This window comes from Neomonachus schauinslandi, chromosome 2 (genome assembly GCF_002201575.2).
Source record: "Neomonachus schauinslandi chromosome 2, ASM220157v2, whole genome shotgun sequence".
NCBI classification, from domain to species: Eukaryota; Metazoa; Chordata; class Mammalia; order Carnivora; family Phocidae; genus Neomonachus; species Neomonachus schauinslandi.
In genome coordinates, this window is record NC_058404.1 from 33,226,212 (window position 1) to 33,298,300 (window position 72,089).

The following is a 72,089-nucleotide window of genomic DNA, read 5'->3' on the forward strand; positions in this document are numbered from 1 at the left end:
TGCTGGACTGGAGCTTGAGGTTGTGAGTGCTGACTTGGCGCCTGGGGGCATCCTGGTGCTGGGGTAAGCTAGGGTCCTACATCTTTGGGATGCAGGCTAGAGACTGGATCTGTGGGAGCTGGCCCGGCACTGGGGCAGACTGTGAGCCTAGGACCACAGGACCAGTCTGCAGGCTGGGGCTACAGGTGCCATTCTGGAGGCTGTGCCCATGAGTCTAGTCTGATGCTGGGGCAGAATGGGAGCCTGGGGTCGTGGGAGCTGGCATAGAAGCTGAATCCATTGGAGCTGGCCTGGCACTAAGTTGAACTTGGAACCTGGAGCTTTGGGTGCTGATCTGAGGCCTGGGGCTGTGGGGGCCCTTGGCACTGGGGCATATCTAGAGGCTAGGTCCACAGGTCCTCAAGCCATAGGGGCTGGCCTGGTGCTGGGGCTCATGGGGCTGGGCCTGGTTCAGGGTTTGCATTGAAGTCAGGTGTTCATATCACTTTCCTTTTCATGTGTGGATAGTTGTTCAAATTGATATTTCTGTTAGGGGTGGGGCACTGGAAACACATATTCTGTGATCTTGCTGGCATCACTATAGCTGAATAATTTTCTTTCTACTGCTCTGTAGGCTGGGTTTAAAACCAACAATGGGTATAATAGTGAAGAACAGTTTGGGTCAGGCAGAAAGAGAGTGAACAAGGAGTTATTTGGGGTTATTCTAGTTCAAACCTGTGTAGAAGGCTTTCTATAGGGCTTGCTTGGTGACTTGCTGAGTGATGGGTGGGCTCATCCAGGGTCCAAAGGAGGATAAGACAAGGGCTCACAGAGAGAAGCTGTAGCTGAGAGACCTGTAGAAATACTGACCAAACATGGAGAAGCCATGAGGCCCACACAGAGCCAAGGAGAAAGAAACCACAGTTCAATGGGTCACAGAGATTAAATAAAGGCACAAATAGAATGTACATAACTCAGCTGGCAGATAGTACACACCCAGGGGCTCCTGAGGAGCAAGAGTTTCCCCTTCTTTCCAATGTCACACAGTTATGAAGGTTGTCCCCATACCCCAGGTGCCAACTGAAGAGCCAGGGAGAAGGGGAGGAAATGAAAACACTGAGTAAGTATCTCAGAGAACATCTAGTTGTATCTAGAGAAACTGTTTACATTAGTGGGTTTTTTTAAGTTGGACTGAAATAAGTCTTTTAGCTCCTGCTACTTATTCACTGGGGGCTGAAAGAGGTCAAGGAGTTCTGGAGAAATGAAGAAAGCCTGAGGAAATTTGCTATTCTGCTACAATGGGAATTTTTCTGTTTTTAATATTAAACATGAGGCTTACTATATATTCCTGGAAGATACATTTTTTCTATTTTTTATTAACATATAATGTATTATTTGTTTCATGGGTACAGGTCTATGATTCATCAGTCTTACACAATTCACAGTGCTCACCATAGCATACACCCTCCTCAATGTCCATCACCCAGACACCCCATCCCTCCCACCCCCTCTACTCCAGCAACTGAGGGTTCCTGGAAGATACTTTTAAACAAATTAGGGCTGAATGCTTCTAGTCCTAAGCTTGTTTTGAATGTATATAGAGAAGGGGAGTTGAATTAAAAAAAATATATATATATATACATATATATGTGTGTATATGTATTTAGCTTCTATTGTTTTTCTCTTTTATAAGTTTATGTGGTGAGATATATCATCAGATTGCCTAATGTCAAATTATCCTACATTCCTAGGATGGAGGCTTTTTCTAAATATCAATAAACTTTGTCTCTTAATGGATTGATCCAAAGCCATCTGCTCCTTTCTTCTAGAAAGTCCTCAAAATTGCTATTGGCACACTTTCTTAATTTTCAGTGCTGGCAGAATTTTTTTTTTCACATATTTTTTGGTCACTTCTAGAATTTTTCAGTAGAAATGAAGCAAAGTATATTTACAGAATCTACCATCTTGATCAGTAGCCTACCTATTTTACTTCACTTTAATTTTTTAAAGATTTTATTTATTTATTTATTTATTTATTTGAGAGAGAGAGCGCGAGCGCGCATGCGCTAGAGAGAGCATGAGGAGGAGGAGGGGCAGAGGGAGAAGCAAACTCCCCGCTAAGCAAGGAGCCCTACAAGGGGCTTGATCCCAGGACCCTGGGATCATGACCTAAGCCAAAGACAGATGCTTAATGGACTGAGACACCCAGATGCCCCTCAGTATCCTATCTATTTTGATATGAAAATAACTCCCCTGTCCAAATATCTAGTGATATTGCATTCCAAGAAGCTCCTCCACACTTATCTAAGTAACTGATATTTATTGATGTATTTTCTTTCCTCATAATTTCTTCTTGGAAAACTCCGTCCTTCTCCATCTCCACCAATAAAACAGAAGAGATGGGTCTTTGTGTCATGATTCACTATCCCCAGCTTTTGTGGGATTATTGCATTTGGGGTAAATAGCTGAGCCTTGAGATCATTTTAATCCCCCAACTCTTGAAAATATTAATCAGGACTTGGTTCATGGTTGTCTTTGGAGACAGGAGATCAGGTAGACTCTGGGTCCAGAATGGCCAATGTTGGGTCTTGTACGCTGGAGAGCAAGCAGGGCAAACTTTGTAGCAAAGAGAAGTCCTGGAAATCAGTGGAGAAGTCCCCCCACCATCTTGTGATCCTTTTGTGTTCAGATTAACAGCTAACCATGAAGGACCCTACCTTGCATTTCTGAGATGAGACCCATCTGTGGTTTTCCTCAATGACTCTCCTGTTTTATAAAATCCCAAGTTTTCTCCACCTTCCTTATGATGGTCCTCATTAGTGAATGTTTTCTCTATGGCAATATCCTGAATAAAATCATCTTAGTTGTCCAGTGCATTTTGTCTTTCATATAGGAAAACAGAACAAATGCATAAACAGAAGTGCCCCTGCAACAGATTTGGTAAAATCAGGGAGCTCAGGAGAGGAGAGATACTGCTTTAGTCCTTGATAGCTTTCAATGTCTTCCAAAGTCCAGTCCTCCTTCCACTTGGGGGCCTATCTAGGTTTCCTGCTTTGGGCTTCTGTGACTTACTTCTGTGTCCTTAAGGTAGGTCTCCCTATGCTTAAGCCAGTTTAAGACAATTTCCATTTCTTGAGACCAAATCACTCCTTGCCAAGAATCCGCAGCTATGCGTAGTCCTGGTGCATTGGGTCTGTAAAAGCATGAGTGTAATAGAAAGAACAATAATAAAAAAAAAAAGGTAGACTATCTGGATTAAATTCTATTTCTTATGTTTTACTGCAGAAAGTAAAATCAGCCTGGAAAATAGTATTTATTAGATTGTTTTAGAATTGCTCCCCTTCCTGACCAATCTTTTATAAAGCACCATACCATTGTTAATGACAAAGCCTTGATATTTTTATTGCAAGGGCCTGCAATGTACCCAGCACATAATAGGCTCTTAGAAGCCTTGGCAGAATAATCAGTGACTGAAGTGGTATAAAGAAGGATTATGTGCTCATTTTGGTTGTGACTTAAGCCACCTACGTGACCTTGAATATGTCACTTCATATCTCTCAGCTTGTCTGCATGTCTGTTTACCTCACAGTCTCCCATAAAGATCAAGATAACTGAGGTAAAGGACCCCAAACATTTTGAAAACTTAGTGCTGTAGAAACATGGGTAAAAATCATTGGTATCAAAACTGCCAGATTCTTTAGACAATCTTTTCTATTCTACGACAAGTAGAATCTTCATCTGATATATAACCAAATTGGAATTGCGGGGAAGAAAATAAGACTTTATATGATGGTTCTCGTTTTCTTGGTCAGTATTTAGCATAGGGAGGTTTCCATTACTGTAGCAGAGGCTCTCCTTCTATGGAAAAATGCCTGGTCCCACATGTAAATGGCAGTCAATATGAGAGAGGACATTCTTAGCAGCACCCCAGTTTGAGACTTATCAGATGTTTTCAGTGCATAGGAATTGATATGTAGGTTGGCCATAGTGTGACATTGCTGTGTCAATAAACAAACACAAATCTGAGGGCAGATTCTGTCAGCAAATGTACTCAATTCTGATGTAAATCGATGCAAACCATTAATAAAAAATGTAAAATGTGGCAAGGAAAGCAAGCGATTACCTGATTTTTTTTTTAACTAAATGTTTGTTGCTGCTAAGGCCATAATTAAATTTCTTTTCTTCAAAAGAGTTCCATTTTCCTCACTGTTAATGCCGTGACTAAATAGAACAATTGTTATCTCTTGGGATTTAAAATCTGTGAGCAATATTAGGCTTACCTTGAGTTAAAAAAAGAAAAGGAAAGCAAAAAGAAAAAAATCAGGAACTTTCAGATGAGCAAAAGAATTTTATTTGTGTGTGGTCTGATAATTTGATTTTCAAAACAAAGAAATCAGATATTTGGAGAAAAAAGTAAGCAATTATCAGTAGTAAATATATACAGACATTTCTATTATTATGTATTATAAGGCAAATATGTTTGTAAATTGGACTTATCTTGAATCTCATCCAGTTACATTTATATACCCCTATTTATTGAGTATAGACTGCTTAGCACATGCTGTGCTATCTGCCCAGAATACAAAACTACATAAGATATTTAGAGTATGTGAAGTCCAGTACACAAATCCAGGTAGGTAAGAAATAGAGCATTTTTATTTTTCTCTGAATCAATGTAATTTCTCTCTTGAGTCCTATTCCTGCTGTGTTGGCAAAAGATTGATTCAAGGTCAGCACATCTGGGGTCCCTTCCATTCCTGCACCCATAGGTCAGGCCATATGCCATTCTGGGACATCCATAATGAGGGGATGCTAGAGGGAGCCCCCATTTATTAGATATCTGCAGTGATGAGATATATCTCTCCCGTGTTTGTATGGTGCCTTTAGGTCCTTCCTGCCATAATGGGAGGAAAGAATCTGACAAGGCTGGGTGCTCTGCGTGCTCTGTGCCTAAGTGCTTGTTGGACTGTGCTGACAGGCTTCTTTGGGAACCTGCTCCCATAACTCCCATGAGCCACAGACCCTTCTCTCCTTGCAGTCTAGGGGAACACGTTTTATAGTCTGGAGAAATATTGCTCTCCCTCTTGCTTCTTCTTGAACATCCTACTTTCCCCTCCCATTTGCTTCCTACAAACTTTTGAAGGTATTCTGTGGGTTAGGCTATTGGAAACAAAAGCCAAGACATAGGCTACCTCTGATTCTTGGCCCAGCCACACCTCCCTGGAGGCAACAGTAACTAGTCCCCTCTTTTCTATACCCGTGGTCCTCATTTAGATCAGCACAGTGTTTGGCAATGTTTCTAGGAAGAAGCATAGCCTTTGGCAATGTTTCTAGGAAGAAGTTGCTGCGGCTGAAGTCAAAGAGGTTGCTGCCTGTGTTCTCCCTTAGATGTTGATGGACTCCTGTCTCACATTTAGGTCTTTCGACCATTTGGAGTCTATTTTTGTGTGTGGTGTAAGGAAATGGTCAGTTTCATTCTTCTGCATGTGGCTGTCCAATTTTCCCAACACCTTTTGCTGAAGAGACCGTCTTTTTTCCATTGGACATTCTTTCCTACTTTGTCTAAGATTAGTTGACCATAGAGTTGAGGGTCCATTTCTGGGCTCTCTATTCTGTTCCATTGATCTATGTGTCTGTTTTTGTGCCAGTACCATACTGTCTTGATGATGACAGCTTTGTAATAGAGCTTGAAGTCCGGAATTGTGATGCCACCAGCTTTGCTTTTCTTTTTCAACATTCCTCTGGCTATTCGGGGTCTTTTCTGGTTCCATGCAAATTTTAGGATTATTTGTCCCATTTCTTTGAAAAAAGTGGATGGTATTTTGATGGGGATTGCATTGAATGTGTAGATTGCTCTAGGTAGCATTGACATCTTCACAATATTTGTTCTTCCAATCCATGAGCATGGAACGTTTTTCCATTTCTTTGTGTCTTCCTCAATTTCTTTCATAAGTATTTTATAGTTTTCTGAGTACAGATCCTTTGCCTCTTTGGTTAGATTTATTCCTAAGTATCTTATGGTTTTGGGTGCAATTGTAAATGGGATCAACTCCTTAATTTCTCTTTCTTCTGTCTTCTTGTTGGTGTATAGAAATGCAACTGATTTCTGTGCATTGATTTTCTATCCTGCCACTTTACTGAATTCCTGTATGAGTTCTAGCAGTTTTGGGGTGGAGTCTTTTGGGTTTTCCACATAAAGTATCATATCATCTGCAAAGAGTGAGAGTTTGACTTCTTCTTTGCCGATTTGGATGCCTTTGATTTCTTTTTGTTGTCTGATAGCTGTGGCTAGGACTTCTAATACTATGTTGAATAGCAGGGGTGATAGTGGACATCCCTGCCATGTTCCTGACCTTAGGAGGAAAGCTCTCAGTTTTTCCCCATTGAGAATGATATTCGCTGTGGGTTTTTCATAGATGGCTTTTATGATATTGAGGAATGTTCCCTCTATCCCTATACTCTGAAGAGTTTTGATCAAGAAAGGATGCTGTGCTTTGTCAAATGCTTTTTCTGCATCTATTAAGAGGATCATATGGTTCTTGTTCTTTCTTTTATTAATGTATTATAACATTGATTGATTTGCAGATGTTGAACCAACCTTGCAACCCAGGGATAAATCCCACTTGGTTGTGGTGAATAATCCTTTTAATGTACTGTTGGATCCTATTGGCTAGTATTTTGGTGAGAATTTTTGCATCCATGTTCATCAGGGATATTGGTCTGTAATTCTCCTTTTGGATGGGGTCTTTGTCTGGTTTGGGGATCAAGGTGATGGTGGCCTCATAAAACGAGTTTGGAAGTTTTCCTTCCATTTCTATTTTTTGGAACAGTTTCAGAAGAATAGGTATTAATTCTTCTTGAAATGTTTGGTAGAATTCCCCTGGGAAGCCATCTGGCCCTGGGCTGTTGTTTGTTGGGAGATTTTTGATGACTGCTTCAATTTCCTTAGTGGTTATAGGTCTGTTCAGGTTTTCTATTTCTTCCTGGTTCAGTTTTGGTAGTTGATACATCTCTAGGAATGCATCCATTTCTTCCAGATTGTCTAATTTGCTGGCATATACTTGCTCATAATATGTTTTCTTTCTTCTTTTTCTTTCTTTCTTTCACTCTAAAACATTCCATACATCGCTACTAAATTACTCCTCTCCCTAAAAGTAGCTCTGATCTTGTGCTCTCTGGTTCAAAATCTTTCCTATTTTCCCATTACCTTTATAATTAAGTCCTCACACCTCAGATATTTGAAATCTTCCATGTTAACATGTCCAAATATGACTTAAAATTTTCTTTCTCATGAGTCTCCTGTGTGTCCCTTGTGCTCCAGCCAAACTGCAAAAACAACTTAACACAGATGCTTTCCCTTTTTCTGTCTTGGTTCATGATGTTTCTTCTGCAAGAAGAATGAGACTGGACCATTTCCTTACACCACACACAAAAATAGACTCCAAATGGTTGAAAGACCTCAATGTGATACAGAAGTCCATCAAAATCCTAAAGGAGAACACAGGCAGCAACCTCTTTGACCTCAGCCGCAGCAACTTCTTCCTAGAAACATTGCCAAAAGCAAGGGAAGCAAGGGCAAAAATGAACTATTGGGACTTCATCAAGATAAAAAGCTTTTGCACAGCAAAAGAAACAGTCAACAAAACCAAAAGACAACCGACAGAATGGGAGAAGATATTTGCAAATGACATATCAGATAAAGGGCTAGTATCCAAAATCTATAAAGAACTCATCAAACTCAACACCCAAAGAACAAAGAATCCAATCAAGAAATGGGCAGAAGACATGAACAGACATTTTTCCAAAGAAGACATCCAAATGGCCAACAGACACATGAAAAAGTGCTCAACATCGCGCGGCATCAGGGAAATCCAAATCAAAACCTCAATGAGATACCACCTCACACCAGTCAGAATGGCTAAAATTAACAAGTCAGGAAACGACAGATGTTGGCGGGGATGCAGAGAAAGGGGAACCCTCCTACACTGTTGGTGGGAATGCAAGCTGGTGCAGCCACTCTGGAAAACAGTATGGAGGTTCCTCAAAAAGTTGAAAATAGAGCTACCATACAATCTAGCAATTGCACTACTGGGTATTTACCCCAGAGATACAAAAGTAGGGATCCGAAGGTGTACGTGCACCCCGATGTTTATAGCAGCAATGTCCACAATAGCCAAACTGTGGAAAGAGCCAAGATGTCCATGGACAGATGAATGGATAGAGAAGAGGTGGTATATATATATATATATATATATATATATATATATATATATATACGCAATGGAATATTATGCAGCCTTCAAAAGGAATGAGATCTTTCCATTTGCAACGACGTGGATGGAACTGGAGGGTATTATGCTGAGCGAAATAAGTCAAACAGAGAAAGACATGTATCATATGACCTCACTGATATGAGGAATTCTTAATCTCAGGAAACAAACTGAGGGTTGCTGGAGTGGGGGGTGGGGTGGGAGGGATGGGGTGGCTGGGTGATAGACACTGGGGAGGGTATGTGCTCTGGTAAGCACTGTGAATTGTGCAAGACTGTTGAATCTCAGATCTGTACCTCTGAAACAAATAATGCAATATTTGTTAAGAAAAAAAAAAAAGAAGAAGATAGCAGGAGGTGAACAACGAAGGGGAGGAAATCGGAGAGGGAGACGAACCATGAGAGACGATGGACTCTGAAAAACAAACTGAGGGTTCTAGAGGGGAGGGGGTTGGGAGGATGGGTTAGCCTGATGATGGGTATTAAAGAGGGCACGTTCTGCATGGAGCACTGGGTGTTATGCACAAACAATGAATCATGGAACACTACATCTAAAACTAATGATGTAATGTATGGTGATTAACATAACAAATTTTTTTTTTAAAAAATGATGTTTCTTCTGCAAGAAAGGCCCCCTCCTCCCTTCATACCAGTTTCTATGTGACCAAGTTCTATCTGGGCTGTAAACATGCTTATCCTCATTGGTAGTCTCCAGATGAAATGGTGATGTTCTGAAGCTAGCAGATATTATTTAGATACTATTATTGTTTTAGCTGATCTAAATGAGGACCACGGGTACAGAAAAGAGAGGACTCATTATTGTTGCCTCCAGGGTGGTGTGGCTGGCCAAGAAGCAGAGGTAGCCTACGTCTTGGCTTTTGTTTCCAGTAGCCTAACCCCACAGAATTCCAAGGGCCTGATGCCCTGCTGGTTTCTTCACGAAGCCTTCCCCTATTCTCAGAGAGTACTAGTGGTAGGAAAAGAAATAATGCAACCAAAAACTGAGATAAGTATATGGCTGGTACCAAAAGACCAGAATGGAAGGTTATTCTGGGGAAAAAAAGGTAAACACGTGAAAAGAAACTATTATCACATAAGAGAGATCAGGATGTGAATCAAATCAGTGAATCAAATTGGGACCTGAGTGAAGAGTTACTCAAGACAGAGTGGTGCCTGAGAGCCTGTCAGAGCCTGTATATCTTTTGTGATGCTAAAATTACTAATCAAACGAGGTCATTATTTATCCACCCTATCTTCACCCCTGGACTGTAGCCCCTTGAGGCAAGGCTCTCACCTCCTTCATCCTGATGCCTGCTAAAGCACCTGGCACAGGACTCTGCACATAATTCCCATTTTGAAAATGGACATATCCAGGCATAGACATCCAGGATGATGTCAAAACCATGAAAGCATTAACACAACAGGAACTCAAAGACCAATGAGTCTGGTGCAATAAACATGCTTCTCTTACTCAGTAGAGTCTCCAGATGAAATGGTGATGTTCTGAAGCTAGCAGGTATTATTTCCCAATACAGCACGTGGCAGTTAGCAAGTTCCGATACTTCTGTTTTTTCAGTTCTGAGTGTATCTAATACTGCAGATGTTTAAGTCAAGCCTGAGAGGCACAAGCCTGGCATATCACCCAACACCTGCAGGTGTAATTGGCACAAAGTCAGAATCTTCCAGGACACCTAAGACATCCCAACACTAGGGATGAATACACTCATTATATTTACCTTAGTGAAAAATTAACATGAGGGGGAAAATAGTATTGCTATAAAATACTGAGGCTACATTAAGAGTCTCCCATAGTCTTTAATCAAGTGGAAAAACCTTCCCCGTCCACTAACCTGTGAGCAGTCTTGATTTGCTTCATAAATGAGACACTTGGGCTGGATCTGGACAGAAGCAACATGATGAAGGGAGTCACTTTGTTAATTAAAAAAATATGTATTTGTTTGTCTGTTTTAAATTTTGTTTCATTTATCTGGTTGGTACTTCCCCTAACAGGGACACTCTGCTTCTTCATAAAAGGAGACCTGCTCCCAAATCATTTAGGTGCATGGTGTTTCAACTAGCATTGTTTGTGCTCCAAGATCCTCCCACGGAAGTCTTTGAAAACACCTTTCTAGAAACGTCTCCTTCCTTTCATGGCACCCTGAAAAGCAATGAAATTTAAATTTACTTTCATTCTGTCATCTTTGGGTAAAATCTTTTTTTTCCTCACCTGGGAATAAACTGTTCTGTTTATGGACATCACGGATCCTAACAGTTTCCATAGGTCCCGAGCACATTAGACTGAATTAAGTAATGAATGCTTCAGGCCTTTAATATTATTCCTTCTTTATAACCCTACTCCCCTGCCTCAAAGAACTAAGGGAAATTGAAGTACTTGGATGAAAGGCTGGTCCGGTGATACCTTGTTTGCCTTCCTGCCTTCTCTTTGGCTAAATGCTACATTGATTATAGCACTTGAAAGTGTCTCCACATACAGCAACACAAATTTCACATGATTTGATATTTAACTTAGAGGAAAGGAGGCCAGATCTTTCTCCCTCTTTTTTTCTCCCTGTGTGTTTACTGAAATAGGAAGTGTCATAACCAGCTTGTCTGTTTCCTTTCAGCCCATTGTTTTGGGAAGAATAAGGAGAAAACTGACTAGCATTCAGAAACACTAGTCAGGAAAAGCACACATCCTTCTTCTTCTTATATATCAACTTGTTTAATCAGAGCATTTGTACTTTGATGTATTATTATTATTTCTCTCTATGGGAATTGATTTGTAATGTTACCTAATCAGTGTGGTTCCAATTTTAATCTCAGAGCTGAGTAATAAATATAAGACATTAATTTCCATAAACCATATATATTTGAAAGCTTCATTTACATAGTGAGCAATTTAGGCCTATAAATTCTAATGTGTTTCTATTCTTTTTGGGTTACTGTTTGCATAACCTTTTTATAGCTCTGGCAAACCATAAGGCTGCCCACTGCTGACAAATTTCTTGCTGTTGTCCGATGCATAAAAATGTGTTTTAAGTAACTCTCTAACACTCTCTCAGTAATTTTTTTTCTTTCCCACTCACCAGGGAGGGTAATTCCCTTTTAGGAGCTGAAAAATTCCATTTCTTTTCCCTACCCATTTCTGCATCTCATTTGGCAGCTGTCTCTGGTCTAGTATATGGTTCTGATGTAGCTGGTTCCAGTCAAATCCCATTGATGGCAGGCAGGACTACTTGACTTTAAGTGATACCACCTTGTCTCTAAGAGGTCGGAACATGAGACCAAGTATCACTGAGCACACTTCACACGGCACCTGAGAATTTTTCAGGGTGAAGTAAGAATGGATTGAAGATGTTAAAGTGGCTCATCTCAGTTCATAATAATACGTGTGTGTGTGTGAGAGAGAGAAAGAGTGAGACAGAGACAGACAGAGAGAGACAGGGAGACAGAGAGAGAGAGATAGGGTTTGAGTGGTTTAACACGGAGAAAATAGATTCAACTCCTGACAATTTATCTCTAGTAGTTTCTACATGCTTATAGCTTCAAACAGTTAAAATTTTTGGCTTTTTATAGACAACTACCTTGAGCCTAATCTAGTAACATCCAAACTTTGTAGTTTGTAATGCACTCTCGTGTACAGTATCACATTTGATCTTTACAATATTTCCAAAAGGTGTTGCTATGTTCATGTTTAAAGGTAAGGAACCTAAGGACCAGGCATCTTTATCATTACATCGTTATTGGCACAAAGGGAGTGGGGCGCCTGGGTGGCTCAGTCGTTAAGCGTCTGCCTTCGGCTCAGGTCATGATCTCAGGGTCCTGGGATCGAGCCCCACATCGGGCTCCCTGCTCGGCGGGAAGCCTGCTTCTCCCTCTCCCACTCCCCCTCCTTGTGTCCCCTCTCTCGCTGTGTCTCTCTCTGTCAAATAAATAAATACAATCTTTTTTTTTTTTTTTAAAAAAGGAGTATTTGTTGGGTTTATCTGCGTAAAGGAAGAACTAAAATACACACCTGCTCATGCACAAATAGTCATTAGGATATTGACACCTTTTTATAAGACCACAGTAAATGTTCCCTGGCTACCCAAGCCTTTTGAGCCTAGGGGAAGATGAATTACAGCCAAACCAGAAGTGCACTGGCTCATGCCCTGTGTTCTGCGATTCTACCCACACAGATTTCCCCGATCTTGTCCAGTGGTAGTGAACCAAAATCAAACAAGGTGAAATAAATCAGGGGTCTCGGCTCAGTTCCTGAAAACACGAGTTTATTCCACCCTTGCGATCTCTGTTAGGCAGCCTTAGTGGTCAAAGATTACTTGGTACACAAGAAGGGTGTTCACTGCTCTCCCCGGAGGCAGACAGACAGTCGGACGCTGGAGAGGCCACTGGCTTGTGTCGCGGCTGTGAGCCGAAGTAGCGAGGTAGCGCAGCTCAGAGGCGAAAACAAAGGGCTTCCAGGGACGACACTAAGCTTCAGTTCCACCAGCAGCACCACCTTAACCATCCGGCTGACTCAGTGTTTCTGTGGATGAGCTGGTCGAGGGAAGCAGGGGGTTGGACTCTGCACCTGGGTTGTAATCCGCCCTGCTCCATTTACCAGCATCCTGAGCTAGGGGGTGTTGCTTCACCTCTCTGAGCCTCCGCACGGAGAATTGCTGAGTAAGTATGTACTAGTTTTCTACTGTCGCATAACAAATTGCCAGCAATTTAACACCCATTTATGATCTTGCAGTTTCTGTAGATCCAAAGTTCAAGCACAGAATGATTGGAAATCCTCTCTGCTCAGGATTTCTCAGGACTGAAGCCAAGGTGTTGGCTAGGACTGTGGTTTTCATCTGGCACTTAGGATCTTCTTCCAAGCTCACAGGCTGTGGGCAGAATCCATTTCCTCAAGGTTGTAGCACTAAGGTCCTCATTTTCTTGCTAGCTTTGGTGAGGAACTGCTCTCAGCAACTAGAAGCTGCTTGCGGTTCCTTACTGTGTCGTTCCCACCGGCAGTTTACCAAAGGATGTCTGCACATTTCCAGGCCATATGGAGCACATTTCTCTGATTTCCTCTTTTGCCACCAGCCAGAGAAAAGTCTCTGCTTTTAATCGGTTCTTGTGTTTAGGTCATGCCCTCTACACCCCGGATAATCTCCCTATTTTAAGGTCAGTTGTGCCATAAAACATAACCTAATCAATGGAGCAAAATCTATCCTATTCAGACCCAGGATTATGGAGAGCATGTACATCACTGACAGGAAATCTTGGGGACACCTTAGAATTCAACCTATCATAAAGTGATGCAATTTGTGTGAAAATCACCCAGTTCCAGGCAAATACTTGGCATACAATAAATGGTAATTTCTCTATAAAATGGGAATAAGACTTGACAGATTTTAAAGGGTATTATAATTCTGGTAACCAATTTGTGCATCCATCTCCCATTAAGAGAAAAATTCCATGTAAATTACAGGTTTTTTTTTTTTTTAATCAACCATACTGTGTTACTTACCACCAAGCATTTAGTAAGTGCTTAGTGAAGACTTGTTTGAATGACGTGAATTATGGAGAAGTGAATCATCCTTCCACAATAGGGAATTCTGAAGACTGTAGACCATGATGCAGCACTCTCTCAGGGCATCCATATTCATATTTAAAGGTTTAAGCAATATCACAAATGTTTATTTACGGACCTTCCCACTGTCAGCTTAGACCTCTATCTATGGCGACATACTGGTCATTTCCACTCCTGCGTTACCTAACATCTCAAATGAAACGTATTACAAATAATTTCCTCTTTTTTGTAACTCCTATCTCAATAAATGTAGCCTATTCGCTCTAATCTCCAAAGCCAGAAACGCGAGAATCATTAATCTTAGACCCTTTTCAATCTTCACTCCGTTATCTAAATCATGGCAATTGTCTCCTGAATACTTTAATTATTCTTCTTTTCTTTGCCTGTGCTAACCCTGTCCTTTTTTCCTACCTGCAGTACTGCAGTAGTGGATTCTTAATCACGTTTCCTGTTCTTGGGCTCTCCAATCCATTCTGTATTCCATTGTCCAAGTTGTTTTTCAAAAGGTATAAATCTGATTCCATCTCTCTCCAGTTTTCAATGACTCTCATTTGATGGCTAAGAAAAAAATCTGGCTGTGCAGCTTCTACTTGCACTACATGGTGTTACACGAATCTCCATACAGCAGGAAAAGTTCTCTTTTTAAAATATTTTCAAGACATAATTTACATATGATAAAATACACAGATATTGTATATGTTTTGATGAGTTTTGATGAGGATATGTATTTGTGAAGCCACCATCCAATTATGATATAAAACATCAGAGTCATCTTTGTAAAATATAAATCAGGTTATGTTACTTGTCATAACTCTCAAAAGTTTCCCATCACAGACTGAAATGCAACTCCCCCCCTCACCTATATAATTACATTGGTGGGACCTTGCCTACCTCTGCAGCCTTACTCCTACCACCACCTCCTCACTCGTACAGCTCCTGCCTTGTGGTCTTTCCTAGTTGTCTCAAATATCCCAAGCTCATCCCTGCCTCTGCCTAAAACATTCTCCCGGCTTTTCCCCCTACTTCCTCTACTTCTTTAGAGCTCAAAAAACCCTTGCTTAAATGACTTGTGCTTTGGGGAGCTTTCTTGATCACCCCATTTATTTATTTGTTTGAGATTTATTTATTTATTTGAGAGAGAGTGCACAAGAGAAGGGGGGAGGGGCAGAGGGAGAGACTCTCAAGCAGTTTCTCCCCCACCATGAGTGTGGAGCTCAATGTGGGGCTCAATCTCACGACCCTGAGATCATGACCTGAGCCAAAACCAAGAGTCAGGTGTTCAACTGACTGAGCCACCCAGGTGCCCTGATCACCCCCATCTCAGTCCTTCTCCTTCAGGGTACTACCATCTGACACAATTTTATACATTTGTTTGTTGATGCATTTACACTGAAATGTAAGAGGACTCAGATGTCTTGTTTACTGCCATAGCCCCAGTGTTTCAGATGGTGTCTGAGAATAGATTCTCAATGAGTATTTGTGAAGGGAGGGGATGGAATCTAAACTCTACAGTGTGACATAAAAGGCCCTTCATGATCTGGCCTCTGCCTTATTTCTCACTTAAATTTTCCACTTCCTATAGTCCCTAAGCTTCAGTCAGTTTCTACTACTTCCAGTTCCCTAAAGACACCACATCTCCCTTCACCGCTGAGCACATAGCCTTCCCATTCCTGGGATGGCTGCTGCCTTTGGTACCTTTCAAGTGCTGTCCTTTCTCATCTCGAGTTCCTTCCTCTGAGACTCTCCCTGCTCCATGCTTCCTCCTTCAACTACACTGCTTAGAAGAGCTCCCAGAGTATCCAGAAAACAGCCCTATTTCAGCAGTGTTTTTCTACCAATTCTTTGAGGGTATTGATATTGATATTTCTTTTCATCCTTGAATCACCAGGACACAGCCAGTGTACTATAGAATTTGAGCACCGTCATTTTGTTGTTGTTGTTGTTAAAAGCAGATAACAGGAACTAAAAGAGGAAAGGGAAAGGAGAAGAAGGTAAGAAGACAGAAAGAGAAGGGGTAAGCTGGAAAAGAAAAAGAAAAGAGATATATAGATAATGAAATGTAAAGATTTGAATTCAGTCCCTCAAATGCAAAGAGTCCAAGGACTCAGGAAAATAATCTAGAGTTAATTCACACCTCTTTGTGGTTATCAAATCTAGGGCTTATTTACTTTTAGGACTTCCAAATTTTTTTTTTCTTCCTGGTGTGTGTATGTGTGTGTGTGTGAGAGAGTGTGTTTCTGAGGGGGAAGAAGATTATACAGAAGGTAAGTAGTGGTTTGCATATAAACCCACAACAGGTTTAAATACTAGCAAGTGGTAGCATACATCTGTGTGATGTTTATTATACATGGAACTAGTTCCTTAATATTTTATGTAATTGATGGAAAACACATTCACAACATAGTCAAATGTGAAAATAATTTTTAGTATTATGTATGACACCTAAAAAACCACTGATTTTTCTTTTTTTTGAAGAATTTATTTATTTATTTGAGACAGAGAGAGAGAAAATATGAGAGAGCACAAGCAGGGGGAGGGGCAGGCAGAGGGAGAAGGAGAAGCAGGCTCCCCAGTAAGCTGGGAGCCCGACATGGGGCTAGATCCCAGGACTCTGGGATCCTGACCTGAGCTGAAGGCAGCCGCTTAACCAACTGAGCCACCCAGGCACCCCCAAAGCACTGATTTTTCATTTCAGTTTCGTTCATTCCTTGACCAGTCTTGGCTCTTGAAGTTGGATAGGCCAAGAAGAGGAGAGAGAGAGAAAGTGTGTGCGCGCAGGGGTGGTTGTATTAATCATGTTTTTTATTTTCTATATTTTATGATGCTTGGACATCTTGGTACCATGCAGGCTGGGAGAGGCTGCCCCTCCCAGAGATAGCTAATTCTAAGACACTAAGTGATTCTCCCATGGGCACAGCTTTCCTATGCCAACCAAGCAATGCAAAGCCCACTCCCCAACACCTCCTTTATGTAACTCTCAAGGAGTCAATATTTCCCATGCCCTAAATCACCCCAGGGTCAGGTACTGCATACTCAGAGACCACCCTACAGCCCAGAGCCTGTTGAAATTACTTAAACTGTCCAATCCTAAACTTGCTCAAGCTTGCCTACCCTATCTCCCTCATTCTTTCCCTAGATACCACAATAGAGCTCTGAGCTAGTTACACTTTCTCCTTCACTTTTTCTGCCTCCTGACCAAACTGCAGGTTTTCCCATGTAGACATGCGTGGTGTGGCATGTTGCCTTCTCTTGGGAACTGTGAGTAATAAAGCTTCTTTAAATGGTGTTGATCTCTCCATTTCATCACCTCTATAAATTAAAGTTGGTCTTTATAAATTAAATTCCAGGTCCAATCACGACAATAGTTCCATGTAGATAAAACAAGAACCAGTAGTGAGTCCTTGAATAAATTTGATTCATTCTAATTATCAGTAATCTGCATGCCCCTCTCCCTCAAGAATTGCCTATAATTGTAATCATACCAGAAAAATCAATAATTTCCTGTAGTATTAATTACACTAGAATGTAGGGAGCTATGAGGAAAAGAAATAGAGGAATTCCCTAGGAAACACTGTAGTGCATGTTCACATCATTCTCTGGAACAATACTTCGGACAAAATCCATTTAACTTGTTCTCAGCCATCATGGTTGTTTTCCTGAATCATAAAATCCCTATTATGAAATAAACCCTGACATCAACTTGATTAGTATGATCATAAATCTTAACAGCAGTATGCAGGCTTTAAATTGCAGCTTTTTTAGGCCACAATTATAGATTCTATTATTTCCTCTACCTCCTGAAGTAATTCGATATTATTTCAATGCACTGCCAATTGTTGGCAGTATTTTTTTCATACATGTAAAAGAATCATTGGTTTAAAACCATGAAACAAGGTTTTTAGGAGCTCAATGGTAATATGTTAAGTAATAATTGTATTGATTAATTTTGGATTCAGTTAAAAAGAAACCAAACTTATGCATAGTTTTTGGTTATGAAGTTATATACTCCCCTTTATTTTTAGCTTTCTTTGAGCCTTTAGATGTATATGCACATCTATATGTACATAATTAGTTATATTATTTGGATATGTTTTTAAAGGGAGCTTTCTATTGTAAATTAAAAGCTTTGTAATGAAGACTTCTTTTGACTACATTTATATGCATTTCATAAAGTAAAATAAATATTCAGCAATAACCTGTGTCAAATGGACTGCGGACACAGGATGCTCTCTGGGCATTCGTGCAGAGATGGAGGTTTGGAATTCAGGCCTCTGTAACTGGCTTGGTCTTATTTCTGAAGGTAAAGGAGCTTGCAGCCTATGATCAGACACAGACAATATCAGTGCTCAGAATTTCCATTTACAATGAAACCCATCAACTTTACCCTTGGTAAAGCTTTGCCAGTATTTAATTATGAATGAACTAGTGTTCGTCACTTGACTTCTGTAATCCATAGTTTCATCATCTGTAAAGGGAGAGGTTGAAATTAATGATCTTTTTCACCTGCTAAACTAACAAAAGTATAGAATTAAAGAACTGCATAATATAAACATCTAGATTGCACGTATAGAGACAGAGAAGGTAACTGTATCAATTACTGTGTTATTCATACACATTCATTCACTAACTTATTCATTCAGTCACTCGTTATTCAGCCAACTCTTGTTAAGTGCATGTGAGATAGAAAAGAAGAGCCAACTGGGCTTCTTGCTTTAGGGATGACCTCTCTCTATTTCCCCGTCAGATGTTCATTAAACAAACACTGTTTTGGAGGGCGCCTGGGTAGCTCAGTCGGTTAATCATCCGACTCTTGATTTTGGATCAGGTCATGATCTCAGGTTGTGAGATGAGGCCCCACGTCTGGCTCTAGACTGGGTATGGAGCCTGCTTAAGATTCTTTCTTTCCCTCTCCCTCTGCCCCTCCCCCCACTCTGGCGTGCATGTGCTCTTGTGCTCTCTCTCTCTAAAAAAAAAAAAAAAAAAAAGGAAAAAAAGAAACACTGTTTTTATGTTTGTTATGGCCAGATTATTTGCTTTAAATCCTGGCTCTTCAGATAACACACATAAGTAAATTGTTGAATAGTCACTTTGGTGAGATTAGAAAAGGTGTGAAATGATGTTAAAAATCATCATTCAGGGCGCCTGGGTGGCTCAGATAGTTAAGTGTCTGCCTTCGGCTCAGGTCATGATCACAGGGTCCTGGGATCGAGTCCCGCATCAGGCTCCCTGCTCCTTGGGAGCCTGCTTCTCCCTCTGCCTCTCTCTCTCTGTCTCTAATGAATAAATAAATAAAATCTTTAGAAAAAAAAATCATCGTTCAGTTTTTGTTGCTCAACTTTATCCCCCTTGAGAGGTGCAACCATGAAAAACTAAAGAGAAGGCATGTTTCACAATTCGTTTTTTATGTAGAATTGGTTTTGTGGTAAAGACAGCTGAACAATTGAATGGGATTCCAAGATAAATGATCAAAATTTTTTTGAAGTTTCAAAAGACACACTGCAGTGGGGCACCTGGGTGGCTCAGTCAGTTAAGCATCTGCTTTCAACTCAGGTCCTGGGATTGAGACCCACATAGGGCTCCCTGCTCAGTGGGGTGTCTGCTTCTCCCTTTCTGTCTGCCCTACTTATACTCTCTCTTGCTCTCCCTCTCTCTCAAATAAATAAATGAAATCTTTAAAACAAAACCAAACAAAACGCACTGCCTTATCAGTCGTCTGAAATGGTGTGACATGGAGCTGACTCTCATAGAGGCTATTCGTATGAATTAAGTGATCATGCTTAAAATAGTCATAAGGACAACAATAATAATATGTATTCTGGTCCCTGGTATACCACAGTTCAAAATCAGTTCAAAGGTACAGCCATCTAACCAATGATTAGGACTAGTCTTATTTACAGACCACAAACACAACCTCAGACACTCCATTCTCATTCACTGAGAAAATATATCCCTTAGTAATTCTCTTTAATGATTAAAAATCAAAGCTGAAATAACATGACACCAGTCTTGTTGCTTGTCCATTCTTTTGGGACTCATTCTTCTAGCATATTCCTTGACTGTTTACACACACACACACACACACACACACACACACGATAAAGCAAGGTGCAAATCAAGCAGAGAATGGCCCACTGTTGCCCAGTACCATATGACAAAGGCCTATAACACAATGCCCAGTGGAAAGAAGTCTAAGCTAATAAACTGACTAAATATTCAATGTGTTCCAAAATCCTGATTATCAGAACAAGAGCTAGAATAGCTAATGCACAAGCAGGCTCAATTAACCCTAATTAGCTCAGAGTCAGGCTACAAAAGACTTAATTAGCAGTTATTAGGTGCCGCTCAGAAACGGAGCATAAATAATGGTTGGTAGCAAGCTGTGTTTAAGAGCCTCCTGGCTGAGTGACACCAAAAATAAAATTAAAATAAAATAAAATAAAATAAAATAAAATAAAATAAAATAAAATAAAATAAAATAAAATAAAATAAAGTGAAATAAAACTCCCTCCATTGGGGATTAAGTGTGAAATAATAATATGGGTCTTGATTTAAATTTCATTTATTCAGAGTGTGTCATTGATTGATTGATTGATTTTTTCTGGATGACTCAGATGCTTCAGGAGAGGAGTTTGAAAGTTTAATTGTAATGGCGCGATGGTTAAACTCTAGCACAAGGAGACTGGGCCCAGCTCTGATTGGTTCAAACCTTGTCAATCCTGGGCTCCCTTCTGTCCATTACAAATCCTCCTGCCTTTTCCCCTACCTTGTTTATTCACCAACATGTTTCTCACAGGAGCTGAACATTGAGGACCCCCTCTGACTTTATGGTAAAATTATTTTTATTAAAAAGATGCAGTGACCAGATTAAGATAAAAAAGATCAAGAAACATGATATACCCCTTCCCATGGAGACCAGTCTTGCTTTCTCTTTCTCCAACACGTTTTTAGAATAAACATGAGTGTCAGAGAGGTAGAAAATTATAATATTCCTCTTAAGCTTTATAATATCTTGCACAAAATATGGGCTTGACATGAGTGAGGCCAAGAACTTGTTTTAGAACACTCCAGGATTCCTATATTTTAATGCACATTTGATTATCTTTATTTAACATGACTATAAATGTTATGGCTCATTAAACTATTCAGCTTTGTCATAAATTATTTCATAGAATAATACTGTTTATAGGTGTATGTAAACACAGAAAAGCTGTATTTTAAGAGTCTACTTTAACCAACCATTAATTTCATGTAGTAACTGGCTTCTTTTTAAAAAGAAATAATGCAAAAGTACCGCTTAGGAGAATGGAAGTGTATTAGTTTTCTATTGCTATGTAACAAATTACCACAAACTGAACATCTTAAAGCAATACCCATTTATTAGCTCACAGTGCTGTGTTTCAGGAGCCCAGGCTGATTTGGCTGAGCTCTCAGAAGGTCAAAAGCAAAGTCAGGCTGAGCTTTTACCTGCAGACTATTGGGGAAGAATCCTTTTCTAAGATCATGCACATTGTTTGCAGAACCCAGGTGCTTGTGGCTGTAGATCTGGTGTCCTGGTTTCCTTTCAGGCCTTAGGTGAGGGCTACCCTTTGCTCCCAGAGGCCCCCCCAGCCCCCGACATTCCTTCTTGCATGGCTCCTACCATCTTCAGTGTAACAAAGTTACACCAAGTCCTTCTTCTACTTTCACAATCTCTGATTTCTCCTTCTGCTCCCAGCCAGAGAAAACTCACTGCTTTTAAAAGTCCCATATGGGGCGCCTGGGTGGCTCAGTTGGTTAAGCGACTGCCTTCAGCTCAGGTCATGATCCTGGAGTTCCGGGATCGAGTCCCGCATCGGGCTCCCTGCTCGGCAGGGAGTCTGCTTCTCCCTCTGACCCTCCTCCCTCTCATGCTCTCTGTCTCTCATTCTCTCTCAAATAAATAAATAAAATCTTTAAAAAATAAAAATAAAAAAAATAAAAGTCTCATATGATTAGATTGGGTGCCCTTGAATGATCTCCCTGTAGATGAACTCAAAGTGAATTAATTAGCAACTTTCATTATTTCTCAAAATCCTTTTGTCATGGAGCATAACATAATCACGGGCACAATATCTCACTATATTCATATTTCTAGGGATTAGGGCTCAACCTTCCCTGCATCCACACCCAGGCCCCTACTGGGGGCAGAGGGTGGCGGTGGTCACTGGACAGATGCAGGAGAGGGAAGCCAGCATGGTACCCAAGTGCCAAGGGCTGGGAAAGAAGGTGACTGAGCACATATCTTAGAGACATGAAGGGCAGTGGGAGGGGGTACTGTATATGGGCCGGGCCTCCAGGTCTCCAGCACATGCTCCATTGTCCATTGGCCTTTAGAATCAAAGATAAGATTATGAAGAATTTTAAGATGGCAACTGCAGAATATTAAACCCTACTGGAGGTCTCCCTTCTGACTGGGGGTCACTAGGAGGCTGTGCTGACCACATACTCATGAAGCTGGCCCTGGAAATAAGCAATAGAGAGGTGTTTGCTGTTATTTTTTTTTAATGGTAATAGTAGTCTTTTGCAGATATCAGACACTTGGTAGACAAAATGCTTAGTTACTTCAGGATGCCTCTCTTATTCTTATTTTGTACAATATTGGGCCTGATACAGAGGTATCTTATATGAAATGAGGCTGTTCCAAAGGACTGTCTGTAAGAACTCCATACCATAGATTTAAAGTATTTCTACTTATGGTGGAAGTGATATTGACATTTTACATGGACTATGCAAAGCTCTCCTCTTTATTTACTTTTTCTGTTATTCTGAGTATTGTCCTAACTCCTAAGCCTAAAATCTGGCTTGTTTATTTCACTGAAATAAATTAAAAATAAATCAGCTTGAGCTTACATTCACTTTAAGTATTTCTTTTTTTTAGCTTATCACACAGTTCAATTCAAATTTCATTCTATTAAGAATAAGTTATGAAAATTGCACACAGTTTTCCCCTTTTTTTCTTCCTTTTCTGTCAAAACTACTATAGATGGTACAAGCTTAATCCCAAGGAAACTAATAAGGCGAATTGTTCACGCAATTACATATTATATTCCTGTTACGTACAATTCTCTCTGGGCACCCAATGCTCAGTGATTGACTGATCTATGAAGCCAGAGCCCTGTCTGATTTTAAGCTTTGAGTATTCAACCACCTCTAAATTTTTGACAAGTCTGTTTAAGGAGTGGTGTGATTTGATCATAAGACCACTCAAAAACTGCAACATATGCTTTGTTCTGTGTGGGGAAAAATTTTCCTGTCATCCACAAAAAGAGGAAGAAAAAAAAAAACCCACAACAAAACTGCATAAGAGTGGTGAGCTAAAGCCAAGATGATATGTAGTGGAGAGATATGGAGCTGGGCTCTTGGCTAATATAAAATGAGGAATCAAAGGGCAGCAGTGACAGCAGAGAGTGGGTCTAATTATCTCCAGAGGGGGGTATTAGGATGTTCGGGCTCCAGCTGTCAAGCAGCTGTAAACTTCTGCAGGCTACTGTTTGAGTTTTCAGAGTGCAACACCAGACCTCAATTCCTCTAAAAGGCCATAGTATCAATGCAGAGCCAAGCCCATTCCAGTCTTCATGTGTTGGAAGAATTGCTTAAACAAATCTGGTCACCTTTCCAGAGGCATGGCTCTGCTCTAAAACATGAAACACTTGTAGTGATATCTTTGAGACTTCAAACAGTAAGCAAGTTCTGATTCTAATACTTGTGAGATAGTTGATCAACACTATTGAATTTAATTCTAACATTTATCAAGAAAATGGGGAAAGCATTATGTCAAGGAGACAGCATCATGTGGTAGTTCATAGCTGGACTTTTCCACTTGTGTTACCTGGGACAAGTAGCCTAATCTGTCTAAGCAAGGAGGTTCCCGTGTTTATCATGGCAAGAATAACAATATAAATAGTGGTTGTCTTATTTGTATTTCCTTGGAAGCAGGCCTGCAAATAAGGATTGAATACAAATAGTTTACTTGCAAGATCTCGAAACACTGGTAAAGGAGCAAAGGAGGGAGGGAAGAAAAGACAACCAATGAAGGATAGGCTAAGAAGCAAGTTATCACTGTGGTACCTGAAGCAAAGAAGGATTCTCGGGCGCCTGGGTGGCTCAGTAGGTTAAGCAACTGCCTTCGGCTCCGGTCATGATCCTGGAGTCCCAGGATCAAGTCTAACATTGGGCTCCCTGCTCAGTGGGGAGTCTGCTTCTCCCTCTGACCCTCCCCCCTCTCATGCTCTCTCTATTTCATTCTCTCTCTCAAATAAATAAATAAAATCTTAAAAAAAAAAAAAGAAGGATTCTCACAGCATGGTTCTTGGTTGACCAACATCAGTATCACTGGGGCAGTAGTTAGAAATGCAAATTCTCAGGTCCACTCCAGATCTACTGAATCAGAAGCTCTGCATGTGCGACCAGCAATCTGGTCTAGCAAAGCCTGTCAGTGATTTTGATACTCCCTCAAGTTTGAGAGCTAATGAGTTAGGGAACTGTGGGAGCAGACGCAGAACATCTGTCTCAGGGTCTATTTTATTGGGGGGGGGAAGGTAGTTGGGATATTTATGTACCAACTCCCATAACTTATTACTGAGAATGGGGAGAGGGTTTGGGAAATAAACATTAATTTTCAGCACTTTCTCCTGTGGAGCCTTTGGTCTGAATGGATTCTGGAGTAAACTCTTGACAAAAAGATGTTGGTTCTGGCAGCTGGAGATCCTAGGAAGATTACAATTTCCAGGCCCGAGGATATATGGGTGGGACACCAGCAACTTCTGTCCTGGTGTCTTAATACTTGAGACAACACACTTAAGGGCACAAAACAGTGCCTATCACAAAATCCACTGTATATGAAAACCTATGGTTAATACAAGATTAACAAACTATAATCCCTGCCCTCGGAGAGTAGGCAGTTTACGAAGGGAGCTAGGATGCAGACTCATAAGTAGAATCTAAGGCAGAATGCAATAAACCCCAGGGCTGATGGAAGTATGAGAGGGAGGAAGCATAATCTGATCTGGGGAGGAAGGAAGATGCGCATGTGTCAGAGGCATCTGAGGTAGGAGGTGTAGACTGGCAGGCTGAGATGAAACGAGAGGGCTGACTGAAGTATGGGAAGCACAGGGAGCTGTATCCGCTGCCCATCATCATTGGAATTCAAGTGTCTGTTGTCTTTCTGGAGGCCTGAGCTGCATCATGAACAAAATGGGAGTAACTTCCACAGTTAACAAATTTGAAATGTAGGGGTGCTAAAGGTTAGTATTTCTTTGTCACGTCCAATCTCCAGCAACCTCACCAGTGATTTTCTGGGAAAGAATTAAGGTGTACTGGTTTGAAGAACATAAAAAAGATGTTTCAAGCAGCTGCACAAACATGCTGCTTTCCTGGGGTTTGATGGAAATGAGAAAGTGCTGGCTCCATTTTTTTTTTTCCAATAGCATTATTACCATTATTACATAACTTTTGAGGTCTTAGGCAGAGCGGTCAATATGTACTGTGAAAATTTTGCACATATAATTTTTTTTTAAAGATTTTATTTATTTATTTGACAGAGAGAGACACAGCAAGAGAGGGAACACAAGTAGGGGGAGTGGGAGAGGGAGAAGCAGGCTTACCGCCGAGCAGGGAGCCCGATGCGGGGCTTGATCCTGGCACCCTGGAATCATGACCCAAGCCAAAGGCAGACGCTTAACGACTGAGCCACCCAGGTGCCCCTTGCACATATAATTTTTAAAAACAATTCAGTTCTGAAGAGGAGGGTGGAATGAAGAGAGGAAATCAGTTGAGCAGAATGAATCCCATAGTTTCAAGTATTTTGTTACTGGGATCTCAAATCTCATGGCAAAAGGCATCCACCCATGACTCTGTTCCCCTACCTTACAGATTTCCTTGGTGTCCACCCCATCTAAAGCCACTGCTATGGACTGAATGTTTGTGTCCCCCTGCCAAATTCATATTGAAGCCCTTAACCCCACAGGATGAAGGTCTTTGGAGAGGGGGTATGCCTTTGGAGGTAACTGGTCATGAGGGTGGAGCCCTTATAAATGGGGTTAGTGTCCTCATAGGAAGAAACATGAGAGGTGCCTGAATGCAAACCAAGAAAAGGATTCTCACCAGATAGCATATCTACTGGCACCTTGGTCTTAGACTTCTCAGCTTCCAGTGCTGTGAGAAATAAATGTTTGTTATTTAAACGTCAGTCGATGGTATTTTGCTCTAGCAGCTCAAGCAGACAAATATAGCCATCAAACCCTTAGGTTTCAGTTGCTCATATGTACTACATTTTATTGCATCCCTGATGCCTTCCTCTCTTTTCCCATCTGTAGGCTCAGTGGAAAATGGTCCACAATTAAGCATATATTGGGGTTCTCCTACCTTTTAATGAAGAGGGCTTTTTCTTAATTTCCTCCTTTTTTCTCCTGAATCCTTGAGAATATTAGCGAAAATAGGCTGGAGAGAGGAAAGAGGTTAGTAATGAGGTGCTTAAGAAAGGGGAAATGGAAGAAACTTTTGAAAGGAGAAAAGAAGGAGACTTCGCTGCCTGCTGGGCTCTCCTCTCCACTGTGGAAAGGTGTGTGTGTGTGTGTGACACACAAAATGAAATCTATTAGTAGAACTTGGTAGAGTTTGCTCAAGTAGTTGGAGACCTCCTGAAGGTTGTCCTGTCTCAAAACCTTAACTGTTGAAGTATTTAGTGGAGGCGTGGTTATGTGATGCCTGAGCTATTGCTGTATGCATGCTGTAATCTTGAAAAGTAGATTTTTGGGGGCGCCTGGGTGGCTCAGATGGTTAAGCGTCTGCCTTCGGCTCAGGTCATGATCTCAGGGTCCTGGGATCGAGTCCTGCTTCGGGCTCCCTGCTAGGCAGGAAGCCTGCTTCTCCCTCTGCCTCTGCCTCTCTCTCTCTCTTTCTCTCTCTGACTCTCATGAATAAATAAAAAAAAAATAAAAAAAAAAAGAAAAGTAGATTTTTTGGACCATATGAACCAAATTCTCCAAATTATGGACAGATAAACATTCTTGTGTTATGAATTGGAGACCAAGTTCTGGGAATATTTTAGAGGATGCTGCAAAATACCTTTTCCATTAGCTCAAGTTTAAACATTATGCCTAGATTCTTTTTAAGTATATATAAAGTAGGTAAATGTCAATTGCTTGGCTCCCTGGTCACCTATTATGCTCATTTAATATTTTATGAAGGGTTGAATACTTGCATATGACTTTGTAAATTATTTTCCCTAAGTTTTCTCTAATGACAGAGTTTTCTCTCTCTTAAGACATAAAACACAGGGGTGTTAGGAGTGTTTGTTACTTAAGTCAAGCTGAGAGGTGAGCTGAGAGTAGTGAGTCTGGTGGTGATCACAGGCCTATTACAGGATTAAAATCAATGCCTTTCTGCAAAGGAGTCAGTGCTTTGCATAGATGAATAAAATTTCAGAATAAAATGCAGAGCTCAGCAGGCAAATCAGAGATTGAGGATAAAGCAATCAAAATATATCAGCAATCCTAGGGGCACCTGGCTGGCTCAGTTGGTGGAGCATGCCACTCTTGATCTCAGGGTTTTGAGTTTGAGCCCCATGTTGTATGTAAAGATTACTTAAAAATAAAATTTTACCAATAATCCTTTAAGTATCTCAGTCTGTAAAACAAAATGCAGTATCTTTCAAATGTACCATGCATTCATTCCACTTCTTCATTTGATAAATATTTATTAAAGATTTTCAATTATACAGAACTAGGCACTGTGGGGGATACAAAAGGGAATTAAGAAATGACCTTTGCCAGGGATCACCAAAATGGCAGCATAGGAGACTCCAACAAAAATCAACAATTAGACAGCCATGCGTGAATAGAAACAGCGCTGGGAGACCTCTGGAGTCTACTTACAAACTTTTGGCTACACAGAAGGACAAAAAACCAGAGAATAACCATACAAGAAGAAAAATTAGACAGCTCCATTTTGCCTGCATCATCCCATTCCCCCATTGCACAGTGCAAGAGGGAACTTCTCAGCTAGAAAAATTCCTTCTTGCCAGGGAAGGAAAAGCCAGGAGATCAGCCCGCTTCCCCAGCCCTTTGAGGCACTGGACTAAGGTCCTGCTCTGGTTTCACCTCAACCAAACTGGCAAAGCTGAGATGTATAGAGAGACTAGGAACAAGGAAGAAAAGCAGGGGTTACCACTAGCAGCAATTTAGTGGGAATGATTGTGGTTCAGTGATCTGTTTTGCAGCTAAACCCAGCAGGGCCACAGACAGCACAGCCACGGTGGACCACCTGCAGATTTCACCAGCTTTCATTCCACAGGTATTCATGGTTGCTAATGCCAGTTGCCAGAGCCTCTCTTCACTCCCTCCCCACCCCTGCCCCTGCCAGAGCCTGGGAACTGCAACCAGCTGAGGCTTCTGTAGCTGTGAGAGTACAGGATGTCAGTCTAGACCCCTGAAGTTGACACTCTTTGTCACATGCATGTTTAGGGCTAGCTCCTTTGCTGTTCACAGGCACTCAACTGGTCTATCCTGCAGTGCACATGCCAGGGGAGAGCTGTGTAGCCATGGGAGAACATACCAACAGCCAGAGCTCCTTCAGCTGCTTGTGGGCCTCTATCAGACCTTGTCGTCTGTCACTGGCTTGCACCACTGTATTCACCTGCAGCTAGTCTCTTTAGCTGCACTTGAGCACACCACCAGCCTGACCCTCATCACTGACCTCCTCTGCAGTGCATATGCCCAGGAGGAGATTGTGCTGCTACAGGACAGCATGCCGACAGTCAGGAATCCTAAGCTGTCAGTGAACCCATAGTTGGCTCCAGTCCTTGCTGTCTGCCCTGGGGCACACCACTATGTATATACCTGCTGAGTGTGCTCGCACTACTGGTTCCAGCTACCAATGCTACCTGTCCTGGTCCCCAGCTACTGAACCTGGAGGTGCCACTGAAGAACCCAACAGCCTTTGCAGCCACTGTGAGACACCCCCCTCCTCCCACAACCAATACTTGCCAAGGACCACACAGTTGTTGATGCCATGGGCCTAAACAGACTGAACCAAAGAGACATCATGCCCCCTCCCCTCGACATAGTTCCACCACATGTCCCCCTACTTGGTGCCCTGCACCACTAGATCCAGGGTCACAGAAAACTCCACTGTGCCCCCATTTGCTGGTGAAAGTATTCCCTTGCTGAAGTTAGTCCATAATGTCTAGAAGAGGTGGCTTCTTCTTAAAATATACAAGGCTACAGGAATCACGAAGGATTGGAAACATGACTCCACCAAGGGATATAGTAAACCTCCAGTAACTGGCCCCAAAGAAATGGAGGTACAAGAATTTCCCGGTAAAGAATTCAAAGTAATTGTTCTAAAGATGCTCAGAGAGCTACAAGAGAACACAGATTAAAAACAAAACAAAACCAAAAACAGTATCAGGAAAAAAATACAAGAACACAATGAGAAGTTCAACAAAGATAAAGAAAACATAAAACAAACAAGCATGAATTTTGAAGCTGAAAAATACAAAGATTGAACTAAAGAATTCAATAGAGCTTCTATAGCAGACTTGTTCAAGCAGAAGAGAGGATCAGTGAGTGAGAAAACAGATCAATTGAAATTATCCAATCAGAGGAACAAAGAGAGTGAAAGGGAATGAAGAAAGCCTACATGACTTATGGGACACCATTGAAAGAAACAATGTATGCATGATTGCAGTCCCAGGAGAAAAGGTGGAAAAGGGGATAGAAAAACCTTATTTTAAAAAAAGGTTGCTGAAAACTTTCCAAACCTGTAGAGATATTTGGACATCCAAATTCATCAAGCTAATAGGTGCCCCAAAGTTCAATCTAAAACTAATTTCTCCAAGACCCACTAAAATGAAATTCTCCAAAACCAAAGACAAAGAATTTTAACAAGAGCAAGAGAAAAAAAAATTATCTCCAATGAGAGAACTCCCATAAGGCTATCAGTGATTTTCTCATGACCTTGTAGGCCAGGAGAGAATGGGATGATGCATTCAAAATGTTGAGAGGAAGAAAATGTCATCCAATAATACTTTACCCAAAAATGAAGGTGAGATAAAGACTTTACTTAACAAACAAAATCAGGGAGAATTGATCACCACTGAAACTGCCTTACAAGAAATGCTGAAAGGAATTCTTCAAGCTGAAATGAAAGGATGCTAGTTAGCAACATGAAAACATATGAAAATGTATAACACAATAGCAAAGTTAGGCATATAGTCAGATTCAGAATACTCTATACTGCAACATGGTGCTATGTTAACTACTTAACTCTAGTATAAACGTTAAAGGCAAAGTACTAAAAATACCTACAGCTGCCATAACTTGTTAATAGATACAGAATATAAAAAGATGTAAATTGTGACATCAAAACCATAAAAGAGCAGGAGTAACACATATATGTGTGTGTGTCTGTTTTATACTATATGCATTGCAATGTTTTGTGTGAGCCTTATGATAACCACAAAGCAGAAACCTACAGTAGATTTACAAAAGACATAGAATGAGAATCAAAGCATAATATTGTAGTATTATCAATGCACAAAGGAAGGGGTGAGAGAGCAAGAAAGGAATAAGAAAAATAGAAAAAAGCCAGAAAACAACTGATAAGAGGACATTAGTAAATCCTTACCCATTAATAATTACTCTAAATATAAATGGATTGAAATCTCCAATCAAAAGATATAGAGTTGCTGGGTGGATTAAAAAAAACAAAACAAAAACAAGATTCAAGTGTACCGTGCCTATATGAGACTCACTTAGTTTTAAGGATCCATATAGACTCAAAGTGAAGGGAAGGAAAAAGATATTCTGTTCAAGTAGAAACAAAAGACAGCGGGAGCAGCCATACTTATACCAGAGAAATTAGACTTTACCAAGAGAAAAGAAGGTCACTATATAATAAGGGGGTTGATTCATCAAGAAAAATATAACAATCATAAATACATACGCACACAACATTGAAGTACCTGAATATATTGGGCAAATACTAATAGATCTGAAGAGATAAATGGACAAAATATAATAATAGTAGGGGACTTCAATATTCCATTTTCAACAATGCATAGATCATCCAGACAGAAAATCAACAAGGAAACATTGGAGTTGAACTATACTATAGGATATGTGAAACTAAAAGACATACACAGAACATTGCATCCAACAGAAGCAGGATACACGTTATATTCAAAGTGCACATGAAATATTTTTCAGTATTGATCATATAACAGGTGTAAAACAAGTCCTAACAAATTTATGTGCTATGTGCTATGTATATAAAAATATGTGCTGTGGTGAGCACTGTGAATCACAGACCTGTACCTCTGAAACAAATAATACATTATATGTTAAAAAAAGGAAGAACAATAGTAGGAAGGGTAAAATGAAGGGGGGGAATTTGGAGGGGGAGACAAACCATGAGAGACTATGGACTCTGAGAAACAAACTGAGGGTTCTAGAGGGGAGGGGTTGGGGGGATGTGTTAGCCCGGTGATGGGTATTAAAGAGGGCACGTTCTTCATGGAGCACTGGGTGTTATACAAAGACAATGAATCGTGGATCATTACATCAAAAACTAATAATGTATTGTATGGTGACTAACATAACATAATAAAATTTAAAAAAAAGAGAGAGACCAAGAGAATACAATTAAGAGTCCAGAAAGAAATTCTCTCATATTTGGTCAACTAATATTTGACAAGGGAGCCTAGAATACTCAATGAAGAAGGGATAGTTTCTTAAGTAAATGACGTTGGGAAAACTGAACAACCTTATGAAGGAGAATGAAATTGGGCTCCTATCTTACACCACTCACAAAAATTAATTTGAATGGGTTAAAGGATTAAACATACAAATTGAAACTGTAAAACTCCAATAATAAAACATAAGAGTAAGTTTTCTTGACATTGGTTTTGGCAATGATTTTTTTGATATGACAACAAAAACACAGGCAATAATAAAAGCAAAAATTAGGAAGTGGAACTACATCAAACTTAACAGCTTCTGCACAGCAAAAAAAAAAAAAAAAAAATCCTTGGGGTGCCTGGGTGGCTCAGTCGGTTAAGCGTCTGCCTTCAGCTCAGGTCATGATCCCAGAGTCCTGGGATCAAGCCCCGCATCGGGCTCCCTGCTCAGTGGGAAGCCTGCTTCTCCCTCTCCTTGTGTTCCCTCTCTCGCTGTGTCTCTCTCTGTCAAATAAATAAATAAAATCTTTAAAAAAAAATCCTCAAAATGAAAAGGCAATCTATGGAATGGAATGGGGGAAAATATTTTCAAATCATCTATCTGATAAGTGGTTAATATTCAAAAAATATAAAGAAATAACTCTTACAACTCAATCACAAAAAGAATAAATAAATGATCTGATTTAAAAATGGGCAGAGGAGTTGGAGGGAGAGGAAAATGTGGAGTGACTGCTAATATATATGTGGTTTCCTTTTGTGATGATGAAAATATATTGAAACTAGGTAGAGGTGATGGTTGCACAAATTGTGGATCTACCAAATGCCACTGAACTGTATACTTTAAAATGGTTAATTCTATGTTATAGGAATTTTACCTCAATAAAAACAAAGAAAAGCAAAATATATATATATAAAAAATAAATAAAAATCTAAAAGTGGGCAGAGGAGCTGAATAGACATTTTTCCGAAGAAGATACACAAATGGTAAACAGGTACATGTAAAGGTGAACATTATTAATCATCACAGAATACAAATCAAAAATAGCACCTCACACCTGCTAAAATGGCTATTATCAAAAAGGCAAGAGATAACAAGTGTTAGCACAGATGTGGAGAAAAAGGGAATTTGTGCCCTTAGTGTATTGTTGGTGGGAATGAAAATTGGTACAGCCACTATGGAAAATGGTATGGAGGCTCCTCCAAGAATTAAAAATAGTACTATCATATGAGCCAGCAATCCACTTCTGGGTATATATTTAAAGCAATCAAAATCAAGATCTTGATGAGATATCTGCACTCCCATGTTTATTATAATATGTTATATATTATAATAATATATTTATTTAATAGAATAAATTTGTTTATTATAATATATATGTATATATTCAACCATGAAAAAGGAAGAAATAATTCCATTTGCAACAACATGGATGAACCTCGAGGGTATTATGCTAAGTGAAATATTTCAGACAGAGAAAGGCATATACTGTATGTTCTCACTTATATGTAAAATCTAAAAAAGCTGAAATCATACAAACGTATTGTAGAGTGATGGTTGCCAAAGGCTTTGGGTTGGGGGAAATGGAAAGATTTTGGTCAAAGTATACAGACTTCCAGTTATAAAATGAATAAGTTCTGGGGATCTAATGTACAGCATAGTGATTATAGTTAATACTATTTTATTATACACTTAAAAGTTGCTAAAAGACTAGATCTTAAATGTTTCTCACCACAAAAAAGAAATGGTAATTATGTGATGTGATAAAGGTGTAAGCTAATGCTATGATGGGAATCATTTTACTATATATGAGTGTATCCAATCAACACATTGTACACCTTTAACTTACACATATTTGAGATATAACTATATCTCAAAAACTTAAAAAAGAAATGATTTTTGCCTATAAATACATTATGATTTAGTTGCATAAAGGATAAAGCTAACATATATACTAAGTGATAAATGGTAAGTGTATTTAGTCCTCTATGTTTGGAGGAGGAATGCAAGAAAGAATTTTAATGCAAAAGTTTTTGCAGGGTCAGGAATTTGACAGGTATTGAGCTGTATTATGTGAACTAGAAGGGTTCACCAGGTGTCACAGGGAAAGCCCCAGTCTGCAAGGTGTAATATTTGTCCATGGGGCTCTCTGAACGGGCAGTCATAGGAGAATGGGATGTTACTCCATATGATTTAAGTCTTCGCAGCTTTATGGAAGTGGTGCCAGTCAACAGTCACTTTTCTTGGGTGGTATTAGAAACTGATTTACTTAATGTACAGTGTAACTCCAGTTATAAAATTTTAAACAGAATACACATTGTTTTTCCTTTCATGGACACTCATAAAAATATTCCCTTTGCTGTTACAGAACTTTCTAACTCAGCTGAAATAGGTGTATGCAACACTGCCTGCCATGCAAATTTAGTTTTTATACTTACAATAAGACCACTTACAGTTCACATTTAAGCAACACTAATGTGTTGCTAAAACAAGCAAAAGGAAATGAATTATATATAGACTTGACCCTTCTCCTTTAGCTCATTGTATTCTATTCAGGTGCCATCATATATGGGATACCCTTAAACCCTGACCTATTGTTATAGTTATCTATTGCTATGTAACAAACTACCCCAAAATATAGTGACTTAAAGAACAATTTATTATTGTTTCTCACTGTTTTCTGAGTGACTGAGCTCACCTGGGCTTTTCATGCCTAAGGTCTTTCACATGGGTTCAGTCCTATGGTAGATGGGACCCAACTAAAGGCCTGGCTGAATGTCCATGATAACTTTTTAACTCACACGTTTTGTGCCTCACCTGAGAAGCACAGAACATTTGAGAGTTGACTGGGTTTCTCTCTATCCATAGTCTCTCTTTAGCTAGATGCCTATAGCATGAAGGGCTCAGTATAGACTTGTTACATGGTGGCTGGGTTTTCCTTGAACACATATTCCAGGAGACAATGCAGAAACTGCATGGTTTTTTTAGGACCTAGTCTTGGAATTAACACAATGTCACTATACAAGACATGATTCCTGAGAGGCATGCTTCAATGGGGGACTCCATCTTTGAAGAATAGTGACCCCATTTGTCATGTACACCTTAATAAAATATGATGATGCCTGGCTTTGATAGACTCCTGTTATACTCAAATCAATCAGATAGTGAGCAAGTATTAAGAATTCACTTTCAAAAGAACACTTAGGACAATCATTTAAAATCTGCATCAGGGGGATGCTATAGGAAATAAGACAAAGAGAAACAAAACAAATTCTTGCATTGCATTTTCATAAATAAGATATAAGGTGTATGCTATAATGTGCTCTGTAGATTGACACTGAAAACTTGAGAGATGGTTTTCTAATGTGTAGTAAAAAAAAAAAATCCTTTAAATTATCTCTTGAAATATACCTCAACCCAACACATGTTTACCAAACATCATGCTAAATGACAGTAGTTCTCATACTTTAGAGAGCCTCAGAATCATCTGAAGGGCTGGTTAAAATGGATTGGTGGGCCCCATCCCCAGAGTTTCTGATTCAGTAGATCTAGAATGGGACCCAAGCATTTGCATTTCTATCAAGTGTCCGGGTCTTACTTGATTTGTTTAGGGGACCAGACTTTGAGAACCACTGCTATATGGTTATCCACTGTATAGAACAGTAGTTAAAAGCATAGATGTGGAGTCATAGACAAGACATAGGGGTGAATCTTATAAAGTTACTTAATCTTTCTAGCCTTTTTTCCTGATCTTTATAATGAAAATAATTAGTCATAGCCAACCCATTGGATTGTTGTGTAGATGAAATGATGTATAGCAGGAGTTCAATAAATATTAACCACACTAATGATTGTAATTCTATAAAATACTTAATCCTATTCTCATATATCTTACCAGAGGGGTTGTTACATGCTTTGTGTAATGGTATACCTGTTTGCTCCACAATCATTTTCCATATTTCCTACAATCATCTTCCAAACTACACAACCAACCACTGTAAGCATTGTGCTTTTCCCTGTCCCCTTCAGAAGACCAGAAACAATAGAAATGTCTGACTATTTTCTCCCTGTATACAGTACATAAAATCCAGCAACCAGTATTTAAAATAGTCTACAGACTCAAAAATAAATCTTACTGTTTTCAAGTTAAACTCTTCCTGGGATTGGTATTAAAGGAGAATTAAGTTTGCATTAGTTGAGCTTTTCAGGATGCCTGATAATGCCTCAGCAGTCAGAATGTAATTATAAAGTGGGGATGCTTCAGCTGCAGCAATTTTTTTTCCTATTAAATGTGAGCTGTAACAGTCAAACATGTAGGTATATTAAGGTGAAGATAACAAATGACATTCCAGATCACTTATCAAGCTATATGGTCAAATATGGGGCACTAATGAACAACAAAAAGCCCAGTAATAAACAAATCACAATATATTTCCTTGACTGTCAATAAATGTCATAACCCTTACCTCTCCAATAACATGATCCTTCTGTAAGGCACCTGGATGGAAATACGATCATCTTGCTATTCTTTTCACTGAGCCATTGCTTCATCCATTGGGCCACACTTTTTCTTTCTGTGCCTTAGTTTATTTATCCAAACTAGATCAACGTTTTTCAACATATTGTTTGTAGAACACTAGTCAAGTGAGATGCTCAGTTGAAAAAGTTTTCTATAGTCAGAAAAGTTCTGGAAGCATTTTAAGCTCTACCATCTTAAAGAGTCAACACACATATTAGCATTTGAAAGACTCTGAGAATCCCTATTGTAAAGAAGCCACTGTTTTCCAACTATAATAGACCATGTATATTCCATAGCAACGGATTCTCCAAAGGATATACTTCTTTGGGGAATGCTTTTCCAAGTCCTAATTGCCTCACACTTAGTGCATTGTAGACATTCATGAACTGTCAATCAAGAATTCTTTATCCAACAAAACTATCCTTCAAAAACAAGACAAAATAAAGGCATTCCTATGTAACAAAAAACAAAGAATATTTTTTGCTAGCACATCTGTCCTACAAAAACATCCTTTAGGCTGAAAGGAAATGACAACTAGGCATGACGTTAAATACACAAGGAATAAAGAGCAGGGAAATGATAAATATGTGGATAAATAGAAAATACTCTTACTATATATTTTGGTTTCTTGTAATTTCTTAAAAATACTCATAAGATTGTTTAAAGCAATGATTATAACAATTTTACTGGGTTCATAGCATATATAGATGCAATATATATAACAATTTTAGCACCAAGGAGAGGGGAATTGAGCTATATTTTACTAGAAGTAGGTCAGTCAAATCTAAAGTGCGCTGTGATAAATTAAGGTGGGAGGTGGGGGAAATGGGGAAGTGTTGGCCAATGGATACAAAGTCGCAGTTTTGTAGGATGAGTAAGTCTAGCGATCTAATGTACATGAATGTTTGATACAGTATAATATTGTATTTTTTAATTATGTTATGTTAGTCACCATACAGTACATCATTAGTTTTTGATGTAGTGTTCCATGATTCATTGTTCATGTATAACACCCAGTGCTCCATGCAATATGTGCCCTCCTTAATACCCATCACCAGGCTAACCCATGCCTCCACCACCCCTCCCCTCTAGCACCCTCAGTTTGTTTCCCAGAGTCCATAGTCTCTCATGGTTCATCTCCCCCTCTGATTCTCCCCCCTTCATTTTTCCCTTCCTTCTCCTAATGTCCTTCATGCTATTCCTTATGTTCCACAAATAAGTGAAACCATATGATAATTGACTTTCTCTGCTTGACTTATTTCACTTAGTATAATCTCCAGTTCCATCCATGTTGATGCAAAATTTGGGTATTCATCCTTTCTGATGGCTGAGTAATATTCCATTGTATATATGGACCACATCTTCTTTACCCATTCATCTGTTGAAGGGCATCTCAGTTCTTTCCACAGTTTGGCTATTGTGGACATTGCTGCTATGAACATTGGGGTGCATATGGCCCTCCTTTTCACTACATCTGTATCTTTGGGGTAAACGCCCAGTAATGCAATCACTGGGTCATAGGGTAGCTCTATTTTTAACTTTTTGAGGAACCTCCACACTGTTTTCCAAAGGGGCTGTACCAACTTGCATTCCCACCAACAGTGTAAGAGGGTTCCCCTTTCTCCACAACCTCTCCAACATTTGCAGTTTCTTGCCTTGTTAATTCTTGCCATTCTAACTGGTGTAAGGTGGTATCTCAATGTGGTTTTGATTTGAATTTCCCTGATGGCTAATGATGATGAATATTTTTACATGTGTCTGTTAGCCATTTGTATGTCTTCTTTGGAAAAGTGTCTGTTCGTGTCTTCTGCCCATTTTTTGACTTGATTATTTGTTTTTTGGATGTTGAGTTTGAGAAGATCTTTATAGATCTTGGAAATCAGTGCTTTGTCTGTAGTGTCATTTGTACATATATTCTCCCATTCTGTGGGTTGCTTCTTTGTTTTGTTGACTATTTCTTTTGCTGTGCAAAAGCTTTTTATCTTGATGAAGTCACAAAAGTTCATTTTCACTTTTGTTTCCCTTGCCTTTGGAGACATGTCTTGAAAGAAGTTGCTGTGGCTGATGTCGAAGAGGTTACTGCCTATGTTCTCCTCTAGGATTTTGATGGATTCCTGTCTCACATTGAGGTCTTTCATCCATTTAGAATTTATCTTTGTGTATGGTGTATCACATTGCCTGATTTCAAGCTATCTCACAAAGCTATGATCACCAAGACAGCATGGTACTGGCACAAAAACAGACACATAGATCAATGGAACAGAATATTGAGCCCAGATATGGACCCTCAACTCTATGGTAAACTAATCTTTGACAAAGCAGGAAAAAATATCCAATGGAAAAAAGACAGTCTCTTCAATAAATGGTGCTGGGAAAATTGGACAGCTATATACAGAAGAATGAAACTCGACCATTCTCTTACACTATAATATTAGATTGAATACTGGAAATTTGTTAAGAGAATAGATCTTAGGTGCTCTCACCACACAAAAACATGGCAACTATGTGAGGTGGTGGGGGATGTTAATTAGCTTAGCTGTAGTAATCATTCACTGTGCATATGTATATTAAAACACCATACTGTACACCTTAAATATATATAATTTTTATCAAAGGAAATTGCATGTTGTAATCCCTAGTGTAAACCTTTATGAAAGTTAACTAAAACAAACAAAGCTAAAATCTTTTTTTATTTTTTATTTTTTTTAAGATTTTATTTATTTATTTGACAGAGAAAGAGAGATAGCGAGAGCAGGAACACAAGCAGGGGGACTGGGAGAGGGAGAAGCAGGCTTCCTGCTGAGCAGGGAGCCTGATGCGGGGCTCGATCCCAGGACTCTGGGATCATGACCTGAGCCGAAGGCAGACACTTAACAACTGAGCCACCCAGGCGCCCCAAAGCTAAAATCTTAAGAGAGTAATTTAAAATTACTGAAAATTTACTAAAATATACTGGTTTAATGCCAAAAAAGGCAGTAAAGGAGAAACATTAGAAAATGACAAAAATAAAAATACATGAGACATATAGAAAACAAATAGAAAAATGGCAGACATAAATCCAACATCAATAATTATATTAAGTATGAATGCACTAAAGACTCCAACCAAAAGGCACAAATCATCAGTCTAGACAAGAAAAAGCAAGATTTAATTATATGTGCTGTACAACAGACATCATTTATATTCAGACATAGAAGGTTGAAAATTAAAGGATGGAAAAAGATATACCATACAAATAGTAACCAGAAGAGAGCTGAAGTGCTTATCTTAAAGGGGTAATAGAAAAATTTTATTTAAAAATCTGTATTTATAAAAGGCTAGAAAGTACTTTTTTTTGCAAACATTTAAACATATTGAAAATCTAGATGTCCTTTTAAAATGTACAAGGGGATACAATTTTTTTTAACCATTTTTATGGGCTGTGGAAGTAAAAATATTTGAAGTCTGATCTTCTACACAGATTCTGTCATTGTACAGAGAAATAAATTAAGTTTCATGGAGTTCTGACTTATCCAAAATCACACAGTTTATAGCAAAGTCAATATTAGAAGCTGTACTCTTTTTCTTGGTCCTGTATTTCTTGCCCATTTTAAAGAGGCCCCAAAGAATAATGATTAAGTTCATGGAGTTTGAAGCTACATTTGAAAAATTCTAACTCAAACCTTGCCTGCTGTGTGACTTTGTAGAGTTTTCCTGAACCTCCCTGTGCCTCAATGACTTTGTCTATAAAATGGGGATAATAATGGTATATATCACATAGGAATATTGTGAAGTTATGCATGCAGAATATTTGGAACAATACCTGGTAAAAGCAAGTACTCCATAAGTGTGAGTTATTTTTGTTCAGGGCTTTGGAATGTTCCAAGAAATGTGCTAGAGATAAATCACTATCACATCTGCCAGCACATTCCCACAATGCTGGAACAGATTTCAGAGCTCCTGACTCAGATGTTTAATATACATCTGGACATCAAACCATTTTAGCAGTCAGCACTAGAGAGATTGAGTTGCAAAAAGGCAGCACTGAAGGGAACACCTTGCTAACAAGATAATTTGTGCTGAACTCAGCAGCTTTGTCTGTTATTGCTGAAGAAGGGGAGACAGTGCAAAATGGGAGATGTGGGACACTCAGAGGAAAGTCTGTATGATGCACATAATTTATTGCTGGCTTGGATGACTAGAAATGGCCAGATGGCAACCACTGACCTCAGAAATTCACTTCATAAATAACTTTTTTCCTAGCCCTCTGCTCTCTTATTCCTTTCCTGAACTCTGTGTGCCTGGGTCTTGCAGACACAAGCAGAGTTCTCTTGCCTCTGTGCCTTTGCTCATCACTTGTTCTAGAATGTCTCCTACCCACTCAATACTTTTTCTCTCCCACTTTTTGCAACATGTTTAATACAGTACAATTTATTCGCTCGAGCACTTAGTATGTCCTGAATACTAGGATGAGCACTGAGGATACAAATTTGTACATGTTTAGAATCAAGTGTGAGAGAGTGTGCCTATCACACTTTGTTATAACTGTCTACAATAAAGATAGGCACAGGTGTCCTGTGAGCACAGACAAGGTGTCTTATTCAGGCTGGAGATGATCGGCAACCATCTTCTGAATGGTTTAGTGAGTTGTAGTTAACTCTATAAATAAAGAGAAGAAACAAAGGCAATTACACATGCCCAGTTCAGAGGGGCGAGTGTGGCATGTTCATTATGGCTGAGGAATAGGACACTTGGTGGGCAAGTGAGTAATAATGAAGCTGGAAATGTAGGTATGGGTCAGATCATAAAGGAGCTTAGAATGTTGAATGCCTTGCTAAGGAATTTGGATTTGACTGTGACCATGATGGGAAGCCACCAAAGGATTTTAAGCAGTACAAAAATTTGATCAGATTTGCATTTCAGAAAGACCACTTTGACAGAAGTATGAAGAATGGATGGATTAAAAGAGTGGGGGCAAGAATTGAGGGATTAATTTAGTTAGAGGGCTATTGTAAAAATCAGTAGGGAGAACGAGGACCTACACATAGGCAATGGTGGTGAGTAAGAGAAAGGGGGATCAATCTGAGAGTCACCCAGGCAAGAAATCAGTATTCCTTGAAATGTAATTGGATATGTGAGGTGTAGAGAATGTAATGCTCCTGAATTTTTGGCTTTGGTGCCTGCAGAGATGGTAGTACTATTCCTGAGAAGACATGTAGAAAGAGGGATAAGGTAATAAGACTGCATTTGAACATGTTAACTTTAGATTCACTTATTTATTCACTTAACAATGTTTGCAGAAACACCACCTACTAGATGCCAGACACTACTCTTGGGGCTGGACATACATAGTGACTCAAACAAATAAATTCCTTCATGGAGCTTACATCTAGGACATCCCAATAAGTGATTGAACTGATGTTGGAGCTCAGATGAAATACTTGGTCTAGAAATGTTGACTCGGGGCGCCTGGGTGGCTCAGCCGTTAAGCGTCTGCCTTCGGCTCAGGTCATGATCCCAGGGTCCTGGGATCGAGCCCCACATCGGGCTCCCGGCTCAGCGCGAAGCCTGCTTCTCCCTCTCCCACTCCCCCTGCTTGTGTTCCCTCTCTCGCTGTGTCTCTCTCTGTCACATAAATAAATAAAATCTTAAAAAAAAAAAAAAAGAAATGTTGACTCAAGGGAGAACAGCTTATAGGTAATCGTTCAGATTACGGCTTAATAAGTGTCTATAATGAAAAAAAATTTTTTACTACACAAAGAAAAAGATGCAGTTTGGCAGAAACATTTAGGGTGGCCGGGGTATTTAGGCTAATGTGGGTCAAAAATGAATACATCATCAAAAAAGCTAGTGCTAATAGATGTTGCTTGAGTGGATCTATAGCCCTAGAATTGAAGAGGTGATAATGCTACTCTGTACTTACAGAAGGCTGTAAGCCACACTTTAAGTGGGATATAGACAAACTGTAGGACATTAGGGAAGAGTGACTGTGAACTGGAAGAATTCAAACTATGTCGAATAAGGAATGGTTAGATCAAATGGACATATTTAGCCTACAGAAGGTAATCATGGCAATTGTCTTCATATAGCTAATTTTGTTATAGCTACAAAGGGGGTAGCTAGTATTGATGGGAGGAAGTTACAGAGAAAATTTCAATAAGATTATTGCCATCTCATGTGTGTCCTAAGATACTTAGTTTCAGATTCAGTGGTGTACTAGTTAGCATTATCCAGAGAAACAGAACCAATAGGATTGTGTGTGTTTGTGTATTTAAGGAACTGGTTCATGTGATTAAGAACCTGACAAATCCCAAGATCTGCAGGGTGAGTTAGTAAGCTGGAGCCCCAGGAGAGCTGATGGTATAGTTCTAGTCCAAAGGCCAGCAGGCACAAAATCCAGGAAGAGGTGATGTTTCAGTTTGAGTCCAAAGGCAGGAAAAATTCTGATGTCCTAGTTTGAAGGCTATCAGGCAGAAGGTATTTTCTTTTGGTTAGGGGAATCAACTAATCAACTAATTTGGATGTGGCCCACCCACATTAGGGATGGCAATCTGCTTTGCTCAGTCTACTGATTTAAACATTAAACTCATCAAAAAACAAACAAACAAACAAACAAACAAAAAACCAAAAACCTAACAGAAATACCCAGAATAATAGACCAAATATCTGGGCACCCTGTGGCCTAGTCAAGTTGACACATAAAATTAGTCATCATAAGGAGGAATTGTTTCTACCTGGAGACTGGCTGGAATAGACAGGATGGTCAGAATTTTTAGACCAGCTAAACAAATTCACTATCTGGTGCTTATTCAAAGACTTCGATCAAACAGCCTCCAGATTCTTAAAAACAAAGGAAAGTCTCACCAGGCTCAGGGGTATCTCTGTCATTCTCAAAGCGTGGTGAAACCCAGAAGGCCATGCTGTTGGTTAGAGTTAGAAATGATGCACTGCATGTCACAATCTTGCCTAAGCCACTTTCCAAACCAAGAATATCAGCCAAAGGCAAACTCTCTTCTCAACAGTTCAAAGTTCTACTTGTCTTTTTTGTTTTGGTTTGGTTTGGTTTTTGGTTTTTGGTTTTGTTTGGTTTTTGGTCTCTCCTATTGTTTCTTCTCAAGGACCAGACCCAACAAACAGAAGAAAAGAGAATGTGAGCATTTAAAATATATTTTTAATTGGAGGACTTTTATCTGATCCAAAGCACTGTAAAACTGCAAGCTCTCACGGTGCCCTAGTTCCCATTTAATCTTCATTTCTCGCTTTCTCATCAGCTGTGCATGCAGATGCTGAAATCTTGTTTGTTTATCATGGGGCCGAGAAGATTTATGGTTGGGTGCATGTTGGGCTGCCTTCCCCACTCTCTTGGCACAGCCTCTGAGCTGCACAGCATGGGGGACACTTAAACATGCTTAATAGGGAAGTCGGTCCCACATGTTCCCTGTAGTTCTCATCTGGTTATTTTTCAGCTTATGCTTTGGTTGGAGTTAAGGTAATTACAAAGTTATTATTTGTCATTTCCATTATCTTTGGGGTCAGAAAGACATCTGTTGAAAGTTAGCATCATCTGTCGTTTATGCCAGCTGGCGGTCAGCACCTGAGTGGACGTACAAAATGAGGGAAGGCACTGGGTGTGTATGCAGGCTAGCTGTGTGTGTGTGTTTGTGAGCCCGCGTGCATACAGAAGAACCCAACCCTGGTGTGAAACCTCAAGAAGTCTGTGCCTTCTTGCAACACCAGTAATAGTGAGCTGAAAAGAAGCATGGGATGCTGCTGTCCATGATATTCTCAGGATTTTCAAGTCACTGGTGTGGAGAAAAGTAGTAGAGTCAGAGAAAGTATTCTGAATTCCCTTCCTGCTGGGTTATTTATTTCCTTCCCTAACATGCTGCACATAGTTTTCTTTGCAGAGTGAAAATGAGAAATGGTCTAGGATTTGAAATGCTGCATTATTCAATGAAGAAATATAGGGTGTATATGATTAGTGGTTTTTTTGAGCCAGTAAATATGTTAATGTTTGCAAATCCAGAGTTATCAGCTGATCTTTTCTGTTCAGAATTAGCAAACTTTTTCAGCAAAGGGTCAGATAGGAAAATATTCCAGCTCCAGAGGCCATATGATACCTGTTATAACTACTAAAATCTGCTGTGGTAGTCCCCAGACAGTCATAGGCAATGTGCAAATGAAGGAGCATGGCTGTGTTCCAATAAAACTTTATTTATAAAATCAGGCATTGGGCCAGATTTGGCTCATGGGCCCTAGTTTGACAACTCCTCTGTTCATTGACATGCCACTAAAAGCTTACCCCTGAGCAAATAGGCCATGGAATAGAAGCTTGAGATGTGATTGTAGAGTCAGAAGGAAGAAGAGTCAGGAGTCCTATACCAAACTGTGTAGTTCCCTAAGCATTGGGCCTATCACACTGCCCCAGATGTTCTCTGAACAACATATTTACCACACTCCATTTATAAGACTTCTGTCTACTGAGGCTGACCAAACTTTCTTTAGGATTATGTTCTTCAGATCCAGTTATGTCTTATATGCTCTGAAGAGATAAAATTTTGGTACATTTCTTCTTAGTACCATGAGAGTTTGGGTGATGCTCAAAATTCTCTAGGGCTGAGTATCCAGATATTCAGAATATGACTACAGTCTTGGCATTAGTGCTGGATCGTTATTGTGTTCAACTCACATCATTTACCAAAAAGAAGACAAGCAATTGTGGAGTGTGTTAATATCCCGCTCCTTTGTTAGATGGGAAGAATTTCACTTAATCCTCAAAGAGGAAAATGAAATCTTTACAGATCAGGGAAGTTAGTACAAATGTCAGTTCAGAGAATGATAATATGCCAAACCAAAGACCACGGCTTAGCCTTTGGTGTGTTGAGCACTCACCAGGATTTAGAATATGGGAGATTGACTTTGAATTCAGTTTCGCGAATGCCGTTACCTTTCCTCATAGTTTCATTTCACTTTGACAAGTTTAGGGATCTTGTTATGTTCTTCTGGATTTGTTCTACCAAAGAAGTTCTTAACAGAAATAGGAAACTGGGACCAACTTCAACTTTCATAAGGAAATTAAACTAAAACCAAAGACGTTTACTTGGATTTTAAAAATTATGAGGCAAGAATTAAGAAAAGTGTTACAATTTGCTAAAATTCATGAATAAAGTTAAGCACGGCACACTTTTAGTATCTGTTTTTATTTTAGTGTGTGCGTGTGTGTGTGTGTATGTGTGTGTGTGTATGTGTTTTTATTGAGAAATTAGTTCTGAGGAACTTTCTCTTCCTCTGAGAACAGAAAGCAGGGAACTTCACAGATCTCTAGTAGGATGTAAAGTCCTTTACAGAAAAACCACCAGCCAGTCTGTACATACTTTGACCAGATTTTTCAGGTAGATTGTATGCTTAAGGTGGAAAAGTTCCCTCAATGTCTTCACATGCACCTGCTACTTTCAAATTCAGCCACTCATTATGAAGGTTGTGGACAGACCGTAAAGGGCTATAAAAGTAACAACGATTTTTGTCCATTTGGGATGAGGGATAAATTGCTTTAGATAACATATAAATGTGTTCAGTTTATATGAATCAGGAAAAAAGAAGAAATATGTGTATTTGGGGGTCTAAAAATCCCTTAACAAGCTCTTTGAAGATATTGCCTTTAACATCAATTAGCTTTATTTAGTACAAACCCACATGAAATGACTCATTATTTTAAAAGCCTTAACTCTGTCTTTGACCATATTCCATCAGATAGTGTTCCAATAAATTACATACATAGACAGATATTGATGAGCCAGTATAAATGTAAGTAAAAATGTGTTTCTTCCTACTACTGAGTGAGAGGCTTTGCCTGCATAAAACATTTAGTACTAGCAACTGGTTGATTGCTACAGCACAAGTAATTGGTATAAATGTCATACATTTGCATTAATTGCAATCACATATAAAAATGTAGATTTAAAATAAAATTTAAAATAATAAAAGAGTAAAAAAACCTGACATTTGGAATTTGACCAATGTGCATAAGTTTCCAAAAGTATATCAAGTTCTTTCTTTTATGTACCAAAATTAGAATAATTGACAGAAATTGCTTCTAAGGATGTGTATGTATGTATGTACGTATTTATTTATTTATTTATTTATTTATTTAGAGAATGAGAGCAAACAGGGGAGGGAGTGGGAGGCAGCAGAGGGAGAAGGAGAGAGACAATCTTAAGCAGGCTCCACACTCAATGTAGAGCCTTACAGGGAGCGTGATCTCATGACCCTAAGATCATGACCTGAGCTGAAACCAAGAGCTGGAGCCTTAACCGCTGAGCCACCCAGGCACCCCTAAGGATGTGTATTTAAAATATAGTCCCCATTTAAAAAATAAAACAAAATAAAATAAAATACAGTCCCATTTTAAGAAAAAAATAAATAAAGCCTGGGTGCTGAAGCCCTTCACTACTAAGAACAATCTGACCAATAGGCATAAGCATTCAGGAAAATGTTACCTCAAAGATTTCTTACTACTTCAATTATGAGATAAATAAGAAATGAAGCCTTCATGTAGTCATGGGTTTCGTTGTTATTTTACAAGGTTTATTACCAAAAGTACAAAGATATTGACAGACATGAGGAAGTAACCATTAAAAGCTTTTCTAACACAGAATTTGCAATGTTGAACAATTGCCTTATAAATGTTTTAATAAAACAACTACTAGTGAAAAATGTAAAGGCCCAGTATTATATGGATTGACTATTAATTTGTTAAACAATGATCACTTGCTTAATGCGTATCGTGTATGCTATATTGTATTGTGAGCTACAGAGCTCATCAGTAAAATATATGTGTTAGGGTACTATTTTATCATCAGGATCTGGGCTTATTCATCTTTGCTTCACCCATAATAGTGATAAGCATGACTCACCATTAAATGCATGGAATCTACTGGAAACACATCTTATATAGATAAAAGAGAAATAAGCCTAAGGCATTAATATTAAAATGATCCACTGACCTTTAAAATATAAAATTAGGCTATATATATTTTAGTATATGTGCTGCCAAAGCGAGCACAAAATCAAGCTATATATAATATACATATAGTAAGACGATTGGAAATGTATACTATGCTTGCCCTCTGGCACCAAGGAACATTGTCATGGGTTTTCATATGCTTTATGTACTAATTGATCACTAAATTTTGTGCATCTCAAAGACTGCAGGGAAATGTGCTACTTGTCTCTTCCAAAAAGGAATACTATGCATCACTCTTTATTATTTTACAACAGATTCCAAATTTCCAGCCACAAGAGTTGTTTTTGCTCTTTATAGATGTGTATCCAAGTAGACATGCTCGGGATCTGCATGGCTGTAAAGACACATTTCTGAAGGGTTGTGACAAACTGATGGGGATCTTGGAAATGATAAGCATGCACACAAATATATCACACAGCAGATTTTCCAGTCCTAAAAAAACACACCTGATCTTCTCTGTGTTACCTAAACCATACCTTACATGGGGAAATGGCCCTCCATGGTTTCCTTTGCCATTATTAAGATAGCTGTATTTCTTATGCTTTCATCTTCTCTTTCATGGCGAGGCTTCAAAGTCTGCATAAATAAAAATGCATGTAACTGCAGGACACTCAAAATGTCTAGACTACAGGGACAAAGGACACAGTTTTTCATTTATATGCCCATGAAGGCTGCATGTCCTGGAATGTGACAGGAAAAATAGAGTGGTGTAATGGCCAGATCAGTGACCTCGGCATCAAGATAACTTGTGTGCCAGTGTTAGCTTTGCAACTAGTCACCTTTGGATCTTAAGCAAATCTCTTAACTTCTCTGAGCTTCAGTGATGTAATCTGTAAAATGACATGTATGCCAGTGCTCAGATCTTTGTTTCTTATACCCTTCTCCAACAAAAGGAACCAGGGCTACTCAGAAAAAATGTCTGACATGCGGACTGAGGCAGAGAAGATACCGGATGAGCCTGGAATGTCTTATAGTGTCAGAAAGTAGGAAAGAGCTCCCAGAACACAGGAGCCAGCAGAAGGAGCTCCCAATAGTAAAGCTAGAGCAAGTTGATCAACAGAATATATAATATGGCATTAGATTATACCTCAGAGTATAATCCAAGATATGAAATACCTATCCATGAATTCATAATGATATAAATAAATGAATAAGTGACTAAGGAGAAACCCAAGGAGATATAACAGCTAATTGAAATGTGATATATTGGATGAGATCCTGGAACAGAAAATGGCAGTTAGGGAAACATTAATGAAATCCAAATAAAGAATGAAATTTAGTGAATAATAATGTATCAGCATTAATCTATTACTTGTGACAAATGTACCATAATAATATAAGAAGTTAATAGGAAAAATTAGGTGTGGGGTATATGGGAATGCTCTATACTATCATTATATCTTTTCTACAAATTTGACACTAACATGAAAAGTTTATTCAAGTATTTTTAAAATGACATGGTTGGAGTAGAGTCTACATATTAGCTTTTTGCTGTTCTATGACTGGGTGTTGAAGTATTATTCCTTTGTGAGTTTGGGCCAGAAGAAATCTATTTGTTATGGCATAGTTCGTGATAGAGGATGCTGAAAAATCTCATGTCCCCCACTGCCTTCATCAGTCTCCCTGGCACCAAACACAGATTTCTCAATGCATGTTGATTACATGGGGAAAAAAATGATCATGATTATCTTCCCCCTGATAAATAAGTAGAAACAAATCCTCATTCAGGAATGAAAGTCTTGTTTTTCTCCACAAACAGTCTTTTAATCTTTAATAACCATCCCCCCAAAATAAGCAAATGCAAAACTTTTGAATATATAGCACATGCTCTAACATTTTAAGTCTATCAATATCTTTTCATTACAATAATTATTTACCAATACGCTGTACATAATAACTATAATTAACTGGCAGTGTCAAAGAGTAAGCAAATTAGTTCATAGTCCTTTGGCATTTGAGTAGCTCAGCCCAGGAAGTGCAGTCTGTGAGCTGTAAACTTTCTGCCAATCTGGATGCCAGCATTACTTCAAGGGTTAAACCACGCTAGGTCTGTTTTAGCAGAGATGCATCTGCCAGCTTCCTTGGAGGCAGAAACCCAAGAAGGGGGAAGGGCTTCTCAGATACCCTCATGCAAACCAATCCATCAAAAAAAAAAAAAAAAGGTATAATGTGTGTCTCCCTTCCCATTCTTAAATGCTTATGAATAGAGAGAGGATTTTAGAGGGAATATATTTAGAAGTGTAATTTCGACCTTGAAAATGTTTCAGCATTTCTGATTCCTTGTGGTGGATTTGCTTTGTGACATTCCGTTGTGCTGTCTTTCCCTGTCAACTCTTTATCCATATGGATCTCTGATTTCTCTACTCCAGGGCATGATTAGCCAAACCCTGTCTTCTCTCCTGAAGTGTTGCGAGGATGAGTAAGGGATGAACTGTCAGGGGCCTTGTGAGGTACGATCTATTTAAATGTGATTCCTGAGATCGTCACCGCCTGGTTGGCAAAAGGCTAAATCTCAAAGCAGCAGCCGTATTTGCCAGTCATGTCAGAGAGATTGAAATGTGACGCCCAGGAAAGCAGGACACTTGCTTTAACTAGGACACAATAGCAAGAAAAGAAGTATGAAAAAGAAAAGCACTTCCTAACTGATTTTTGAAAGCCACACTGTGGTTATGTTGGAGAGATTAAAAGGATATTTGAGGCACATATTTGATTACTAGTTTATTGTTTCCTTCATGAGCTCTCCTGTCACCAAATTTTTTGTTTTGTCTTGAGTTAATACTTTTCTTGGGTAAATTTGTTAAATCATACTACATTGACTCAGAATTGGTAGCAAATGGCCTAAGACTAGCTTTAATTTACCTTTATGTTGTCTCCATGTTTTTTATTTGCTTTTTAAAAAATCTATAAATCTTTATTAAGTTGTACCAAAAGGTCCAAACTGTTTAAGAGAGTAAGCTTTTTATAAGAAGTATCAAATGCTTTTGAAATTCCCATTACTAATCTTAATTTCAGTTTGTTATTTTGAATTGTTTAAAGATTTTCATTTGGTCCCTGTAATCCAAATTGTTGTAAGCACTAATACATAATACGATTGTATCAATTTGAAAATACTCTAAAAGGCAGCCCTTTTAATTCTTCAAATTCACCTTGTCCCAAAGTATGTGTATTTAGTGTGTGTGTGTGTGTGTGTGTGTTAATGGTTGGGGTGGTAGTAGGCAAAAAACTCTGTTTTACTTCAACAGAGACCATTTTTATGAATGAAATGCACATCCCTTTGCATGCTTTAGAATCCAATCTACCTGATGTCATCACTAAGCTCTCCATGGAGTTGTTTGTGTTAGTCAGAGAAAGGCTGAACACAACAATTGTGTCTCTGGTGATGAAGCTCCATTGCCTTAGAACAGAAGAGGTTGGAAGGGAAGATGCTTAGTAGTCACCTGTCTTTTCATTTCACTGATGACAAAATTGAGCTCAAAACAAAACAAATAACTTGTTCAAGCCCTTGGATAATGGAAAGTGGAACAAAAAAGTATCCATCAGGTGCAGCTGAATCCAGGTTCTCCCTAAACATCGCCATGTGCTGTCAGTGCTTCTCACAAACTCTGTGAGAGACATCGCCAAGCTCCTTCTTGCCCTTCATTAATGGTGTCACTGTTTAAAAGGCCCCCATCAAGGGTTAGTTGTTCTCAGAGAATGAGACCTCTCTCTGGAGTCTTTTAAAAGAATAAGTTCTGTTCTGTTTAATGGGAAGGGAGCTGAAATTCACTTAAACTTAAGTTTCCCTCCCACCCAGAATGAACACATGAAAAGGTCATCCTGTTATTTCTAACCCCCTGGCTTCCTCTATGGAGCTGCTCTTATGGGGCTTCTCCAACTTTTGCCAAAACCCTTTCCTCCTGAAGGGAGGAACAGATGCAGGAGAGAAATCATCAAGACACATGCATATCAGACCATTGTTTTCAATTGAGCCATGTCCTCATTTTGCTCATGAAGGAAATAGGTAAGAAATATAGAGTCCAAAATCTGTCTCTGTTGCTTTTTAAGACAAGCGAAAGATTGAGACCTCACTTCTCTCTCTCCCCCATTTTAATTCTGAGGAAACTAAGGTCCAGAGTGTTTAGGTCACTTTGATACATCTCTGCTGTTGTCTGGAAGGTATCTTTTTAGCTCAATTTAAAAAGATGAACTTTGAATCTCTGAGGTTAAATTAGAAGAAATATTGGTACCTAGATAAACCTATTTCTAAAGGATGTTATCCAACTGCCCTAATTTAAACTTAACTTACCATGAAAATTTGAATTTTAACAATGAAGAATCTCTACAGGGGTATTCTGTTATGGCTAAGTCCCCAGATGTCCTAATGCCCAATTCACCCAGTGAGCGACACTGTCTTCTTCTGCTGATTCTCTGAGTTTCCCTCCCAAAGCTGAGAGCTTGGTTAAAGATGGTGGACTTTTCTTTATGGAGGAGATCCATACGTATTAGGAATATAAATGCAGTTTCAAATCTGTTCTAAAGCCTGTACATCAGCATCTAAATGCCATTTATTGAAGTTCATAGGAAACAAATTAGAGCTGAGAACTTTTTAGATCTATGTTAATATAGTCAATTCTCATTTATGTGTGGTAAACTTATAAACTTTAAGAAGCATTGGAAAATAATTCTCTTAGAAACATACTCTCTAATTTTGTAATAGTACACTTTAAACTACCCACCGACTTTTTTTTTCTTTCCCATAGGCAGCATTGCAATAAGGCCAAGTGAAGTTTACTCAAACATTATACAAGTTTACGTCCAGGTTACCAACTACCTTCCCAACTACTTAGCTATAGAGTGTTTTATAACAGTTCTGAGAGTATAGCCTGTAGCCTTGTGTTTCCTGAGTGGGCTATTTTATTACCTTTTAAATGAAATAAAGATTAGGAAACATTGATTCACATAGCAGGGTGGCTCCCAGATAAAGAAGCAGTGAAACACAATCATCATTGGTATGAAAATTGAGCTTATAGGTCATGTTGGAAAAGACCTGGAGCATGAAGAGAAGCCACATGCTCCAATTTCATAAAAGCATAGTCATGGAAATCAGTGATAATAGCACAGGATTAAAGAAAAAAAATTAATTCCAGAACATCATTATGCCGTGAACTTACACCCAAATATTTCTGTAGTGAGGACAATATTTTGGAAATATTTTATGGATTACCAATCCATGTCTTTCCACTGTTGTGCTCCCACCATTAAAGCTAGGACATGAAGACTGTGGACACAAGGAAATGAATAATGATATTTTAAAGAAAGATCTATAATTAGAGAAGATGAAAATATGATAGAACTGGAGGTCTAGTCACTCGGAAGAGGGGGAAAAAAAAGAGCTTCTAGTAATGAGAGGGGAAATCAGGAAAGAGGACAAGGAGCAAGAGGTCAGACTTGAATTCTCTGCTTTCCCCTTGAGATCAAAATCCCTTTGGAATAAAGGGAATAGAATATCTAGGTTGCCCTGAGAAAGTTCCAGTGGATGATCTCAATTCCCGCTTCTTGGGGTATATAGGATTGAGAGCAAGAATTAATCAGTCATAGAACATAAAGCTTGTCATCACCACTGTCAACAATATTTTCATGAATGGAAGCACATTCATTTCAGCTTTCTACATTCCTACAATAGATACGATAAAGCAAACAATGTAGCTAATGGTTTTAGGCTAATACTTCCTTTGGATATTGACCATGACTTTTTTGGCTTATTTCATGGACAATTTAAAAAATATATACCTATTTTTCTCCTCAAAACCTATTTACGTACTCTACAAATTAATAAGATAAATGGCAAAAAACCACAACTTAAACGTTTAACTTGATGACATGACCTTTGGGTTCTTTCTTCATTTTATTTAAGCATTTGTGAAGTATTTGCCACTTTTCAAAGTTCTAACTAATGTGTGAATTAAAAGCTACATGCACATATAAACACTTTTCAATCAATGCACCTATTATGGATAGCAGCCAAAGGAGGGACTCCACAAGAGAATCTCTTTATAGCCTGAGACTCTGACAAAAGGGAAGTCTAACATTTTGTTTATGCTTTGACATCTGTTCATCCACTGGCTAGCTTGGTGTTATCATGCACTGGGGATGGGATAACGAGGAGGCGGGTTGCAGTGGGAGGTGGGTTTGGGGGGAGGAAGCTTGAGGAAGAAAGAAAGCAAGAGATGGGGGTTGTGGTGGGTACATGTGTTGCATGCACCAGAGAGAGAACACGGGACAGAGCAAAATTTTCCCAGTGGGGTCACTGGCCCCACCGGTTCAACCTCCTGCTAGAGGGGTTGAGGAGGGGTGTATTTTTGAATCAGTTATGATAATAGTATTTTTTAAATGAATAGAAAGACTGTTTGAATAACCAAACATAGTTGAAGATTATGAAGTAAGACTTCATTTTCATAAACCTTCTATTCTTCCAAAAATGGGAGTGGGAAGTCAGCAGAGCAGAACTGGTCACAGTGGAAAAACAAAACATTTTCATGTTTTTACCCCAATCAGTTGAACACCTCTACTGTTTGAAAGCAGCTGTTCTTATTGACAGGATTAAACCTTTGCACATGAGTCTTTGTTCACAGGGTTAATTCACTAAGAAAAAAAAAAAAAAACATGCTTTCACAATTGTATCAATGAAATTTCAACCCAACCCATCCATAAAATTTTAGATTCTTGTTAGTGGGATCTGAAATTATGAAGATTTACTGTGAAGCAGTGTAAAACCCAAAGTCAATCCAAACTGAAAGAGTTCATTATCAAATTCAAAGTGATAGTTTTAGCTGGGTGTTTTGTTTATGTAATCATGTAACAGTATAGCCTTGTATAATTCTCTAGGCAGTGGACATTAAAGAGGAAAATAAAAAAAAACCCTCTATAATTTCCTCCTTTCACTCAGCGAATACGTGAATTAAATATACTAAAATCCTCATCACAATTTCCTACCCACCCCACCAGCACAGACTTGGCTACTCTCAGAAATAATTGCCTTCCTTCTTTTTACATGCATTGATAAACTGAGCTACTGTGAACTGACACTGGTTAAAAGGAGGAAAACTTCAGGTTCAGAGGTTTAGGAAAAAAAAGAGCAACTAAATGTCTCTGCTTAATAAGCTTTAAAGAGACAACAGCTGAGCAGCCCACTTGGTGCTCTGGTGTTCAAAAGAAAGGTTTTGCAAACGGAATCTATTATGATGCATTACAACTGTCAAGACCAAGGAATAATACCCTTTCAGTTATTCTTTGAGGGCTGAAGGACTTTTTTTTCATTAAAGCCTGCAGCCTAAGAGAGGCCCTACAGGTGCACAAAGGAGAGAGTCTTTGGCCTGTCAGGGGCGTTGATGAAGGTTTTGTCTGTTTCAGGGTGGATGCTTTGGAAGGGTTTTATTGATTTCAGGGAAAATTCAGCTGCTTTTTAGTTCAGATACATTTGACCTAAATGTTTTTACTCAGAAAAAAATAAAGAAAGGAAGAGAGAGTGAAAGAAGCCTGGGCTTACCTCTACTGTGTCCTTGGTAAAACCAAAGAAGGACACTTTCAAAAACCCATCACCCTTCTACTCTCTTGATTTGATCCAGAGCAGTAAGTGTGAGGTGTGTTCACTGTGGAGAGAAACAAAACAACACACAACATGGAGTTCAGGGCTTTAGTACTGTTCCTATTAAGATCCAAGGCAGACCAAAAGAATTATTGGAAAGAAAATACTGATATCTGAAGGTAAATTCTAGAAAGGACCTCACATTAGATGGGAAGAGGACTGGTCCACAGCTGGATCCTGGAACAGAAAAAAAAAAAAATGGCATTTATGGAAAAACTGTTATAATTAAAATAAAATCTGGAGTTTAATGTATCTGTGTTAGTTCCTTAGTTTGGACAAAAATACCACAGTAAAAGAAAATAACATGAGAGAAAACTGAAATTGGGTAAGGGGTATACAGGGACTCTGTACTATGTTTTCTGTAAGCCCAAAATGATCACAAATAAAATGTTTATTCCAAATTATTCCAAATAAATACTCCATTTACCAAAAAGTAAAAGCTTCCAGAGACCATTGCCCTATCTCTTACAGTGCTGATTGCTCTGGGGTACTTTGAAATTCTGTCTTGCAAAAATAATGCTTAGTGATCTGTTAGGTCCTTAAATGAGTAGACTGGGCAATAAGCCATTCCCTTCTATTTTTTTTGAAAATGAAACAAACAAACCTGTCTCATTCTGATGATATGTGTCCTGAGAGTGATGACTGCAGTGGAGATGGTCAGAGTCTGGGATGTTTGTACCTGCAGATTTGTGTCTTTAGAACTGGACTCTTCTAGTCAACAAGGCAGAGATACTGGAATGATGGCACTGTAGAAACCAGCCTGCTTGAATCCCAGCAGAAAAGTAGCCTTCATGTCCCTACAGAATTAAAGTGAACTCAGAGAAAGCTGCTGAGATTCTAGGGGGAAACACTAGCCTATACGGTGTCTCAGTTTCCCTAGCATTAAAGAGAACAGGGTATGTTGTCCATAGATGCTTTCAGAATGGGCCCAGTTAAACAAGCTCTCAGGCATAGTTCTTCCAGTGATAGATGTGATCTCCTCAATGTCATCGGTTCACCATCCAGATACTGAGACATCCCAGCCTCCTGAGTAAGATCTGTATTGTATGGAGATAGAACGGACGAATACCCAAAAAAATGATCTGAAGGAAGGCAAAAGGCCAGGTGGTCTGGAAACTGTGTCCTGCTAGAGCTGGAAAGGGCTTATAATTCTCATCACTCACTCCTGGAAAGCATCTTTTAAAATGTTGCTTCGGTGGAACAGTATGTCTGCAAACAAACCATCGATGTCCCATTAATAGGGCAAGATTGAGAAAGAATGAGAATCTCAAACCAGTTTTGATTAATGAAGGTCAGGTAAGGGAAAACCTGAAGCTAAGGACATCTATGACTCATTCTCCCATCTGCCTTTCCAGAGTCATATTTCGTCACTTGCTCAGACCCTAGTACATACCCAGTTCTCATTTGCTGTGAGCTTGGGATTGAGGAGAGAAATAGTTTAGGGTAAGATCTAGTACCAGAAAAGTCCTGAAAAAAGTCTGAAGATGGAACATTTGGAACTGTTAAGTGAAGTTGATAGTGCCCAATAACATTGTGTGGATTGGCCTAGGGCCCTGTATCCCACTTTCCAGAAATGGATTCCATTTTCCTGGGGAGGGACTTTTCTCAGTAACTACTACACAGAAAACAACAGTAGGAGGCCATCCAATGTGTAGTCTAATTCAAGGCAGATGTGGTTGTTTTTTTCCTGAGCTGTCCTCATTGTCTGTCAAGGAATAGAAGACCTTCAACTTCAAGACAAAGTCCAAAAGTGGTTAATTAGAATACTTGTATGTCTAATTAAAATTGAGAATGTCTCCTAATTGTCGATTTCATTAGCATTAATTATTATTTCAAGTAGCTAACCATAGATTATTACCATAGATTAAAGTGTATTTTAAGGTCAAATCACAAAGGTATTTTTTTTCTTATACAAAAGCCACAGAGGAGACTTGCTAGTAGGCTCCCATCTTATTCAGGGTTCAACATGTTCTCACTGAAAATTATAATTTTCTACCTGTAGTGAAATGATTTTAAAATTCCAATAGCTTTCCTAAGGGCAGAATATTGATATTTACCTCTATAGAAAGATATGCTTCACCCTGGGAGGCTTACAAATGTTACCTAAATTAGCTATCTTCATAATGAAGCTAACAGAGTCAAAATTGATCATGCTAAACAATTCCTATAAGTAGCAATGACAATTTTGATATTCCCCTATGGTTTTTCCATAGGGTGACATCATTGCCCTCTGTCTCAAATTCCAAAATGCCAATAAATAATCAACGAGTAATCTAAAAACAGAAAAAAATTCTAAGAATGTACTTGATCTAGGTGGTATTTATGAGGAAATATATGTATGTGAAAATTTATTGCATGGTACAATTAAGATACTATATCTGTTATAAATCACAAAAATGAAGGCAAAATAAGTATAAGAGTAGAAGGGATGCACGCAAAAAATAGAGCATTCTCTTAAGAATTTCAATTTAAATAAGTCCATCTTTTTTACAAAATTTTCAAAATTCTGATAACAAATTCATTTGCCTTTATATGGTATATATTAGGGGAAGATGTGAATTTAGTAGATTGCTAAAGTAGGGATATGTGCTTTGTCATCCTAAGCCACTCATCTGGTAATTTTTTCCAAGTCTCTAATATTCTGTTTCTTTAGAACCCTGTGATACACGTATTGTATCACATACCATATTTTGTGGCAATTACTAAATTTATTGTCTATCTCCCCAGCTAGATAATAAAAGAAGGGACTGAGGTTGGTTGGTTGGTTAGTTGGTTGGTTGATTGATGAATTTATTTAATTCTGGTATCTAGCACAAGGCCTGGCACATAAGAAATGTTTGATTTTGATAATTAAAAAAATAGTTTTATGGAGATAACATTTACCTACCATAAAAAGAAGGAGCTTGAGAATTGTTTCAGACATGGAAGCATCACCACTATCAAGATATAGAAAAGTTCCTACAGTGTAAAAACATCTCCCAGTGTCCCCTGCAGGCACCTGCTTCATCCCGGGTCATCACCCTGGCAGCCCCCAGTCTACTTCCTGTCACTAGGTTTTAACTTTTCTAGCATTTCATGGAAATGGCATTATAAAGTATGTAAATTCTCTCCTTTTCTATCTTCTTTCATTTAGAATAATGCTTTTGCAATCCATCCATGTCGTTGAATGTATCAGTGGTTCATTATTTCTTGTTACTGCTTACTTATTCCATTGTATGGTTATAACACAATTCAACAGTTGATGGAGATTTTAAATCTACTTTGAACAAACAAGTCTATGTGAATATATGCCTTCATTTCTCTGGATTAATTTCATGGGAGTGTGATAGTTGTGTTGAATGAGTATGCTTAAATTTATAAGAAACCCCCAAACTTTTCCAAAATGGCTCTGATAGTTTGCATTCCCATTAGCAACATGTGAGAATTTGAGTTGTTCCTTATACCTCATTGGTATTTAGTCATTCTAAACAATGTATAGTACTTGGTTTCACTTTCATTGTTTTACATTTTGGAGTTAACTTTCATTTTCCTAATGAGGAGTGAAGATGAACTCTTTTTGTGCTTTTTGTCGCTTGTATATCTTCATTGCTAATCGATCTATTCAAATCTTTAGCCCATTTTAAAACTGGGGTTGTTGGTCTTATTATTGGGTTGTAAAAGTTCTTTGTGTTTTGGATATAAATACTTTATCATATATGTTCTATAAATATTTTATTCTAGTCTGTGGTTTGCCTTTTAATTCTTTCAACCATATCTTTCAAGTGATTTTTTTTATTTTTATGAGTCTAATTTATAATTTTCTATGATTCACGTTTTGTCATATCTACCATATTGCTACTTGTTTTCTATTTGTCCAGTTGGCCTTTGTTCTCTTTTCCCTTGGTTCTGCCTTCTACTGGAACAGTTGAGTGTTTTGTGTGGTTTTATTTTATTTCCACTATTGACTTACTAGATACACTATTTTGGTTTTTTTCATTGTTGATTTATGATTCACGATTTATAGTTTTAACTTATCACACCTGAAAGATAGCAAACGCAAAAGTAGTCTTTTCAGACTTCCCTTCTTTGAATAAAATCAGAGCCTTCAGAGAGTCGAGTTGTTATAAATCCCTTCTCCAAGGGAGTTTTGCAGCCAGGTAGGAGATTCAGCAGTTACACTGGGATAAGTTGCATAAACAAATGTTATCACAAACTGCCCTACCTTCTATTCGTCTTTCCTAAAATCCCACTTGTTTTCCCATAGAATTCCTTTCTCCCCCTTTCCTTTTCCCTATTAGAGTGGCATATAAACCCCACCTTCATCCCAATGCTCCCACATGTAGATGTAAGTGAACCTTGTATTTTCTCCTATTAAACCTGTCAACTGTCAGTTAATTTGTAGGTCCCCAGCCACTGGACTAAGTTGGTAGAGGTAATATCTTTCCTCCAAACACAGCCTACTTTCAAATAATATTGTAGAACTTTACAATGTAAGAACTTTGAAAAGTATATTCTTTTCTTCTATACTTTGTCCTTGTCAAGCATTTTACTTCTACGTGGTTATAAACCGAGCTTATTTTTATTATGTTTGCCCTAAGCAGATAATTATCTTTTAAAGAGATTTTACAATGAGAAAAAAATATATTTACTCAGCTCATTTCTGTTACCAGCATTATTCATTGCTTTGTGTATGTGATTCTGCCTGAAAAACTTTCTTTAACATTTCATGTAGAGCAAGTCTGCTGGGAATGGCTTTTCTCAATTTTTATTTGTCTGAAAGTATTTCATTTTCATTTTTGAAAAATATTTTCACTGGATAAAAAAACTCTAGGTTGACAGGTTTTTGTTTTTTTTTTTTTAAGTGTTTAAAAATGTTCCTCCATTGTCTCTGGTTTGCATAGTTTCTTATGAGCAGTATGTCATCATTCTTGCTTTTTAAACTTTGTATATATATTTTCTCCACTTTTTTAATATTTATCTCTTTATCACTGGTTTTCCACAATTTGATTATGGTGGGGTTTTTTTGTTTTGTTTTGTTTTTTATGTTTATTCCTCAAGGAATTTGTAAATCTCCTTGGATCTATGAGTTTACCGTTGTCTTTTTTTTTTAATTCAAATTTGGGGTATTTTCAACATTCATATCTGCAAATGTTTTTACTTCCCCCTTTCTGGAAATCACATTACATATATGTTAGATTGTGTGGTATTGTCCTACAAGTCATTGATGCCTTTTTTTAAGTTTTATTTTATTTTATTATGTTATGTTAGTCATCATACAACACATCATTGGTTTTTGATGTAGTGATCCATGATTCATTGTTTTCATATAACACCCAGTGTGATGCCTTTTTATTGTTTATTGTTCTTTTCTTTTTTCTTGATGCTCTGTTTTGTACAATTTTTATTTCTGTGTCTTTGGGTTTACCCATCTGTTCTTTTTATTATCTAATCTGGCCTTAAAGACATCAAGTATATGATCTACTATTAATCCTACCCAGTGTTTTTCATTATAAATAGTGTATTTCTCATCTCCAGAAGTTTCATTTGGGTCTTTTTTGTGTCATTTATGTCTCTCCCAGTCATATCCACATGTTCCATTCTTGAGCATATTGAGCATATTTAGGATTGCTGTTTTAATATCTGTATCTAGTAAATTTATCATCATTGTCATTTCTGAGTCAGTGTATATAGATTGATTTTTCTGCTGTATCTTATTTTCCTACTTGCTGGAACACCTGGTAATTTTCAATCAGCCATCAATGCAATATTATGATTTATAAGAAATATGTATTTGGTTATTCAGATGATTTATAAGAAATATATATGTCTGGTCTTCATTCACAGTTCCTGGTTCACAACTCCCAAACCTTTGGAATTTCTTAAGCAATAAAAGCAATGGGAGAATCTTTTTTGTTACAAATTTCATCTCTTGTCTTCACTTCCTGAAATCATTTCAGAGCCATAAAGTTGAAATAGGTGTTATTTGTAATAAGTTCCTTTCCATCATAACTGGGTTTTTGTTAACAAAGTGACTTTTGAAATCACCTAAGGATGGGGGCTGGTTGCCAGGGAAATCAACCATGAATAGAGGGTTGGAACTTTTAGCCCCACCCCCTGATTTTCAGGGAGAGAAAATGGGCTAGAGGTTAAATCAACCATCAGTGGTTAATGATTTAATCAATCATGCTTATGGAATAAAGCCTCCATTTTAAAAAAAGGAAGGGGGGGCGGTGTGTTCAGACAACTTCCAGGTCAGGGAACCAGAATACATTCATGTGCTGCCAAGGTGAGCCCCAAGCTCCACAAGGACAGAAGCTCGATCTATGTGTCTTCTCATCTGGCTGTTGATTTGCATCCTATAATATTCTTGGTAATAAACCTGTACTCTATGGAGTAAACAGGTTTCCTGAATTTCGTGAGTGGCTCTAGCAAATTAATTGAGCCCAAGAGGGGGGTTATGAGGACCTCTGATTTATAGCCAGTTGGTCAGAAGCACGGGTAACAACCTGGACTTGTGATTGACATCAGAAGTGGAGGGCAGTTTTTGAGACTGAGCTCTTACCCTGTGGAATCTGATGCTATCTCAGGGTAGATGGTATCAGAATTGAGCTGAATTCTAGGATGTCCAGGTGCTACCTGGAGACTCCTTTGTTGGAACTGGATGTGGAACCTAAATAGTCAGTCATTGTGAGTTGTATATTTTTGAGTTCTGGATTTTGTTTTATTCCTTTAAATGGTACTGTACTTTTTCCAGGCATGCAGTTAAGGTAATGGTGTCAGTTTGATCATTTCAAGCTTTGTTTTTAAGGTTTGTTAGAGTGGGTCCAGTTTAGTCTTTAGTCTTAGGCTAATTTAGTTCCATCTCTAAGGTGATATCCTCTCAGGACATTAACCGAAGCCCTGTGTGTTAAGAAATCATTTCATCTGTCTGGTTGGATTATAAAAGATTCTCAGTCTTATGTGAGCTTGAGAATTATTTGTCTTACTGCTTTCCATGGTTCTTTCCATGAGCTTGTATAGTTACTGCCCGTATATGCCAAAGATGGGAGGGAACTTCTTACCTATGCACATCTCAGTCCCTCCTCTCTGCAAATGTGTTTCACACATTCTAGGCCTCTTTTGCTTTTCAATGCTGATCTCAATCTCTTCAACTCAAGAGGGTCATTAGGCTGCAACCAGGTATCCCTTCCTTATGTTGCAACCTCAAAACTTAGTCTAGGCAGTAAATTGGGAGTGATCTTAGAGCTTATCCCATTTGTTTCTCTTCTCTCAGAAACCACAGTTCTGAACTGAGTATTCTTCAAGGCCTGACAACCATTCCTTCACACATTTTTTCCCCAGCTTTCTAGTTGTTTAAGGTGTGAGGACGTGAGGATAAATCTGGTCCCTATTATTTACTCAAGTCTGAAATCATTCTTAGTCTTGATAACTTTTTAAATAGAGTGAAAGACACAAAAGATCATGGTCATTTAATGTGCAAATTACATAAATTTGAGGGGAATAGCTAAGAAGTTGAACAATAGAATAAGTGTTCAATGATATCCTATTATAATAAAAATGGGAAGTCAAAATTTTACTGGTTAATATCAACTCCAGCATTTAGGCTCAATTAAATCAGTTGTTTAGTGCAAATGGAAGAGAGGGTGAGACATGGGAGGTCTGGTTTAATAGCAGTTTATGTAAAACTATCTCAGAGCTTTTAATAATTTTAGAAAAGTTCTGTGCAGGGCGATTTATCAAGGAGATTATTTTTTAATGTGGTGTTCAAAAAAAGGCCTTCATAGAAATATGTGTCCAGATCAAAGGAGTTATGATCATCACCATGTAATTTTATATTGTCCTGCTTAGAACCCAATTTTATAAGTCTGCTTTAACACCTCTAAGTGCGTCATTGGTATTAAATGTCCCTGGATGAAGAAAATCATGGTCTACAACAGTAGGCTAATGTAGTATTTTTCCAGTCACCCCAGAGTGATCCAGAAAGCAAAGTTTACCATTTTACATGCTCTATTCTCCATGTCCCCCTCTGCAACAGTAGTATGTGCCTGTTTTGTTTTGTTTTTTTAAGATTTTATTTATTTATTTGACAGAGAGAGAGAGAGTGAGAGCAGGAACACAAGCAGGGGGTGGGAGAGGGAGAAGCAGGCTTCCAGCTGAGCAGGGAGCCTGATGCGGGGCTGATCCCAGGATCATGACCTGAGCTGAAGGCTTACAACTGAGCCACCCAGGTGCTCCAATACATGCCTGTTTTTGATCTAACCTTCTATATACCACTTTCTCTTCATCAGGAAACATGGCTCCTTGCCTTGCATTTAATAGCATCCTTAGTGGAGAGAGGCTGAAACTAACTCTTCTCAGTTAAAAATTCCAGCAAAGAAAACTGGTTGTCTTGGTTCAGGTTCCAGTGCTCCTTTGTGTCAATCAATAATCATTAGTGATTAGAGGGTCAGGCTCTCTCTGATATTGTAGTGTGTGTGTGTGTGTGTGTGTGTGTGTGTGTGTGTGTTATGTGCATACTCACCATTATACACATATGTGGAATCTGTCCTCCATCTGTTTAATATATTTAGGCTTAATGCTTAGGATAATTCAATGAGGTAGATGCCAATATTTCCATTTCACAAGGAAACTGACGCATAGAGATGTGCAAATATACTATGAAGTTCACATAGCTAAAATGTAGGTGCCAGATTTTGAGTTGTGTTTGTCAAGGCTTTGCTCCTTTCCTTAAGCAACACCTCTTCATTTATCATTTTCTGTCCTAAGAATTTGTGTGCTACTTCACTCCTCTGTCAGTATGTGAGATTGTCTCTAATGTTTCTAGACAAAACATTATTTTGGGAACCCAACCTAAACACCTTTTTTTTCCCTGATCAGAATAAATGGATATTCCCTCTCAAACCCAGGGTTTTCATTATCACAGTTCACATGTTCACTCTTTTTAGCTCCACACCACTGGTTCTCTGCTTTTCTTCAGGCATTCTAATGTCTAATTTTCAACAGTTTCCCTCCAAATGGAAATCACTATTGGTATGGAAGCATTTGGAGCTTTATTATTGATTTATGCCTTGGGTGAAGAGGTTAATTAAATGTGAATTTTAAGCCGACAACATGATTAGGAGAGTGAAGCAAGCAGAATTCATGAATACTTCCAGGGCCATTAAAACTATTTAAAATTGAACAATGACTGAAGGTGGGGGGAAGGAGGTGGGGCGGGAGATGGACCAGCCCTCTGTTATTTGTGCCTGGATTAATGAAATTCTGAAGAACAATGAAGTGTTTCCAAGGCTTTTTATTTTGCATTTATATTGACATTAGCATGGAATAAAATACATCCCTAATAAACCACTTTTCCATATTGTCTTTGTTTCTTCTGTTTCAAATTTCATCATAGAGCTCTGAGCTGACCAAGTCAACAGGCCAGACTAGAAGGAGGGGGAGGTTCTTGGGTTACTGACCGCTAATTAAAGAGTCCTTAGGACGATTTTGTAAAGCTTGAGAAGGATATACACACTCAACATGTCATTCTCTCTCTTTTTCAGGAAGATCTATCAGAGGTCATGATTGGAAAAACTGAATCACAGGTGGATCTTATCCCAAAAAGTTGCAGAAAGATAATTACACAGCAATCATGGATATGAGGAAATGAGGAATCTGAGTTCAGTTTCAACCTAGATTGTAATTTCCCCAAATTCAAATAATATACAGTCGAAAACACCATTTATATCTAAAACCTCCTTTTTCTAAATCCCAGGTGTGTAGTGGATAGTCCGTTCTGGTGAATGATAAATAAAGTTCTGGAACTCCAGGGATTTCAAAAAATAAATAACAATGATTATGTAATCATAATCATTGTTATAAAGAACACAAGTTGACTGTTCAAATTAAGTGGGGTAGTTATTCAAGAACACTGAAAATTACAAAGGATGGCATACTTAGAAATTAAATACTTATATGATTATAGAAAAGGCATCTGTTTTAGAGATAAAGCAAATGGTTTTTGACACTTTGTGTCAGCAAAAATAGATCCTAAACACAATACATGTCATAATGATATTTATTACATTTTGGTTTGCAATGGGCATAGCTCTGTGAACAAAGAAATCAGCAACTATAATGCAATATGCAGAAATGACGCAAACGTGCTAAGTAGTGCAGAAATACTTCCTAATCAATCTTAGAACACTAAAGAAAGCTATTGTCATTGTGATTTTATCTAAGCAAATATCTCTTGTGCAAAGATAACAGAAAATATATAGACCTATATACTGAGTTGGAATCAAAGACTCAGCAAAATGGAAGTTAAAAATCAGCCCAAGAATCAGATATTTCAGATGAGAGGATTAAAAATCTCAACAAATGTTAAACTAATACCCAGATAAGGCTGAGGAAGGGAAGGTTGAACATTCTCCTGTTAGAGACCGTAAGACCATATGCTAAAGCATGGCGAAAGTTCTGGTATTTCACACGCTTAGCTCAAAGACAACAGCTAGGCTCCAAACAATGAGGTACTGACTTTTTGTCTTAAAAGCTGCAGCAGATCAAGGTCTAAGGCAATGACAACCAAATCAAGACTGCCTGCCTCAGAGCAATCAAGGATCCATGGAATCAAAATGGATCTACTGTCTGGAGAGCTAACTGGTGAAGCCTAATGTTTCTCAGGGTCACCAGAATGATAGAAATACCTCAGTCTCCCTTTCAGGTTTTCCCCTCCACTACAGGAGACCCCACTGTGTCCACAGTGAGTGTCACACATATGCTTCTGATATGGTCCTTGTCATCACCTCTGCCACTCCCTTTTCTTGGCTCCAGGTGGCCAGTCTGGCTTTCACACATGGGCCATGATCTGCACCTTCTACAGGTCTGAGGCGGCAGGCATAACCTTGGAGCAGGGTTTCAGAGCCTTGCATCTAATGACATTTGCGGCCAGCAAATTTTTTGTTTTGAGGGACTTCCTTGTGCATCACAGTATGTTTAGCATCATCACCAACCTTTACCCACTGGATCTAATAGCACCCTGATTGTAAAATAATGTCTTCACACATTACCAAATGCTTCCCCTCATCCTGGAGGGATGAGAATGCTTGTGTTGGCTAAGAACCACTGCTTTAAAGGTTTCTGCCTTTAATATACTGGCCTTGGGAGTCCAATTTTCAGCCTAGCTAAGCCCAGATTGTATATTTTTCGAGAGAGTAAGGACATTTAAAGATTAAAGAAGATTCTAATGTAGGAAAATGTTTCAACCATCTACGAGGAGTGGCTGTTCTCAGGACTCAGAAGCCCATCCTTTTGAGTCTGTAATAGAGGGCTTCTCTAGATGGCTACAGGGCAACCTCCTTACCAAACTAGAAGGGTGCTTTGTTGCAGAGCTCCCCACTACCTAGAAGTACACTTAAGCTTCTCTATATTTCTAGCAGACTAGTCTCAATGGGGTCAGGGCTAGAGAAAATAAAGTTTTCTCCTTCTCTTCTGTGTCATAAATCTTTTTTCCAAGCTCTGATTCATTTCAGGAATGTTGACAGTCTGACTATCCACTTTCTTCTGGGAAAACCCTATTCTATACCCATGTGTGTGACCTTGCTATATATCTGTAACAGAAAATTACTTCAGAATATAATAGCACAAAAAACACAAATAAAGCTGTGAGTGGGTTGCTTTTTAATATTTCCTTCTTCTGAATTATATAAATAAGTGGTAACTTTGTCCATCTATAACATTCACCAAAATTTTCCCCTGTGGAAGAATCAAACTACATGGTGGCAAAGACTAATATGGGACCAAAGTATGGAGCTTACAGGTGAGAGATTCCATGTCCCTAGAAGGAAGGAGATTGCAGTGTTTGCAGTCACCCAAGATGCAATGAAAGGCAGTAAGTTCCAAATTCCTTTAGATACTTCAACCAGAAGCTGGAATATATTGTGAAGGAAAACTTACACATCAGATGAGAAGTTGGTCAAGATGATCCTTTGTTATACAACTCTGTGGACACTAGAAGATAATGGGAACATCCCACAATCCAATAAGCCAAAATTTCAAGAAGAACTTACCCTCAGGAAAATGGCCCACTTTTTTTCATTCATCTGAATAGCATGCGCTACTTGAACAATATTCAGATCTATTAACCAGAATCAAGAGACTCAATTCTTTGCCTTATTCTGGGGTGTGTGTGTGTGTGTGTGTGTGTGTGTGTGTGTGTGTGAATGAATTCATGTCATATGGGGTAATCAGTTGGAGATCATGACTAACTTTTTAAAAATTTTTAGTAAAATAATTATAGTAATTTTAGGGGCACCTGGGTGGCTCTGACTCTTGGTTTCAGCTCAGGTCATGATCTCAGGATTGCGGGATTGAGTCCCATGTCAGGCTCCATGCTCAGGGTGGAGTCTCCTCCAGATTCTCTCTCCCTTTCCCTGTGCCCCTCCCCCACTCGTGTGAGTGTGAGCACACACCCTCTTTCTCTCTAAAATAAGTAAATAAAATCTTTAAATAAATAAATAAAATAATTATAGTAATAGTGTAAAAAATTGTCAAATTACTACAAATCCATGACTATACAAAATAAGTTTTAGTTTGGAGCTTAGGAAAGTGCATATCTCTCCTTGTCTCTCCTCACCAGTTAGACCTATGAGAGTAGCATCACCTTCTTCGGCCAACAGGCTGCCCAGAGAAAGGAAAGGAAGGTGAGAGCCTCACCTGCTTCCTGTCCATACCTGTGGCCCCAACATCCATAAGAAGGCTGTGAGGACGAAGGATTCGGGCAAAGGAGGAAAAGCAGAGGGAGCGAGTGTGCAACTAGGAGCTTTATGATGAAGGAGGGCTGGGTATGGAAGATAAGGAAAGACATGGAGAAGGGATTTAATTCATATTCAGTTTAGTTCTTATCTGAGTTAATGGCCAGAGAGGTAGAAACACTGATGCTACATTATTTTTCCAACAATTCTTCCCACCCCACCACAAGTTGCCTTTCTTTCCCCTCTGGGCCCAGCAAAGAACTTGGCATTCTTGAGCTATATGTGCAAATCTTTACAACAATGCACCATAGAAATCAGCAATAAAATGTTGCTTTTTCTCCTTGCCCTGGGCATTGTGTGCATGGATGGCTCGACAACCTGCAGAGCAAGGGCCTGAACCGTTTCCGTCCATCATGTAATACGCTAGCAATATTTGTTTTCTGGTGACTAGTGGGGGAATACACGTGGTGTGGGGTTGGTTTTTTTGGGGGGGGTTGTTGATTTCCCAGCCTCTACAATATTTATCTATTGAAAGGTTAGATTTAGAAAGAGCAAATCTCCTGGAATACCTGCTTGCAAGATAACTGGGAAGAAGCACAGATAGAAAATTTCCCACAGCAGATTAATAATGAGAATTTTAAAGCCTTGAGAGGGAAAACGCAGAAGCAAAATTGCTTTTTGTGTCCTTTTTTTATCTACACTACACCTAGGAACACTTTTCATTTTGCCGCTGATTTACAGCACTAAACAAAAAAGAAAATCTCATGGTTATACATAACTTATGATAGCCTAATTGAACCGTTCAGGCCCAGAACTCCACTTTTGTGCCTGAATTATTGAATTATTTGCAATGGATTTCTGCATCAACTGGCAACCAGATAATTACTAAATGTCCCTATTTTCTTGGCCATAAGCATACATACATTTATGGAACTGGGTTAACTAAAGCAAAGGGAAATATTGAGCCAACAATTGCTCGAAGGGCACTGTAGGTAATACAAAGGGCAAATTACAAGGTCTCTGAACTAAAGCAAATCTTATGCTCATCACATAGTAAAGAAAACCCTGACGGGAGATTTTACTTAATGGCAAAAATAAAATCTCCTTAGTTTGACTGGCAACGACGGGGAGATTTTGCTGTTTCAGAGTGAGGGCCGGACTTCCTGTCACGTCTGATATACTGACAGAGACATGTTGTTTCTTTCCCAGGGCCACCTCAGAAGCCACCTGGTCATTCATCCAAAATGTGTTATTGAAGAACAAACAAAACAAACCAAACCAAACAAACCCCAAATGTGTTACTGGATAAGCACATGTTTTGTACTCCTTTTTTTAAAAAAAAACTATCATCAGAGCTTCTAAGAGGGTATTTTGAAAATTATCAATTATGATAGCTCTGGATGATTTTGCTCATTTCTGAAAAAAAAAAAAGAAAACGTCTCCTAAACAGATGAAATCCAAATTTGATAAATAAGGTGGGAGTTCAATCCATTTTTGGTCAGATTTACCATGACATAATGAAACTCCTTATTTTAGCCAGGATGTCGTAGGTAAAACAGGATGATCCATTAATCCCGTTAAATCCCTTCATTGTCATCAGTCTGTGTGGAGTTTATTGTTTTTGCTTTTTTAACACACACACACACACACAATGTCTGTTCATTATGGGATTGAGAGAAAAGATCAGCTTTCCTTGACTCCTTCCACTTGTAGATTGATACCTATTCTTCCAGATACAGGTAAGAGATTTGTTCTGCGCATCATTGGAATATGTTTTCAAGGGAAAAAAATTAGAATAAATTGAAGTTGAAATTCTTCAGTCAGCCAAATTTAATTATAGAGTAGCTGTCAATTCTCTCACATGCAATGTGTAGAAAATTGCCACTCATGGGGGCTTGTGCACTGCTAGACTGCCTTGTATTGAAGTAGATGTGTAAATATCCCATTCCCCCAACCAGACTTTTTTTTTTAAGATTTTATTTATTTATTTGAGAGAGCGAGAGAGTGAGATAGAGTGTGAGAGGGGAGAGGGTCAGAGGGAGAAGCAGACTCCTGATGCGGTACTCAGTCCGGGGACTCTATCCCAGGACTCCAGGATCATGACCTAAGTGGAAGGCAGTCACCTAACCAATGAGCCACCCAGGCGCCCCCAACAAGATTTTAAATTACCAGGGAGCAGGACTTGCATTATGGAGTTTTCACCTATTTTTATTTTCTCCCATCTTAGTGATTGGGACTTAGAAGGAGCTCAATAAATAGGTCCTAAATATAGTTTCATACAGGCTCTAAAGTCCAAAGAGGAATTCTAAAAATATTTCTTAAGATTTTTAAGGATCGATAGCATAAATAGAATAAGCTTAAGACTTCCCAAATTTACTTCTGGAAAACATTTGTATACATGATCTGTACATGGACCATGAGCCATATAATTTCACGTACTTGCTAATAAGGAAGTTTATCTTTTAGTTGCATCTCCTGTGGTGTGTTTTAATAACAGAAACTGTTAAAAAGGAGACAGCAGGCCCTCTGTGGAGTCACTTGCTCTAAACCCAACCTCAGCAAATCAAGACTTAATGCCTGACCTGACTGGAGTTTTCAGCTCCCCAGGAATGTAATCTTTAACCCATCAACTCGGATTTACCTGGTCAGCACTAGTGAGGTAATCTGCCGGATAGGCTCTTCCACACCCCTTAGGGGGGTGACCTTGCCTGAAACAAGGCATTCTTTGCCAATAATTTCCCTTCTCTGCTTCCTTTCCACCTTTAGAAACCTCTTGTTCTCTGCAGCTTAGCAGAGCTCCTTCTCCTTGGATGGGATGCTCTTCGATTCATGAATGATTCAATAAAGCCAATTAGATCTTTAAAATTAGCTCCATTGAATTTTTGTTATTTTTTTTTCTTTAAAGATTTTATCTATTTATTTGTGAGAGAATGAGAGAGAGCACATGAGAGGGGGGAGGGTCAGAGGGAGAAGCAGACTCCCTGCCGAGCAGGGAGCCCGATGCGGGACTCGATCCAGGGACTCCGGGATCATGACCTGAGCCGAAGGCAGTCGCCCAACCAACTGAGCCACCCAGGCGCCCGAATTTTTGTTATTTAACAAAACAAATGTGTTCTTTGGCACATGTAATCTGCTCCATGGGACTCAGCAGCTCAAAACTGAATTTCAGTTGGAGTTCTCTTGCTTACTAGTTGTATAAACTTGGGCATTTTACTTAACCTTCCTAAACCTCAGTCTTCTCATCTGTAAAAAGGAGATATTAAATACTCTTTAGAATTAAATTAAATTTAAATTTAATTAAATGAAGTTAAACTGAGTTTCATTAAAGAGGTAACATATATAAATTATCCAACACAGGTCTCAACATTTAGTAATAAACCCATGGTTATTAGCTCCTTCCCTTACTTCAGATCAAAATGCATTTTTAAAGACCTGCTATTGTATTTCTATGAAAACTGAAAGCTACAGAGACAAATTCATTTTATCTGTTCATTACAGCAGATCCAGTCATCCCTCTAACTGGAAACACCCTTCTATCAAAGTTACTGTATGCAGCTGAAAGTTATAAAACTGTATTTGCTTTAGAAACATCTATAATTTTGGCTTGCTTTATGTATGCATTTTATTTTGGCCTCCATATATCTAATATTGTCTGTGCAATTTCACAGGATTCATTGCCGCCATATTTTGTGGTGTACTTCATCTCCTCCCAGTTATTCACAATCAGGGAGGTTTTCTGAAATTAGAATGGAAACTCTCTGAGGTCTTCTGTTTGCTTGGTCAGTATCTCCTTCACGAGCAGCTGTGTAACTCACGACAGGATCATAATTCTGGCAGCGACTGCCAATGCTGACAGAAAGCTTGAGCTGAGCTCTGCGGTTTAAAATGTGTATACTGAGTTGCCAAGGTTGTTAGATTTAATGTGTTTGACTTTGGGAAGGCTTTGGACAGATTTTGATAGACAACTCCTAACCCAGACCTGGAACTCAATTCACCTCTGAAATGAGAAAGGCCCCATTTCCTTTCTTGTCCCTCCCCCAGCCGCTCTTCCTCAACCTCATTTCTTCACGTGGTCCAAGGACCAATCACCCAGGAGACAGATGGTACATTGAGAATGTGAGCAAGGCGAGCTGATTCAGGAGAAATGCCCCCTTCTCTGGTGGAGGGGCGGCTTCCATTCTGTTTCAAGCTGGACTTGAAATCAATATGTCATTATAAACAAATATGGTGCAGGGAGAGATAGGAAGTGGATACACACCCAGGATAAAGTAATTTGGAAACATTAGTTACTTTGATATGTGCTGCACACCAGAGGAGACATGAACATCTCACAGTGCATTTCTTTGCTTTGATCAATGTCCTTTCTTTTTCTCACTTGAAGCAGTTTTATAGACAAGCATGGTTACTTGCTTGGGGAAAGTTCACATTCCATTCCAGTGTCAATTTCTGATTGCTTGTCCAGCTTCCAATCTCTAATTGTTTACTTTTAACTAGCACCTACGTCATTTGCTTTGGAAAGAAAATCCCTGGTAAATTTGAAAAAAAAAAAAAAGGGAAAAAGGGAAATGTGTGTTTCAATGTATTCTACAAGTAATGATGTTTGGCACTCAGCTGTTGCTCAGTAGCAGAACTATCTTGAGCCCTTTGATAATGTTTCTATTCCTTTTACCCCCTCAAAAATGCAATAAGCTACTATAACAAGCAGGCAGTGATACATAAAATTGAGAAAG